The sequence below is a fragment of the Miscanthus floridulus genome, chromosome 17, assembly GCF_019320115.1.
Source record: "Miscanthus floridulus cultivar M001 chromosome 17, ASM1932011v1, whole genome shotgun sequence".
In the NCBI taxonomy this organism is placed as follows: domain Eukaryota; kingdom Viridiplantae; phylum Streptophyta; class Magnoliopsida; order Poales; family Poaceae; genus Miscanthus; species Miscanthus floridulus.
Window position 1 is genome coordinate 72,303,031 of NC_089596.1, and position 72,089 is coordinate 72,375,119.

At 45.9% G+C, this 72,089-nt stretch overlaps 2 protein-coding genes and 1 pseudogene across 2 annotated transcripts; all 3 read right to left on the reverse strand.

Moving 5' to 3' along the window:
• Positions 1-3,109: 3,109 nt before the first annotated feature.
• LOC136517082 (beta-galactosidase 7) lies at positions 3,110-11,735 on the reverse strand. Its single transcript, XM_066510598.1, has 19 exons — positions 11,502-11,735; positions 7,654-7,749; positions 7,429-7,541; positions 7,201-7,267; positions 6,920-7,012; positions 6,709-6,852; positions 6,527-6,621; positions 6,324-6,432; positions 6,124-6,208; positions 5,910-6,028; positions 5,666-5,827; positions 5,373-5,557; positions 5,157-5,258; positions 4,846-4,954; positions 4,402-4,509; positions 4,210-4,317; positions 3,971-4,116; positions 3,559-3,871; positions 3,110-3,461 (listed from the first exon to the last, which is right to left on the reverse strand). Exons 1-19 carry the CDS (start codon positions 11,733-11,735, stop codon positions 3,351-3,353), a joined length of 2,499 nt encoding a protein of 832 aa, XP_066366695.1. The 3' UTR covers positions 3,110-3,350.
• A 3,876-nt stretch (positions 11,736-15,611) lies between these two features.
• Positions 15,612-18,698, reverse strand: LOC136516997 (uncharacterized). The gene is made up of 3 exons (XM_066510511.1): positions 18,128-18,698; positions 16,882-17,000; positions 15,612-16,121 (listed from the first exon to the last, which is right to left on the reverse strand). The coding sequence occupies exons 1-3, from the start codon at positions 18,569-18,571 to the stop codon at positions 15,974-15,976; spliced, it is 711 nt and encodes a 236-aa protein (XP_066366608.1). The 5' UTR covers positions 18,572-18,698; the 3' UTR covers positions 15,612-15,973.
• Positions 18,699-20,936: 2,238 nt separating this feature from the next.
• Positions 20,937-51,797, reverse strand: LOC136516996 (potassium channel AKT2-like; annotated as a pseudogene).
• Between the last annotated feature and the right edge of the window lie 20,292 nt (positions 51,798-72,089).

Consider the following 72,089-nt stretch of genomic DNA (forward strand, 5'->3'; position numbering starts at 1 on the left):
ATGCTTGGGGACTCCCGTCACCTGCTGCTCGAGGACTTCGTCGCTTCCCCTTGGTTGCTCCTCCACGCGTGTTCTACGTGAAGTTGTTTGCACGCTTGGGGGAGGAGGAACTGTATTATCGTCGTCATCAGACCACTCCATCACCACGGCCCTCCGCGGACGGTTGGTCTGGTCGCCGCCCAGTGATATACCACCCGGTTTGCGGGGAGCGGTCGTCGCCATTTTCCTCTTCTTCCAGGCCGGCTCGTCTACCGCTGCCCGTTTTCCCCGAGATTTCTCCGTTAACGGGGGGACGCGCTGTATGATCAACATCCGAATCTTTGGATTCTGATGAGATATCGATAGAACTATCTTTAGGGTTTTCTGTTGGTCGGACATCCACCGCTGGCGGCCATTCAGCTCTTGGCACGTCAGAAAAGTATACTGCTCTGTCCTACGAATGGATCGTTGCATAAGTAAGTCAGTTCCCTGCTCGGCGAATCAACAATTAAACAATGCCGGGCGAGATTATTACCTGAGGAGGCGGGTTGGTACAGTTGAAGGCCTTCGTTTCTTTTGGCCAGCTAAATGAGGCGCTGGAGGTGAATAGTTCTGTGGCGCGGCATATTACTTCTTTCCTTGATAGCCGTTCAGGTCTCTCCCGGGTTCCGTCGTCGTCGCCCTTGTAGTCAAAAGCAGGGTAGGCCCTTTCCTTGCAAGGCTGGACACGGCGTACTATGAAGCTTGCCGCCACAAGTTCACCTCTCAACTCCACCCTTTGAATCAAGTCAAGGAGCTCCTTCACTTGCTCCATATCAACACTCCTTGGTCTCTCCGACCAGCTTCTTTGGTTCTCCGGGATATGGTGGACGTCGCAGCGAACGACCGGGTGTTTCTGTTTCATGTAAAACCACTTGGCATTCCATCCTTTCAAGGAAGTGTTCAGTGGTACGCTGATATAATCGCTGGCCATTCTGTCCCGGAGCTGCAGATATACGTCGCCGACCACCTTAGAGCCATCGCCGCCTTTCTTCTTTAACCAAAATAAATGTCTAAAGAGGTTGAAGTGAGGAAGAATCCCAAGAAACGCCTCATAGAAGTGAATAAAGATCGAGATGTGTAGTATAGTGTTGGGGTGGAGATTTCACAGACTGATCGACCAAAATACCAATAGATCTCGCAAGAAAGGATGAACAGGGAACCCCAATCCACGCCAAAAATAATCTTCAAAGACTACAACTTCATCGGTGTTAGGCATTGGAAAGGGCTCACCAATGGTTGGACGCCATCCGCCGGTGATGCGGTCAAGAAGCACGCCCGCCGTCACCATTCTTTCGAGCTCCGCTTCTCTAGTGCGCGACGGCATCCACTCTTCATCGCGGCTGGCTCCGCTTCCTACCTTCCTTGGGCTTGTTTTCTTCAGGTTCGCGGCTCTCCTTTTCGGCGCCATCGCTCAGATCTGGATACGGTCTGGCGACGGCAGCATTTGTGGCTGTGAATCTGGAGGTGTGGTGGTTGAGATGGAAGATGAAATGGCGAAGTGGCAAAGGTGGGAGAATGGGGGGCGGCGGTACTGTTGCAAAGCACTTTCCCCACTTTTATGACTCAAGGGTTTTTGGGAAACCGTTCCCGCGAACTACGCCGCTGCGATTTCTCCGATGCGCCAAATGGGCCATTACATGGGCTTCCGCGCAAATCGTAGCCCACGGCGCTAATTTATCGCTGTCTTTAGTTGCTCCTCGCCTAAATATCGCCGACTTCTCCGCCATTTATTGAGGCTCAGTAACTGACACTGTCCAGCTGTTACTCCGGTTTTTCCTCCACGGTTGGATTACTCCAATAACTCTGCCTGTAGCTCGGGGACTGGTGGTCTTTTCCGTTGGTTTTAGGTTGTTTCTCTGTTTTTGACCCTAGCACCACGTGACTGCGTCACCTACTGTCAGACTCGGGGACTAAGTGGGCACACTTCACCTTACGGTGAATGTGCTGTGTGTCTTTTTGGGTCACGCCCAGGGACTGGCTGCCTGCTCGGCTGGTTTTTTACTTTTCTTCTAGTTTCTGACCCTGGCACCACATGACTACATCATCTGCTGTCAGGCTCGGGACTAAGTGGGCACACTTCACCTTGTGGTGAGTGTGCGGGATTTTTTCTCGAAGACTGCGTGCCTATAGAGGAAGATTGACTCCTACAATTTTGTTCAGACTCTAAGTGGGCACACTTGGTTCACTGCGGAGAATTTTTCGATTATGTACTTGAGCTCCTTACACCCTTATGGCAAGCCGTACTTGGGTCGCGCTGCTCGGCGACAGGTTGTGCTGCTCTGCAATGGTTCACACTGCTCGGCGACAGTTCACTCTACTCGACGACAGGTCGTGTTGCTCTGCAACGGTTCGCACTGCTCGGCGTCGGTTCATGCTGCTCGGCAGTTAAGCATGGTGGTTGGACCATAAGCTTAACTACTCGGCATCATTCGCAGCTGCTCGGACAAGCTCAAGGCGGCGTTGCACAACGGGTATAAGGTGTTCGGGGACTAGCTGTGGGGTGTACGACCCCGGATACCTACGGCAGACCACATGGGCTGCGTCCCTTGGGGTGGCCTAACCCACAAGAAGAAGCCTTGTGGGGCACGACTCTGCTCGGCGCCTCCCGCAAGATATCGGGAAGATATCCTGAAGATACTACGAGTTCTGTTAGGATATGTATGATCCCAAGTTTCCTGTAATCAGTTATTACTTTCCGATTATCTCTCAGATCTAACCGACTTGTAACCCTGCCTCCCGGACTATATAAGGCGGGCAGGGATCCCCTCTAAAATCACGGCATATCATACGATAGCTAATACAAACCAACAGACCATAGGAGTAAGGTATTACGTCATACTGACGGCCTGAACATGTCTAACTCGTGTGTGTCTGTTGCCTTCTTGTTCTTGATCTCACGCTCCTCTACCGATCAATCTACCTTCATGGGATACCCTTCGAAAGACTACCGACGATAATCTGTACGAGGGGATGCGATCAGATGTGAGGCGCTAGAAATGAATTACATAGCGTATTATGGGAGGCGCTACAAATGAATGATATGGCGTATGTCTAAAGCATCATATAAACCATAAAACAATGAGCCGTCATTCAGGCGAAATCGATGTACAGATAACACGCCAGGTCAAAACAACTGGCACATAGGGATAGGGTCTACCAACTAATACGCCTCAATTCATCATCTGCCTGCCTAATAACAATTGCTGCTTGTTTTGATTTATTTATGCTTCCCTTCGTCTCTGCTGCTCACTGATTTTGCAACTTATCTTTTATTTTTTATACTCATCTAATTTCTTTGCTGTGATGTATACTTGTATGACTGTCTTGTGTCATCTGCAATTCGCCACAACTAGAAGGGATTTTTGGATTCCAGGGCATGGATCGCCTCCGAATTTGATAGGTGTTATGGGAATAGAGCACCCACTTTTACCCAAGCAAGCCTGAAAAAGCTAAAAGAAGTTATACAAACTAGCTAATATGACAGAACGTTATTGCATAGCTCTGGATAGCCTAGAGATGATTTGGCTGTGTTCTGACCTGTTTTACAACAGATTCCGATGATCCTGCATGGCAGCTTCCGAAACCAAATCTTTTGCAGTCACCTACAGGATTTCCGTAGCTTGCAAACTCAATTGCCGAGATCTGTTTGCCTTCCTGACACCAGAGATCGACTGCTGGTGGTTCCTTATCCTTGTATTGAAGCGATGGAGCAGAGAGCTCATTCACATTGCCACACACTCTTGTGACCGACACTGTGTTCACTGTTATCTGTTGTGGGTTGCCTCCCATTTCCTCAAAAAGGACCAGGATATTGTCTTGAGGGTTTAGAAATTGCCGGGGTATGTGATACCTTAGGAATGTTGGGTCAGTGAAACATTTGCTTGTGAGATTGTAGGGAAGAGAAGGATATAGTGGCGAGAGAGCGGGAGTTGGAACTAACTCTACTTACAGAGATTGCGAAGGATTGCCGCTAGGAGCCTTGAAAGAGACCCAGTATCGTCCGATGCTCTCTCCGTTGACCCATACTTCGCCCTTACCCATACCAGTAAGGTTCAGTGTCACTGCATCATTTCCCGCGGGTGTGGAAAATGTAGTCTGGGTCACAGAACAAATGATGCCAGTTATGGTTCACTTTCTGTAAATAATGGACAGACGGGAATTTTTGAACCATTGTTCTGTACTCTATACCTTGTACCAAGTAAGTGGGCTATATGCCATATTGTCGATAGTTGTCCATTCAACATTTTTTGATCCTTCTTGTGTGTAGATGCTATTCCTTTCCCCAAATAAGCCAACCTGCATTTAGTAAGAAAACTCAAAATCATGCATCTAATATTGGCCTCTATTTTCATTTATAATAATAACTTGATTTTGACTTACTTGGTACCCCCATAGCTCATTGTTGAGCAGATGTCCTGGTTGTTGTCCCTGTTGTATGCTCACTTTCCGAATTCCAAATACTCTCCTTTCCATATGAGCACCGGAATCCTTTAAGTTAGTAGATGAAAGCTCAGTATATTGAATGCATGTTATTCAACGGCATCTACTTTTGAAAGTTTCGGTACTTGTGCTTGGCAATATATGCTATGTAAAACTGATCTCATAACAACGTTTTATCACAAGTTTGATACACCATTTACTTTGACAACATATGTTATGTAAAGCTGATTGGATAACAAAGTTTTATCACAAGTTTGATACACTATTTACTTTGTATGTGGAGGACCTATTGGCCATTGTAGAACATCTTGATCCCCACTTTTAGTTTTCCCTAATTGCTAATTCTTTATAGTTCACTACATAGTAGGGTTATATGATTTATACCGGTGATCCAACCATAGCACTTAGCAATGATATGGTGTTTGGCCCTTCCTTTAGAGAAATATTCATGTTGAGAATGATATTGGCAGGTCCACCATGGCTCCCATATATTCTACCTAAAATGTCATGGAAAAGGCTTATATCAAACACAAATTAGATAAGAGGGAACACTTCTAGAGCATACATATAATTTAACGCATTAATTGTAACAAAGAGAATAATGTAATCTGGAACATTGTATGGTTTCATAAAGAGATAAATATACTTGAAGAACTTTGGGAAAACCACAGTAATTTAATAAGATAGTAAGATACTTGCCCACATATGCATTGTTGACAAAGGCATGCAATATATGTGCCCTTGACTCAACATTAATCAGTACAAGCTGGTCATCATCACTCGGTGTATATTCATAGCTGCATTTGAGAGAGTTTTCCCTTATCATGTGTTTAAGATAGTGATGAAACAAGTTACTGTCGTAAAGAAGATCAAATGATGGAGCAAAAGATCTTTGGGAAAGTTTATCTTACCCAACAATGTACCATAGATAATCGGTATCATCTTTAGTGGTTGATAGATGTTCAAAGAGCCGGTTTCCACTGTACGTAGCTTTACTCACATCTTGTGGAATTGGTTCCTTGAATGCCATCCAAGTATTAATGTCACTGAAAGACTGCACTTCTTCAGCCGTTCTTGATCCATGCTGAGCAGTTACCTGTGACACACACGCAAAAATCGGACAATGAAGACATCTTCCTCTATCCTGTGGTTATAGAGGGAAAAAATAAAGGATATGCCATAAACGGTATGTAGGTTTACTCACCTTAGCTGTTTCAAAAACTACTCTCTTACAATCTGAGAGAATGCTGATTGATTTGGGGGCCAGTTCCAATGAAATATTACGAAATACTACTTCTGATATATGATGCCGGTCAAAGTTGACTAGGAAAGCCACACATTGTGATTCTGTTTCAAAAATATGTGCCTGGAGTACATCATACATTATGTCCTTATCTTGGCGGAGTCTATTGAAATAAAGTATCAACTTTTCCTTTCTGTAATTTTACCTCTTGTTCTTGACCTAAAGAAAGATTGGAGTATGTCCCAAATAGTAGCGGTTCTGATGACTGTTTTACTGAAGCATGCAGTTCTCTGAGATGACCCCATGTTGGTTGCCATATCAAACCTGGATATGATTCAATTAAATTTTTTGATGTGATAATTTATTATCAAAATTGTGTAAATATGTTTAGCACGCTTCTATTTTGTGCAAATATTTACCATATTCATCAAGAGGAGCTCCATCATAGTAGCTCGTTGTTACATATGAAGAAGCAAACCTCCCAAAGTTTGTTCCTCCATGATACTTTATCGTAATCAGTAGACAACAACAACAACAAAGTTATTTTGTGATAATCAACAACAAAAAAAAACTGAGGTATTTCTAGGAAATATTCAATTCTGTTTCAGGAAGTTAATACCATGTAGTAGCTCACATAGCTTCCATTCTTCCTTGCTATAAAGTATGCAACTGCAAAGGCGATATCTTCTGGAGACCTCAATTTTGTATCATTACCGTAAATAAGATAGCTGGATGCATGAACATTCTACCATTAAGCATGTTGTATTCCATAACGATTAGAAAATGTTAAATTAACAAGTGAAAATATTGTAGCACATATACCGTGAGGTCCAATTTTCTGTCCATAATGCAGGCTTGTTAGCTGAGTTTGGTCCAACAAATGTTTCTCCACAAATGAGCCCGTTGCATGTATTGATCTAATCATGAAGTTGTTATTAGACTCGTTGGAACTTTCTGCTAGCATTGTGGAAGTCAAGTGGAATAGTATGAGAATGAATACTGACAACTGGATCTGGAGCATCATTTTGCTTGCACATCGTCCAGGGAACACCTGTTTGAAGGTCTACAGCCATTGCAGCTGCCCAACTGACATAACGCTGCCCACTTGAGCCAAATGCAGGCTCAACCATTTGGTATTCGTTCTCAATCTGCATATAATTTATGTAGTTAGATGATGTACACGCCAAAAATCGATAACTTTGTTATTTTACAGACCTGAGAAGTTATAATGGGGCCTCCTTGTGGGTAGTAAAGCCCTTCATGTTTCATCATGTTTACTATATCTGTAACAAATCTTTGCATATGTTGCTGCATAGATCAGATGTAAGTAATTTAGTATGATGCCTTTAAACAGGTTTTATCATGATAAATTATTGATGAAAGTACTAAAGTAGTGCTTCATTTGGATCTTGGTAAATGGAACCCTACTATTTGTCTGGTCTTTCATTAAAAAAGAAAAACTGAGTTTAAAAATCCCACATCACAAGTTTGCTTACCTTAAAGGGTTCGTTGTCACTTCGGAAGATAATGTTTGGGACATCATGTAGCCAAAACGGAAATCCTCTGCATGGACCAAACAAAAGATATTCAGCATTTGTTGAGATAATATCTAGTTTTATTTTACTTAGATGTTATATAGTTCCTTAAATCTTTTTTGAGATGCTTCTCTAAAATATTTTAGTTCAGCGAGAATATATGCTTTGTTGTATTTATTTCATTCATACCCATATTTCCATTCAGACTCTATGAAGGGACCAATCCTGAGGCTTACGTAGAGGCCTTGAGCTTGAATTTCCTTGATGAACCTGACAAGATCATATCTTCCCTCGAAGTTGTACTGGTGAAATGATACCATTTACAAATTACACATCTCTTAGTACTTGGCCTCTCACAGGATATTTTTCAGGTGCTTTGACCGGTGTTCATATGAAATTGAGAAGAGCGTCTACCTGGCCCTGGACAGGCTCATGAACATTCCAGAATATATAGGTCTGTATCACATCAAGGCCACCTTCCTTTGCTTTACCAATGAGTTTTGGCCACATCTGCAATTATTCGAGAACTTTTTAAGAAGAAAAGGTATAACTGAAACATGCAGCGCATAAGCCAGAAAACGTTACTAAGTTCATTTATTATATTTGAAGTTTGTCCTATATACTTTTGTTTGCATTACATATTCTTGCCTATAACTCTCAACCAAAGGATTTTGTGTGTGCATGCCCTTATTTTCTGAAATGCCTGGCACCCTGGCCTCTAAGCCAATTCTGCTGTGATTATCATAATCCTGAAACTCAGGATTGCTGGTCACTCTGAATGACACACCAAAAAAATACTGAGGTGTTCCCAAATGAGTGTGTACACCACAGAAAAAACATGCCATTTGTAATTTTGTATGACACACGGTTTCTAATTTATATTTTTTTATAAAATATGTGTGCTTGTAGAAATGGCAATATTATATGTAAGGTCAGTGAGGGCAATTAGAGGAGACAAGTAATTTTTTTCTCTGCTTGAGCGCTCCTGTGAAATGGGCTTAAATAGCTTGGTGGCATACAGAAACTAATGTAAAACCACTCTTTTGCAATGAACAAGAAGTATTTCCGTAGCTCTTCCAGATCTGCTCTGAGCTTGATATAATAACGGTGGCCAGACCACTAGCTGGGGTGGGTACACTATGCAGTGGCTCTGGGTGATTGGGAGCAGCTCATGTCCATCAGCTCCCTGATATGATCGATCATACTAGTTGTGCTTTGAACCGCATCGAATTATAATCAACTTGATATCTATGATCACTTATGCAAAGATAATTTGCCGATGATAGAGACTACAGATTTTCTTTGGCATTTTTCCCACCAGGCAATGGCGTGCACTAACCTCAGGTGTGCTTCTGGTGTAGTGCATCTCACCGGCGAACAGCAGCCTCCTGGTGCCATCAACTACCAAGGCCCTAGCATCCAGCGACACCTGTCTTGCCACCCCATCTTCCTCCGGCCACCGGATCTCTGCCACCACCGCGGCCGGTGGCATGCGCAACAAGGCTGCCAACACAGCGAGCAACGCTGTGGCGGCAATGTTTATTGGCATTTCTATGATCACTAGGATATGTAGTTCAGGGCCGGCTTCCAGTCTCTATGCTCAAGTCAGTTGAAAGGGAGACGCTTTGTATATGCACATATATATACACGCTGAGACGTTGGGGGAAGTCATGCATGTCTACGCTAAGCGTCTCTAATCTACCTTTTGCCAAATCTCGTCGACGGCGCTGCAAATTTTGGTCAAGGTATGAACTGCAAACAATTGGCAAACGAGTGATCCCATGCAGTATAGATCTCTGGGTCTCATATCGCATCGTATCCGCCAACAAGAGTAGAGTGCTAAACACGTTATTACAACTAGCAAATAGGCTTACAGATATTTGCATCTTGTCCCCTCCTAGTGGAGCCTCGAGAACGGCAGTTTCAACACTTCGCATTGACTGTGGAGTGTGGAAGTAAGAGTATAACGCAGTCAAGATGGTTTCTACATTCTACACCTCCTGTCGGTTTTCGTGCTGTGTGTATTCAGATGAACCGTGATAGAGCTAGCAATTTACAGTGATCGGGGCATCCCAAAACTCTCTGCATGTTCCGTGGACACTGGACAAGTGATACCACGCACCCTAGAATAGATCGAGAAGTGTTATTTGACCAGAGATCGAGATGTGTTCATCCTTATTTTATTTTGTGTAGCCGTAGACCTATATGCGTACACATGTGCCGCATCACCGGACACGCCTAGTAGTAAAATCCCGGCAAACAAACTAATGCAGAAACACGCGACCCAAACAATGAGCAAATCGTTTGCAGCCTAAAAAATTATCAGAGCACTCACAGAACCAAAATAAGTTCATATAACAGTCCTTCTCAGAAGTGCACATGGTCACAGCACTTAACAGCAAGGTGACAAGATCAAAAGTTCAATTGTTCACTTGCTCACACAGCATAACTTCAGAACCCAAATGACTGACCAAATTAGTTAAGCATGCAAGCTGAAAATTCAGAAGTGAACAGATATTGCTCAGAGGCTATTGTCAGGTACCAAATAGGCAAATACACACAAGAGCTATTGCCATTTTATTTCAAGCCATGGCAGTACATGCCATGAAATTCACAACCAGCTTAATAGGAAACTCATCTTTTTCAGAACTAAGTTCAAAAGTCAGCTCAGTTTCTTAAACTCATTGCTGACATCTCTGCTCTGTTTGCGTGCAAAATTTGTGAAGACAGAATCCATGAAGGTGTATAGTTTCAGATATTCCATTCTGAACGTGCATGTGAAATACTGAAACTCACGCTAGATAAGTTGACCAATAGCCAATTATGTCACATGCAAGGAATTTGAAGATTGCCAGGCTGCAGAGCCTGAAGCTTGATGCTGCAACATCGAAGGAGACACCGAGGCACCGAGCTACGGCAGGCAGCCGCATCCCACGATGCCGGACCTGCAGGAGGGAGGATGGCCGGCGTCGGCGGAGCCATGGTTGTCGTAGAGGCACATGCGTCCACTTGTGTGGCCTCGATCCAAGAATGCAATACAAGCCGTTCCAGTATGTAGCCAGGCTCACGAGCAAGCCCGATTTTAATTGTGTCAGAACTCAGAAAGAATATATTCTCGTTTCTGTATAGATCTGTCAGCCTTGTGCTTGGAAGCCCAGAACCAACGAAACGTGCAGTACTAGCGAGTATGCTACCACCGGACTACTGGCTAGCTAGCTCACTCGAACTTGAACGTGTGGAGGCAGAGATGCATCCATGCCATGCTCAAGTCAAGTGAATAACAGAGCAACCGGCAATAACTAGCATGCGAGAGAACAGAGAAGAGATCGAGAGCAGCAGGGGCAGGTCACGGCTTCCAACTTTCAGTTGGCAATCACGTTGACGTACCTAGGTTATTTGCGCTTTTGCGCTTTCCAGTACGCGGTGATCATATCACTGATGGTGTGTTTCAATCAATGTTGTTTTATCAACCGGAAGCAGTTGTGCCTGCGCCCTGCAACCTGCATGCGGCGTTTCTTTTATTTTTCGCTTCCGGGCCTATCGTTAAAGCCGGCCGGGAGGGTGGATCGTGGAGGCGTTGATCGTCCACTCCAACTTCCACTAGGACTAGCTAGCGAAATGGTTGCAGTACTAGCCACAGGCGATTCAGTACCAAGGGCGCCGTGGGCACTGGGCAGTGCGTCCGGCGCGCGAGCGTTTGCCATGAGCACCGGGGGGCGGTGGAACACGCACGCCGCGCCGACGCCGTGGATGCCAGTGTGCCACCGCCACGCGCGGTCCGCCAGGCCGAGCGCCAAAAACCGATGACGATGAGCGAGAGGCGCGGGCGGGTGGGCCGAGGCAAACACGCCTGCAGTCCGATCCTCCATCTGTCACTTGTTAGAGGCTTAGAGCCGGCGGAGCATTTGCTGCTTTGGTCCGTAGTGGTAGAGCCAGCCCACTCGACTATTCGTACGTAACGACCGTGCATACTTCCACGTCGATCGCTGCTCCGATCCTCCAAAAAAATACCCTGAATCTCAAACCGTGAGGCTAAAGCAGAATAATGTACAAATCTATAAGCGTTTCATATCGTCCCTCATGGATCCATTTTGTTCTAACACAAAGACGTACACGTACGCGCAATCAAACGACTGAGACTCAGGTAAAACTCCCGCGCCCGCCCTAAATATAAAATAGCAATACAGCTGACATCGATCTTATTGAGCACCAGGGAGCAAAATTATGCAAGAAAAAGTGCAGGCACGCAGCAGCAGCATTACCTCCGGCGTGCTCCGTGGATAGTGCATCTCCCCGGCGAACAGCAACCTCCTGGTGCCGTTCAGCACCAGGGCCCTGTGGTCGTATGTCACCTCTCCCCGCACACCACCACAGTCCTCCTCCCTCCATCGCGCACTCCCTGTCCCTGCCGTCGCTGCCGCCGTCGATGATGTCGTGCACGACGTCAGCCCGAGAAGCAGAGTCACGACGGCGACTACCTCCTTGGCGACGGCCATCTCTCTCTCCCACGGTATCCTTGGTGAATGGTGATGATCGATCAGCTGGCCTCGTGCCTGGACCTCCCGGCTCCCGGACCAGTTCGATCGTTCCTTGCAGTTGCTTCTTTGTGTTCCTCTCTGCTACTTATACCTGAGGAAGTGAGGAGGCAGCAGAAACGGGCACGTTTGCAGAGCATTGGCTGGCACTGCCGGGATGCCCGCATATCTCCTGCTGGCTTGCTATATGTGTGTCTATATGATAAAGTTGGCCAGTTATCAATTAATTTGTTCCGTTTCTTGTGTGAATGAGTATCTGGCTTTGGGGTCTGATGGAAACAGAAGAAGATATCTAATTAACACCATATATGCATGACTTCGGCGTTCTCACGCGCTTTTGTGTTTTCTTAATTTTGTAGTCACATTTTTTTTGGGAAGTCACAAATGCTGTTTGTACTAATGAACCTTTTCTGATAGGGTACTCATCAGCAGCTTAATGACAGGTTGATGATGGATAAGCTCCGCGAACCTAAGGTGGCCTTAAGGTGGACCACTCCATTCTAGCTAGATGAGTCGGATCCCTCAAACAAACACGCTTTTAGTGTCCAACAAGGGTTGGTCGCTGCATCCCACTCTCAGTTCGGACGGCGACCATGATTGACCAGTGATGACAACCGCGACCTTGTGACGATGATGGACAGTTGTGCCACGGCTCGCGTCCTTCCCGGCCGTTGAAGTCGAAAACCGGGGATGCTCCAACTAGAAGGCAGTTGCGCAGTGCCGGTACACAAATAAACGGGCCACCATATATGCATTTCGTCTGAAATGTGCACGCCCGCCCCGGTGAAGCATCCGGCATCCGCGTCGCGTGCGCTGCCGAATGGCAGGCGTGCGTAGCCGAGGTAGGAGTAGGAGTAGGACGGCGACCCGATTGATCACTGATCAGTGAGCCATATTTGGTGGTCCTGGAGACGTGCGGGGATGGACCTCTCGCGTTTTTGCCAAGTGCCCGCTGGCCTATCTCCAGTTCTCCACTTTGCTCCGCGTGATCGATCAGGGCGCGCCATCGGGATTTCGGATTCTAGCCAATTTTTGGCTATGGGCATGGCCATTTTTAGACGCGATGGCCGTCAGCTGGCAACGAGGTGCACCAACTGCAGAGACGCGTCATTGCGTCATTCACTCTGTTCGTTTGTTGGTTTCAATCAGGGTTTATCAGTCAGCCAACAGTGTTTTTCTCTCACAATAAACCAGCATCAGCCGGACTTATCAGCTCAGAAACCAACCAGCGAATAGGCTAATTGTAGCCTGTACTCTGTAGGTACTCCCTCCGTCCATAAAGAAAAATATAATTCACATTTCAAGAAATCAAACGGTCTAAATTTTGACTAAAATTATATAAAAAAGTATACTAACACTCATGAGACAAAATAAATACTATTAAATTAGTTATAGAATATATTTTTATAATAAATTTATTTAAAGACATAAATGCTAGTACTATTTACTCTATACTTGATCAGCTTAAGCTATTTGCGTGCTGCTTCTGGTCTGCGATAGAGAAGCAACGTCAATGTCGAGTTCGTTGGGCCGAACTGGCACGGCGGCACACGCCGGACCGAACGACGCCGCAGAGCCACAAGGCGCCGCAGCCCGCAGGGGGACCCATGTCTATGGGCCGCTGTCTCCAGCCCATCCCATGCTCCCGCTGTGGTCCAAGAGGAGCCCGCGAACCAAACACTCGCGGCCTCCCGTTGTGTTCGGCACACCGAGCCTGGCTCTGGCCTCTGGCCTCTGGGGACTGGGGCTCCAAAATCCAAATGCTGAGCTCAGCTCAAGCTCCATTATTAGACCATTTTTTTAGCTTATAATCAAAAAAAATTTTTGGAGAATGTACCCGTTGACACGTGTTTCGTTAAGAGGGTTATAAATCGTTTACAGCATGGTCATGAACATCGACGCGAACAGCGTTTCGGATGGTGAGCACGCACTCGGTGCTTAGACAAGCTGAAATGTAGATCCCGGGATATGTTGCTCATAATCAATTCGTTTATAATCATCATATCTGCTGGCTCTTTCGGTTCTTAAATCTTGATTGTACCAGTTCAAAATTCTGAAGTGATTTCTTAAAATAAATTCTAAAGTGGCGATCTTAATCAAAGCGTCCGGTAGGATTCTTGTTTTCTTTTCAATAAAAATCTGATTATAAGAAGAAAAAAAATCACGACCTTAAAGAAATTCAACATCGCCTAGTATGTAATAGCTCTCTTTTCTGCTACTATCAACCAGTTTTCAGTTTAGGCCCTCTTTTTTTTTTTGAACTAGTTTAGGCTCTCTTTAGAACACGAGAATTTTTCCTATTTTCTACATTTTTTTCTATGAAAATAGACTGTTTCCTGTGAATGAAATTTATATAAAATTCCTGCCTTCAAAAAGGTCCAAGAATTTTCTTTTCATGGTCAGTTTGCGCATCTTCTATACCCTTACTACCTTTTCTTCACCTTACAGCACGAGATCAAACAGTATAGAACTGAAAAGATAAACGTTCACCGTACACCATCGCGAGGCCGGGAAGGAAGCGTAACTGCCGCGTCGTCTTCTTCATCTTCCAGCACGAGATCGAACAGTAGAACTGAAAAGCAAAAGGTTCGCTACTTCGCTGTACGCCATCACGACGGCACCGGGGAGCGTACAAAACTGCCGCAATCAGGGCAGACGACCGCAGCGGAGCGGCTGAGACCCAACACAGCCTTCAACTCCCGGGAATGATGGTTCATGATGAGCCCCGCCTGCACCCAGCACCCGTGGTGGTAAAAGCCTGCGCCCAGCTACGTAGCATCACCACCCTCGCCGCACCAGTCGCCCCGGTACGCACCATCATGACGCCGCGATGCCGCCGAGCGGAGCGGGAACGGGCGCGGGCCACGGGGCGGGGGCGCGGGGACGATCGACCATCCGGCTCCCTTCAGCCTGTTGGTTCCTTGGTTTGAGCCACATAATAGTGTTTTTTTCTCGCAACACACCAGCACCCGTCGAGCTTATCGGTGCAGAAACCAACCAGAGAAGAGACTGTTTGCCACCTCCCATCCGCAGGCCATCAGCTTGTTCGGTTGGCTGGTTCGTATCGTTACTGGTTCGTAAAAAAATACTGCTGGCTGGTTTGTGTGAGAAAAAAATATTGTTCCGAATGAAAATTTATGATCATTTACGACGAGCCACAGCCAAACGAACAGGCTACTTAATTGTGCTGGCGCCACACACACATGACACACCACCGGCTCGCCCCCTGTGCGGCAGTGAAGAAGATTCAAGGCGAGCAAGCCAGCAATGGTCCCTGACTGCCTGCCGGATTTGTCGCCGTGTCCATCGCTCCATCCGTCGGCGTCCCCGCGCGAGCCGAGGCCGAGGCCGATGCCGACCGGTTTGTTCTCGGATCCTGGGCTCGGGTCTGGGGACTGGGGACGGGGACACCGTGCGTTGTTGGTGAGTGGTGACTACCATGCCGACCGTGTTTAGGAGCCTGCCTGATCTGAACCAGTCACTGCTGCGCGTTATTGATCTGGGCCAGGTGGGGGGCGAGGGGTTAACCGGGGTTGTCGTCCTATTGTAGTTGTAGGCAGTCACTACTCACTACGATTAGCAAGTTTAGCTTTGACATGGAATCAAGTTTGTTTGACACAATTGGCTTCCAGCGTTTTGGAGAGCATATTAGGGTAGGACAACATTGAGAGAGCAAGAGGGGACAGTTGGTCAACACACATCCAACTTGTTCGGCTGGCTGGGCTGGATCGTGGATTATTTACTGCTGGCTGGTTTGGTGTAAGAGAAAAATACTGTTCCAGCTTATAATCCACAATCGTTTACGATCGTTTACGGCCTGCCGAACATGTAAGTTCATTATGGAACTCCGTACTTGCATTTCAGCGAGCAAACAAACACATCGCACAATACACAAATTCTAGTTTCCTGCACCCTGCTCTACAAACAGACAGATTTCCCGCAGAACAGACAGGTCAGCTTCTGGCTTTACTACACAACAGCTACAGCAGCACAGCTAAACCAAGACGATAGAATACAGCAGCGCATCAGAGAGAGAGAGGATCAGGCACACACGCACACTGGCACACCCTAGGACACTGGAGGTTATAGTAGATCAATAGTAGATGCAGTAGTGGTTACTTATTGGCCTTGTGAAAAGCTTAGCCCGGGCAGTAAAATCTTCTGCCACCGGGAGGGGAGGCGGAGGCCTTGTGGATCGATCAAGCGAGGAGCCAGAAGTTCTTCTGCCACCGGGTGCTGACGAGGTAGCCGCCGACGCCCTTGCTCTGCCGCCGCACCGCCAGCGTCAGGCACTCCGCCCGGTTGATGCACTCCTCCACCAGCTCCTCGCTGCTGCTCCGCAGGAAGCTGCAATGTTTGTTCACAACGGCCACCCACGCATCAGCAATCTACTACTCTAGTAGCAGGTAGATACATAAACATGGAAGCTTAATTTGATTATACAAGTGGTGAAAAGGTGACTTTCCCATAGTAACTTTTTTCTGACGCTGTATGTAAGCTTTTTCGTGTGGTTTTAAACTTTTCTTTCCGGATGTTTATACTTTCACAGGCGTACAAGAGCAACGACTGCCAGGGCACACAGTGACAGTAGTACCCCTACGGTTCTTGCTGGTTGCTTTGCTCCATTCGGGAGATGGAATCGAATTTAAACTGCAAGGACAAGGGAAAGGCATCTCCGGTTTATGGATGGCACATGGCTGTTGCTGTCTGCTAGTGCTTGACCATCCCATCCCTGTCCCTACACTGGTCTCATGTTCATCTTAAAGTTGACAGCTTGTCAAACAGTTCTTTCTTGCTACCAAGAAAGAAAACTTCAGCTGCTAAAAATATACAGTACATGCTCTCTGGGAGTTTCAGGCATTTGTTTCTGAATTCTGAAGAATAATGGGCACGAACAGCAGTGTGATAGGCTGTGCCAGCTCCGCGAGATTCTATTCCCTCCCCTCCCTCTTTCACCTTTGCACGGCACAGCCCAACTGAAATACTGAATGATCCGATCCGTGACGAGGGACACATCGCAGGCGGATTGGATGAGAAGGCGGTGCGTGCACATGACATGCATGTTGTGTGTGTGTGTGTGTGTGTGCAGTGCAGTGGCAGTGCTTACCAGCAGAAAGGCGAGGGCTTGCGTTGGCTGAGCACCAGCACGGACGCCTCCAGCTTCTTCACCTGGCTGAGGATGGTCGACAGCTTGGGCCCCTGGATCACAAGCGCCTCCACCTCCACCTGTAACGTCCATCACCAAACAATTTTGTATCATATCGCACCAGAGATCAGATACCGTGATGCATGAGCACACCCGTTTCACGGGCTAAAAGACGAGCAGCTGCGCATGCTTCCACTGCAACACACAGTGACTCAAGTACACTGAAATATGCCACAGTAGTTTTTCTTTTGTACAAACAAACGATAAGGCATAAGGGGAAAAAATTTACAGTTTGACTGTACCTGTTATTAGTTCCTATTAAACAAGGTCAGAAAATTTTGTGCAGAGACTGTACTTGTTATTAGTTCCTAATACAGGCATTTCTTTCTCAATTGTTTGGGAGACCAGGATATAATTCTGAGCATCTTGCTTTTTAGGAAGATGAGACCCTTTTTAGCTTTAGGCCTGCCATGATCCATCAATAAAAGGGTGGCTATGATGGCATCTCTTTTCATGAACGTTCGGATCAGATCTAGCCACCTACTCGCGTAACTCTTGCGTCCAGGCAGTCAGTCAGTAGTGGCCCAAGAACCCAAACAACTTGATCCAAGAAAAAGCCACAGGGCCAACCGTATGACTCTGTAAAGTACAAATTTCACCACATGCATTGCATAAAGAAGCAAAGCTTTTGAGTTTGGACTAACTAACTCGGTAAAGGTAGCATTTTTTATTTCCATCAGGATTCAGCTCCCTGCAATTGTGAGCTTGAAAGTTCAGTCTCTTGGGTCTCTGGGAATCTTAGGAATTTTATAGAAATTGTACAGAGATTTTATAAGAATCAACTTGTTTTTACGGAAAAAAAACCGCAGGAAACGGGAAAAAAATCCCGCAATCCAAACCGTGCCTTATTATTGTTAGCGCAGATTAAGGTCATAATGCACATTGTTGAACACCTCACGGGCATGCTCAGAAGTCTTAAAATGAACTCGAAAGCAATGTCCATATTTGCCGAATCAAATGCTAAATGAGAACGTCAAACACCTATCTCTTCATTTCAGTGTAACTGAAGTTCTGAAACAAAATGCGACGAGCATGCCTTATATCTGTTTACTGTGGATACAAGTATACAACATGTAGAAACAAGTTGTAAAAAAAAACATGTAGAAACAAGCTGCGCATGAGTGAAGAAGTAGACGGCTAGACGCACCTCAGGCTTGCAGGCCTTGCAAAGCGCGCCGAGGGAGTTGGCGAGCGCGGAGGCGTCCTCCGCAACGCCGCGGCTGCCACCGCTACCGCCGCTCCCGCTCTGCGGCGGCAGGACGTGGAGGAGGGTGAGGAAGTCGCCCTTGTTGGCGACGTGGGTGAGAGCCCACATCATGGCGTGCTTGGCGCCGGAGCTCTGGTCCACCACCACCATCACCCGCTTCCGCCCCGCCGCCGCCGCAGCCTCCTCCGTCCTGCAGAACCGGCGGTGTCCCCGCGCCCTGCTGGCCTTCTTCCTGGACCAGCGCCGCGACCCGCGCCTGCTGCCGGTGCCGGTGCCGCCGCCGCACTCCCACTCCCGCTGCTGCAGCTGGTGCGGCGCGCCGCCGCCGTCGCTCGAACTCAGCTGCCGCAGGAAGTGCTCGCTGCTGCCCCCGCTGCTCCCCATCGATCTACTCCCGCTGCCGCCGTGAGGTGCGTGTCGTGTGCACGCGGCTCGGTGCGTGTGCGCGCTGTGGTGTGGTGGTGTCGAGTGCTGCGCTTGGCTTTGGTGCGCGTGTGTGCGTGATGTAACGTTCTTTCATGTTTTAAAGTGGAAGGCGGGCAACCCGCACAGGTCAGAGTTAATATACGCCCCCCTCTAATAAATCAGGTGTTTCGTTAAAGTAAATACGGTCAACAGTTTAATATACTTCGATCGGCACAGAAAATAGTAGTCCAAACTTTATATGACTACATTTGTAAGAAATTATACTATCCAATAATTATAAATTTATAAGCATAAATAATATAATATAAAGCAAATGAATGATAAAAGTGTAATCTAGAAGACCGTGTCGTTCTAACTTGTGTTAGATAAAATAGAACGGAGGGAGTAACTCTATCGACAAAATACAAATAGAGGTGTTGTGTGAAGGTGAGCTGCGAATATGTCATGCATATGTTGGGTGGGGGAGATGCAAGTTTGGTTTTCCTCAAGGATAAACATGCATGAGCGATGAGATAAAAATAAGCTAGCTAACTCATTGTCTTTTTTAATCCCTCGGTCTAATAGTTAGGGTGTGTATACTCTAGCCAGACCCTTGCTCATGCGAAAAGCCAGTCTCATTGTGACTCCCAAGATATAAGGCATATTTGGGAGTTTCTTCGGGCTAGTATCATCGGACACGAGCAATTATCTAGATAGTGACATTGTTAGAGCATCACCAACAGTTTCAGATTAATTACCTGCCAAATCTATGATTATTCTACCCTCTCCCTATTCAAGCATTCAAATTTGTTCCAAATTATAAGAGATTCTAGATGTACAAACCCTTCAAGAGACAACATTCAAATGCATACCTACCATTAATATATATTGATCCAAATATGGTAATTCGATAGGGTTACATACACATTTGTTTCACCACATAATATGTCCTTAAATTGCTTGGATACGTCAGTATTTGAGGACTGAAGGAGCGCTTAAAAGAGAGTAGGGAGAAAATTTGAGGGTATCTCCGAGACTCCGACCATTTCCAATAATTTACTCCCAGAAAATCAAAGCATAGGGGCACCGCTCATATTCGGCCTCATCCACGAGGATGACTCGTAGTCCTCTTCCTGTTGTGACTCCTTGCCACTACAGCATCATACACCTCTAATGGCCTCCTCACAGGGAATCCATCGAACTCCCTGATATATATCATCTATCATACCGAGTATTTGTGTGTGTGTGTGGTGGTGTGGGGGTGGGTGGGTGCAGGGTTCAAAATTTCGACGAAATTTCACGAAATTCGGTAATTTCGGTGGTGGCCGAAAGAAAAATCCAAAATTTTGTAATTCACTAATACATGTGTTATATAACTTTAGACTCAATTTTTTATTGTTTATATTGCATATTTTTGTATTCAATAGATGTGTAGTCATAAATCATACTAATATTTGTTTAGATTTAAATGTTTTTTTAGAAAAAGCATACTTCATGTGCTAGTCTCTAAAAAAAATTCGCCGAAATTTCGGCCGAATTTCACGAAATTCGGTAGTTTCGGTGGTGGCTGAAATTTTTGCAATACCGAAATTGAAAACCCTGGTGGGTGGGTGGGTGGGGGTGTGTGTGTGGGGTGGGGGGGGGGGGGTGTTAGCTGGACAAGCTGCTGGGATGGTTCCGCACTTCAGCCTTTCTTCATCAAACGTGCCTCTTCCAGCGGTTACCACCGCTGCTGCCCACTCCTCTGCCCCTGCTAGAACTTGCCCCACTCCGGGGTGACTGCTTGCATCGGTTCTTATCAAAATTAGCCAATGCAATTAAAGAATCCATTAAAACAACTAATATAATTTGGTAGAACTTGAATTATAAGACGATGGAACAATAAAACAATAACAATATATGGATGTCTTGTATATTTTTATATTATTAAAAATAGTAATTACACTTAGTTAAGATGACGTGTATAACTTACATTAAAAGGTTAAAAGTTAGTAGCTAGGGATGACATGACATGACATTTTGTAGGAGATCGATGATGTTGATGACTTACACGTTGAAATAGAATGCTAGTAGAGTTTATGATTATAAGATACGATAAGCATACCTCGCGCGTTGCTGTGGGTACCGTGAATAAACTTTTAGTGGATTGTATGGTATTACTGATGTGGATAAATAAATACATTTTAATGGATGACGTGGGTTATTGATGTGGATAACTTGCATAAGTAGATATGTGTCATAATTGCACGCACAGAGATGACTCGGTTGTTAAACATACAATACTCTTGGTTGGATGCACATCTACCCGTGTGACTTGCTATGGAAAAACCTGGATCTACAAACGCTATGATGAAGACAGCGAGTCCATTGATGCCAACCTCCTCAGATCTTCTTCGGTGACCACGAACAGCTTGTCTTTGTCCCGGATCACGTCAATGGAGTCGATCTCCGCTCCTTCGTCGTTCACGATCAGCGCCTTCTCCGCATCAACTTTCAATTTCTTACCTGAAGAAAAAGAAAAGCGCGATAGAATACTTCAGCACTTCAATTAATTTGCCACTGCAACTGCAGTTAGCTGAATGAACTCTGCTTTCTGCGCCTACCGACGATGGCTTTGAATTCTTCCATGGTGCCTGGCAGATTGATCAGCTTGCCAGCTTCAGAGCTGCGGTTTCTAAGGAAAGGGTGGCCCTTGTATATGCTCACCCGAGGCCAGCGCTGGTTGTCCGAGGCTCCGAGCTTCTGCTCTGTAATCTGCCTGGACGGCAGTGCCCCGACGAGCCGCCGTCCGGGACTACCGCTGGGGAGTCAACGATGGTTATCGAGTGGCCAAGCTCCCGCTTCCGCAGCAGCTCGCGAAGTTCGGTCGGCGACATTGTTAGCCGCGCGGCGCCGGCGCCGGAGCCGTCGTCGTCGAGGCTCGCCTTGTCCACGCTGGCCCCGTTCATGATCAGGAACCTGGCCGCGTCGGCGTGTCCCTCGGCCATCGCCACGCGCAGCGCGGTGGCGCCGTCGTGGTCCTCCGAGTCCACGTCCAGGCCGAGCTTGAGGAGCTCCCGGAGCGCGTCGAGGTCGCCGCGGCGCGCGGCGAGGCACAGGACGTCTCCGCCGGCGTGCGGGTTCGACGCGCGCGCGAAGTGGTACAGGATGTTGAAGATCTTGTGGTGCCCCGCCGCGATGGCGTTCCACATCGCCGTGTTGCCCTGCGCGTCCTTGATGTTCACGTTGCACGCGTGCTTGAGCAGCACCAGCACGCAGTCCTCGTACCCCTTGGACGCCGCGATGTGCTGCGAGTGGCGTCGCCAACAACAGTGTCCGCATCAAATGGCTGTGCAGTGCATGGATGCGCGGAATGCCCCGGATTCGTGTCGTGTGTATGTTCGCTTACCAATGCTGTTCTGCCCTTGGCGTCGCCGACGTCAGCGTCCTTCCCTGCCCTGAGGAGGTCCTCGAGTAAGCCGCTGTTTCCCATCGCGGCGACCATCAGCACATTCTCGTCGTCGTCATGCTCGCCAGTGTTGTCTCCCAGCAAGTCCTCGACCTTCATGTTCAAGCCATGCATCTCGACCTGATGCTGCAACCGTTTCAGTGACCACCACCAGCACAGAGCGCGGTGCAGTTTGTTCAGAATTTTGCAGAGAGCTGCGAGACGACTGGTAAGTGGTAACCTTGAGGAAGTTTTTGATGATGACGACGCTGTCCTCGGGCCTGCTCTGCATTGCCTCCTTGAGCGTGGCCTGCTTCAGCCGCAGCAGCTGGCTCAGCGTCCTCGTCCGGAACGTGAAGGGCTGCGCCCGGTCGCTCAGCGCGCTCACCTCGCCGAAGATGTCCCGTGTCCCCAGCGTCGCCTCCACGTGCTCGTCGATGCCGTCGAGCAGTATGACATCCACCTCGCCGGAGACGACGACGTACACGTCGTCCGGAGCCTCGTTCTGCACGATCACGTCCTCCTTGGGCGGGATGTACTCCGGCTTCATCTTGGTGACCAGGGACAGGAGCATTTCTCTTGAGACCCCATTGAAGAGGTAGACATCCTTGACGACCGGTACGAAGAGGTGATCGCAGATGCTCTTGCAGATGGACTTGGGTAGCTGGTCCATGAGCTGATGGTTCAGGCTCTCCGCCCTGAACTTGAGGCACATGTAGGCCAGGATCTGTTGCTTCAGCCGCGGCGGCAGGTGGTTCCGGCCCACGAAGCTCGACGCAGCCCTTATGCTGTTCCTCTGCATCCAATTGCAAGTCGATCGTGTCATTCGTTTTGCATACATAGCATGAGATTGCTAGTTTGCTGCAGGCCAAGCTAAGTCCAATAGCGAGCAGTGCTTACAAACTCCATGGTGCGGTGGGTGCCCTCGACGACGAGGTTGGTCATGTTGCCGATGAGGTAGGCAGTGAGCCCGAGGTTGAAGAGCATGTAGAAGACGTTGAAGATCATCTCGACGGTGTTCCTGGCGTGCAGGTCGCCGTAGCCGACGGTGGTCATGGTGGTGATGGACCAGTAGACGGAGGTGGTGTAGCGGAGCCGCAGGCTGGCCTGCCGGAAGTTGGGGATCACATCGTCTTCTCCGGGTGCGGGTACCGGTCGGCGATCAGATAGTACAGGCACCCGGCGCAGTGGACCACAAACAGGGTCACCTGAACGTGCACGCGCGGCGCGGCGCCAAATGGTTCAGAATTCAGTCGTCGGAATTCGGAATTGCGCGGTGACAAATGCTACCAACCGCGACGAGGCGCGTGCTGCGGATCCAGAAGTAGCTGAAGCGGATGTCCTTCTCGAGCCTGGTGAAGAACTGATAAACCCTGCGGAGACGCCACAGGCGTAGGAGGCCCAGTACACTGTACGCGGCGTTCTCCCTGACCTCGCCGGTGATGAAGTAGGCAAGGGCCTGGAACGGGATCGTCGATGCCACGTCCATGACGAAGAACATCCACAGGTACCTACGGGCGCAGCGCACAACAGCAAAGCTCGCAGCGTCAAATTGCTTGATGAAGCAATTGTTCTACTTCCCTTTTTCTTTCTTTTTCATATAGACTGGAAGATCAATCAAATAAACATTCAACGAGTCTTTTACCTGTGTGCCATCGTAAAAGATTGTAGTTGCCTACAAGCCACTAGAATGTTCGAGCAGTCATAGATGCCACTGTCTAGAACTTTTTTATCGTCCACGTCATTCCGTCCCTTCCGTCTCGTTTTCACCGTTTGATGGCACTGACATGTGGACCCGCCCAGTAAAAATGTCCAAGATTCCCGCCTCCTTCCTGCTCCCACAGCGCCATCCGTCGCACTCGGTCCTCACGCTCATTGACGCGGTCCCTCCATCTCCCGCGTCCTTGTCGGCAACCAAGAATGGGAGAAAGCGCTATGCTGCTCTAGCTCTCTCTCTCTAGCGCCCTCACTCCCCATCTCCTTCCTCGTCTAGAACCAAGAGCAAGCCATGCCTCCGCCACGGTGAAAGGTCCTAATGGCTAGAGGGGGTGAATAGCCTATTAAAAAATTTCTACAACACCACTTAACAAACCGGTTAGACAATTATGAGGCGAAGCGAGTGTTGCACTAGCCTACTAAAAATACAAGCCACCTATCACAATTCTAGTTTATGTAGTTTCTATCCACACAATAACTATGTCACTACACTAAGTTAGCGTGCTCTCAAAAGGCTAACTAAAGAGTCACACCAACCAAACTAACAAGCTCTCACAACTAGCTACACTAAAGAGCTTGACAACTAGTTTACGGTAATGTAAAGAGAGAGAGCAAGATAGTTATACCGTCATGTCGAGGAGTGAACCACTCAATCACAAGGATGAATACCAATGAAAATCAATCACCTCGGAATCAAATGATGAACACAATGATTTTTTACCGAGGTTCACTTGCTTGCCGACAAGCTACTCCTCGTTGTGGTGATTCACTCACTTGGAGGTTCACGCGCTAATTGGCATCACACGCAAAACCCTCAATAGGGTGCCGCACAACCAACACAAGATGATGATCACACAAGCCACGATCAATCCACTAGAGTACCTTTTGGCTCTCCGCCAGGAAAATGTCAAGAACCCCTCACAATCACCACGATCGGAGCCAGAGACAATCACCAACCTCCGCTCAACGATTCTCGCTGCTCCAAGCTGTCTAGGTGGCGGCAACCACCAAGAGTAACAAGCGAATCCCGCAGCGAAATACGAACACCAAGTGCCTCTAGATGTAAACACTCAAGCAATGCACTTGGATTCTCTCCTAATCTCACAAAGATGATGAATCAATGATGGAGATGAGTGGGAGGGCTTTGGCTAAGCTCACAAGGTTGCTATGTCAATGTAAATGGCCAAGCGGGTGAGCTTGAGCCAACCATGGGGCTTAAATAGAAGCCCCCATGAAATAGAGCCATTGTACCCCTTCACTGGGCACAACACGGGGGTGACCGGACGCTCCGGTCATATTGATCGGACGCTAGACCTCAGCGTCCGGTCACGCGATACGTGCCACGTGTCCCCTCTCTTCAAATGTTGATCGCCCGATCTCAACAGTCAAGTGACGATCGGACGCTGAACCCCAGCGTCCGGTCGTTTCCAGTAAGCATCCAGAGACAACTTTTCATGACCGGACGCGTGCGGTCATGCTTGACCGGACATAGCCAGCGTCCGGTCAGTCACCCTCAACACTGTGTGTTGTCACGTCAGCAGGACCGGACGCAGCCTTCCAGCGTCCGGTCAGTTTATGACCCAGCGTCCGGTCAGAGACCGACGCTACGCGCCCTCTGCTGCCACTGACTAGACGCGCCAGTCCAACCGAGACCAGCGTCCGGTCACTTACAGTGACCTCCGTCTTTTCTGTCTAGGGTGCCGGTGGCACCGTCGGACTGTCCGCACTTACGGGCGGACACTCCGCCGGTGAAGTTTCTAACCCTTGCTCAAATGTGACAACCACCAAGTGTATCACCTTGTGCACATGTGTTACCATATTTTCACAAACTTTTTCAAGGGTGTTAGCACTCCACTAGATCCTAAATGCATATGCAATGAGTTAGAGCATCTAGTGGCACTTTGATAACCGTATTTTGATACGAGTTTCACCCCTCTTAATAGTACGGCTATCGAACCTAAATGTGATCACACTCTCTAAGTGTCTTGATCACCAAAACAAAATAGCTCCTACCATTTATACCTTTGCCTTGAGCCTTTTGTTTTTCTCTTTCTTCTTTTCAAGTTCAAGCACTTGATCATCATCATGGCATCACCATCATCATGTCATGATCTTCGTTTGCTTCACCACTTGGAATGTGCTACCTATCTCATGATCACTTGATAAACTAGGTTAGCACTTAGAGTTTCATCAATTCACTAAAACCAAACTAGAGCTTTCACATGGCCGGCAGAGCCAGCACTCGCCGCTGCGTTCCACCACCCCGGCCACCCTGTGCCCTCTGCTAGCTCCACCAGCCCCGCTTAGATCTCCACCGTTCGCTCCTCCCCTGAACCCAAGCCAAACCCGATCAGAGACCCGTCGTGTGCCACTGTTGTCCGTGCATTGAGCGTCGCCGGTCGCGAACAAGAGTTGGTGGGGTCTCCTTCGAGCCATCTCCACCCCAACCGGCTACGCCATCGTCCTTCCCATGTTGTGCCGCTCCGGAAGCACCCTTTCTTCGGTCCCCGCCACGACAGCATGCACACGAGGCCAACATGCCGCCGCCGGTCCCACGTCGAGGCAAGCCCTGCCACGGGTGCGGCCGAGCGCCGCCACGCTCCTGCACCACCTCCCCACCGCTGGCAAGCTTCTCCCCGGCCGGATTCCGGTGTTCCCCAGCATGCTTTGCTCCCGATTTGGCGCAGGGGACCCGTGGGCAAGAATAAGAGGACATGAGGGCAACGGTGATGACTACTGCTAGGCATAGAGGAGGTGCATGGGCGACAGAGGTGAAGGAAGGGGCGGCGACAAGCTCGGCCCGACCGGCAATGGTGGCGGCGCCCGTGCCCTGCGCGTCTGAGCGGGAGCGGGTGAGGAAGGGAGAGCCACACGTCATGGTGGCGAACGTGGCCGAGACCCTCAGGCGGAACGACTCGCCCATGGCAGTGCTCCCCTAGCGGCGGCGGGGGCTCCGACCACACCTGCCCCATCTCACCGGCCATCTCCATCACGATGCACCTCTACTCGCCGTCGCCGCACTGCAGTCCCCGTACATCTCACCTTGGGTTCTCGATCTGCCGCCTCCTCGAGCCTCCGACCAGATCTCCATGGCCGGGGGGAGCTCACCCACAGGTGGTCGCGCTAGCGGGGCCGGAGCTGGCCCGCGCGCCGTCGCCGCTGCACATTGCCGTTGCCTCCCCGCTCCAATGCCAGACGCTGCAGCCCCCTGCTCTTCAGCCCTCGCTATCGCAGATCATCCTCACCGGCCCAGACAAGACAGAGGCGGAGCGGCACCTGTTCTTCGTCTCTTTCAGCGAGTTGAGGGCATTTGGGACATTTTCCAATGCAGTTTGACACCGTTAAATGGAAAAGTGGATGGAATAGCGTGGACGACAAAAAAAAGTTCCGTCCAGTGACACATGTGACCGTTTGAACCTTTTAGTGGCTTATAGACAACTAAATCTTTTATAACGGCACCAAGGTAAAAGACTCATATTCAATCAAGGTCCGGTTTGAGGGGCCGGTAGCATGATTGGTAGTTTTTTTAGGGGAGCATGACTGGTAGCTGCCTGTGTCTTATTTGGTTGCAGGCTTGCAGCCCTGGTGAGCTGCTGTCCCAAGCATCAGCCCCCAGGCTTAGGCGCACGAAAACGATCGCCTGGGTGCAGCTGCTGGCTTGCCTAGAGTAATCATCGGTACTGCTATTATTTGTATTATTTGTTTACTGCTATTCTTTGTATTAGCTAGTACTGTGTACACGAAATTCCACGGGGAAAAAACGTGTACCAATAAACTTGCACTAATCACAAGTCCAGATTACGTTCTTCTTTTCAGTTCTCTATCAAGTGTTTTTGCTTGTAAAGAAATAATGGAAAAAGGATTCTTATGAGGGGTTTGATACTATCCATCTTTTCATCCTATTATTTTTATGTAATTCCTATCATGTGTTATTTGCCCAAGTTGACTTAAGCTACAACCAATTTAAACTAGTGCTTGTGTTTACGGAATAAATTTTAACATATATACCACTTAATCTAATCTCAAGTCCAGGTCTTCAACCAAACAAACTTTATCAGGTTTGCCTGGCCGGCAAAAAAAAATCCAAACAATCTTCAGGTAACACTTTTTGCCAAGCAAATCAACCAGACTTCTAACCAAAATAGGCTCTAGTGCATCCAGAATATCGAATATGTCCGGAGGAAGATACAAACGATACCTACCATACCACTATGTGATGACGATGTGGTTCATCATTTGGGGAGCTGTCCGGGAGCTACGCACCCAGTAATGTGCTTGTGTCCGATCTCGACCACAACTTCATTGGCCCAGTTCGGCTGGCAGAATTTTGGTTGAAACTGGTTGAAAACACTGTTCTGGTTGAATTGTTGTGAGAGAAAACACTATTCTGGCTAAAAAAAGAAGCCGAACAAGTCAAATATGGGGTAAGCCGAGCGGGGCCATTAATTGCAAATGCTGAAATGCGTATAGTGTAGGGCCACATATATGGTTGTTTGTTCAACATCGTTGCAGATATGTTTGTGCTCTTGATTAAAAGAGCAATGGATGATGGACAATTAAGGGGGTCATCCCACACCTTGTAGATGATGGATTGCCAATTATTGTAGACGATACCATTATTTTTTTTACCATGACCTGGAACAAGCAAAAAACATGAAACTTTTGTTGTGTGTTTTTAAACAATTGTCCGGTCTCAAATCAACTTTCATAAAATTGAAATATTTTGTTATGGAGAAGCAAAAGATTTTGAGGACCAATACATCAAGCTCGTCGGATGTGATGGAGGTGAATACTCCTTCAAATATTTAGGTATACCTGAAAGCATCTAGGCCTCTAGTTGAGTTTCGGTGATTAATGACTACACAAAATTACCGTGACTAACGTGTGTTTTGCAGATGCATTATAAGTTAGGTCATGGTAATGGTAATTGATTGGGCACTTATGGTATTCATCCCCTAACGATGGAATTCGTTTTGGTTTTCAAAAGATGGACGACATGGTTAAGGACGAACTAGTTCTAAGTGTCATTTGACGTTGAGAGACACTTGGATTAGTTTTAGGACTTTGTTTTTCTTTTAGCCATACTATAAGGGGGGCATGGATGGGTAGCTTGACCTAGGCGAGTCTAGGGAGAAGAATGTGGTGCACATTTATTAAATCTAGCGCTAGGTAGCTCAGAGGAAGCCCAAGATCATCGGAAGTTGGAAAGCGATTCGAAACGACGATCGAATCGGAGGCTTGTAGCTCTGGTGGCAGCGGACAGGGAGGTGTGCACCACCTTGGTCACCGCCATGGGGCTGGTGGTGCCACCGCCCCTTTTATCTAGAGGTTGGGTGCTCGGGATGGCACCAGACAGGGCACCGCCATGGGGGTGGCGGTGCCACCGTCATATATTTCTAGAGACTCGGTTCTCGGTGTTTTGCCTGGAGGGGCACCGGACAGAACACCGCCATACGGGTGGTGGTGCCACCGCCATTTTATTCCAGAGAGGAGGGAATCTGGGGTCTAGTCACCGCCCCGGGGGCAGCCCAGTAATGACTATTTGAAATATAGCCGTTGGGATGGCACTGGACAGGGGGTGGCGGTGTGCCACCTTGCTGTTCGGTGACCCCAAAAAAGTTGAGTGGAGGGCCAACGGCTAGTTCCATCCCTTGGGGCTATTTATACCTGTCGGTGCGGGACCCACAGGATACCCCACAAGGAAGAGAGAAGACCTAGTCTAATTAGGATTCTTCTCCTGTAATCTTAGTAGCAGTATTTCTCTGTAATCCTACTAGGAACTCTCATCGTAAACCGACTAGGACTCTGGCCTCCTGACTATATAAAGGAGGGCAGGGCTCCTTAGATCGAGGGTTCAGACAACAATTGTACAACACAACACTTTATAATCAATCCAACGCAAAGGCGAACGCCGACTGGATGTAGGGTTATTACTCGATCTACGATCGAGGGCCTGAACCAGGATAAATCGACTGTCTCTTGCGCTAACCGTCGAGTTCTGCATACACTGAAGCCCGAACATACTGCCCCGGGTACCCCCGTGGCAGGCTATCGGTGGTCAAACATCGACAGCTAGCGCGCCAGGTAGGGGGTTTCGGTGACTTTGCATCCGAGAGCTCGATGGACCTCGACAACATGATCTTCTCGAAGGGATCGACCTTCATCTTTGGTTCATGGATCTGCGAGGCAGGCAACGATGGCAAGCTCCAAGGCCGTCTCCTCAAAGATTCAGATCATCATCAGGACTTTTCCATTTCGGCGACAACGACAGATCAACTAACCGGAAGATTCACACAGCTCATAATGTCCAACCCAACTCAGATTCCACGACTTCACGCATCCGATTCAAACTCAAGTTCCGCTTCCGAGATGAAGTCTTGTCCGAGTTCTTTCAGAAAACCGAGTTCTTTTCTGACAAAGCTTTGGAACATGACGTCAACCTATCAAGAATACTACTCGGAGTACACTCAGAATACTTCAAAGAAGTCGGGTCCTCTTCCGTTTGGACTACACAACATGGCAACATCCTATCAGACATGGTGCGAAGGATCCACCTATCCAGTGCTTAGAATGCCACTAAAAGGAGCCCAGGAAGGTCTCGTTTTAACCATAACATCTCAAGACTGCATCGTTCACTGGCCAGGCACCGTTCCTGAGGATGACGGCACCCAACTAGTCGACGATACGACAACAGCAACTCTACCATACTAAGAAGGAGATTCGATCTATGACCTCGAAAACTCTACTGAAGTTATCAACAGCTCTGGCAGTACAGAAATCAACGACGATGACAGAACAACTCACACTAGAGAAGTATTCATGATTCGCTGTCCTCGATCACCATTGATCCCCCCGGAAGTACCCGACATGAGGTCTTCTGATGAGTCCGAATCCAACATATCACCATTTATCCAGGGGCACGATGGTGAGACTGAGAGTTAGAGGCAAGCGAGAGAAAGAAAGAACAAATTGAAACAAGGACGTCAACGCCGTACTAAACAGCGAAAGGACACTTGGATCAAATATGAATCAGACCTAGCCGAGTGCAATAGAAGGAAATCAGAACAAGAGGTCGAAGAAGGACGAGTAGCGAATACACCCTACGATAAGATCCAAGAAGCACTAGAAGAACTCAGGGCGACCTCATATCCCAATGAAAAACAAGAACAACTTCGAGATTTTCTCCGATCAACAGTCTTTAGAACAAACGACGGAAGGGCAACATCTCATGAACAGGAAGATCAAAATCAAAGGAAGTCCGCTTTCGAAAGACTTGGCCCAAGTGGAAGTCACAACGGAGAAAGCCGAAGAAATCATAGTCAAAATAACCGAGTCGAGCAACCAAGAAAGGCCAGAAGCAGATCACCTACTCGGACAGCCACACAGAACTACTCTCACCAAGACGACAGTTGGCAAGAAGGGGGCACAGAATCAGAATATACAGAAGCCAGAACGCACGATAGATTCCCCTATTTTGCAAACAAACTTGCTTCAATACGACTACCTCACAAGTTCAAACCATCCAACCACTCCAAGTACGATGGCAAGACCGAACCAAAGCAATAGCTCAGGATTTACTCACAATCGATTGAATTAGCCAGGGGAGACGATGACATCAAAACCTTGTTCTTTCCCATGACCCTAGAAACCATGCCGCTTCAATGGTTTGACAAGTTGAATCTAGGATCAATCAGAAATTGGGAAGACTTGCAAAGAGCTTTCTATGAAAATTTCGCAGGAATTATTACACATCCAATCACCCACGCAGAATTAAAAGGACCCAAGCAGAAAGGAGGTGAAAGTCTCAGAAATTACTATCGACGATTTGGCGAACTACGAGCTCCAGTACATGACATCACACAACGAGAAGTAATCGAAGCTTTCTCTCACGGAATCATGGCTAGGTGGCAATTTCAAGATTTCTACAAAGAAAACCCAAGAAACAATGAAGAATTTAGACAGACAGTGGAAAAGATGATTACCGCAGAGGAAAAAACAAGAGAAAGATTCCCGGATAGAAACAACAGAGACAACCCGGACAGGCAAATTCCTTGAAACAACATACATTAGGAGAGAAAGCGTGGTCCAGACAACATAGTAGCAATGGCTGATAAATCAAAGAAATTTACCAAGCCCAAAAGATATGACGACATTGAGAACATATGTTGCCCCTTGCACCCCAACGGAAAGCACACCATCGGAAATTGCTACACCTTCAACGAAAGATACACTAGAAAAGATAGCAAGGGAAACAATAAAGAAGACAATCAGAAAAAAGAAGGAGACAACCATGAAGACAATGGATTCCAAAAATCTAGAGGGACAGTGGCAGTAATCTTTGCCGGGGTTCCAGACTCCAGAAGCAAACATCAAGAAAAACTAGCATTACGAACCATCATGGCAGCAGAACCTGCTACACCAAGATATCTCAACTGGTCAGAGTATCCAATCCAATTTTCAAGAGAAGACCAATGGACCAGCGTAGGAAACACATGTCATTACCCATTGGTTCTAGATCCAACCATTACCGGTATGACTGTTACGAAAGTACTAATCGACGGAGGAGCCGGACTCAACATCATTTTTTCACAAACTCTAAGGAAGATGGGACTACAACTCGCCGGGATGATCACACCAACAAGCACACCTTTTTATGGCATAGTACCCGGCAAGGCAGCAATGCCACTTGGACAAATCATTCTACCGGTTACTTTTGGGACTCCCTTGAACTACCGCACAGAGTTCATCAAGTTTGAAGTCGTAGATTTCGATTCATCATATCACGCAATCCTCGGGCGCCCAGCACTAGCAAAATTCATGGCAATACCGCATTATCCGTACCTGTTGCTTAAGATGCCAGGGCCTAACGGTGTTCTTTCTCTTCGGAGTGATTTAAAGCGCGCATTTGACTGTGATGTACAGGCAATCCAAATTGCAGCAAAGGCACAGGCAAACGATGGAAGAAAAGAAATAGCCACTATCGCCGTAGAAATAAGCCAAGAAGAACTAGAGATACCGACTAAAAGACCAAGCATCCTAGCACCACCAAAAGAAGCCGACATCAAGCAAATCGACCTAGGCACCGATGATCCCTCAAAAACGGCAACCATCAGTGCCCACCTATCAGCAAAATAGGAACTCGCGCTCACCAACTTTCTTCGAGACAACAAGGATATCTTCGCTTGGAAGCCGGCCGACATGCCAGGGGTCCCAAGAGAGTTGGCTGAGCACAGAATTGATGTCAATGAAGGCTCCAAGCATGTGAAGCAATGACTACGACGATTCTCTCCCGACAAGAAGGCAGCAATTAAAAAGGAAATTACAAAACTAATGGCAGCTGGATTCATCAGGGAAATTCTCCATCCAGATTGGCTAGCAAATCCAGTTCTGGTACAGAAAAAGAACACAGACGAGTGGCGCATATGTGTTGACTACATAGATCTCAACAAACACTGCCCAAAGGATCCATTTGGGCTACCACACATTGATCAGATAGTTGATTCAACAGTAGGATCTGCCCTATTATCCTTTCTTGATTGCTATTTCGGATATCACCAGATCGCATTAAAAGAACAGGACCAAAGCAAGACATCTTTCATCACTCCGTTCGGCGCCTACTGCTACAGGACCATGTCGTTTGGACTTAAGAATGCTGGAGCCACTTACCAAAGAGCCATCCAACATGCCTTGGTGATCAGATCGGCGAAAACTTAGAAGCATACGTGGATGACGTGGTTGTAAAAACAAAGAACCTAGATACACTGATTGAAGACTTAAAACAGGCCTTTGAGAATCTAAAAAGGTGGAGGTGGAAATTGAACCCAAACAAGTGTGTATTCGGAGTTCCTTCAGGACAACTACTCGGATTCTTGGTCAGTCATTGCGGAATCGAAGCAAGCGCCAAGCAAATTCGAGCCATAACAGAGATGGGCCCTCCTCAAAACGTCAAAGATGTACAAAAACTAACAGGCTGCATGGCGGCACTCAACCGTTTCATATCAAGACTCAGCGAAAAAGGGTTGCCTTTCTTTAAACTACTAAAGAAGACAGACAAGTTCGAGTGGATGGAAGAAGCAAATGAAGCTTTCAAGAAACTTATGGCATACCTCACCTCCTCACCAGTCCTCACACCTCCAAAGAAAGATGAAGATATGATGCTATAAATTGTAGCAACTTCTACTGTAGTCAGCACGGCGATAGTAGTGGAAAGGGAAGAAGAAGGGCACGTGTATAAAGTACAACGCCCAGTATACTACATCAGCGAAGTACTGTCAGAATCAAAAATCCGGTACCCGCATGTGCAAAAACTACTGTACGCCCTACTGATCACTTCACGCAAGCTTCGTCACTATTTTGAAAGCCACAAGATTACCGTGGTGACAGATTTCCCACTAGGAGACATCTTACACAACAAAGACGCAACATGATGCATATCCAAGTGGGCGGTTGAACTCGGTGCTCTCAACATCGATTTCAACCCGCGGAAAGCAATTAAATCTCAAGCCCTTGCTGATTTTGTTGCCGAATGGATAGAAATTCAACAACCCGTGTCAAGCGCCATCCTTGATCATTGGAAGATGTACTTTGATGGATCACTCAAGCTAGGCAGAGCCGGTGCAGGCGTCCTCCTAATTTCTCCGGACGGAAAACAACTAAAGTATGTCCTTTAGATATTATGGCAAGCTACCAACAATGAAGCAGAATATGAAGCTCTCATACATGGGCTAAGAGTGGCTATTACCCTCGGAATCAAGCGATTACTCGTATATGGTGATTCAGCAGTAGTCATCAACCAAGTCAACAAAGATTGGGATTGTACCAAAGAAAACATGGGTGCTTACTGTGCTGAAATCCAAAAACTCGAAAAACATTTCCAAGGATTAGAAATTCTACATGTCCTGCGGGATTCCAACATTGCAGTAGATGTCCTTGCCAAGCTTGGATCAGACAGGGCAGAGGTCCCACCCGGTGTTTTCATAGAGGAGTTATCAGCCCCCTCTATCAAACAACCCAGAGAAATAACCCCTCAAATCTCAGCAAAAGGCACCTAGATCTTGATAATCACCACTTCATGGACCTAGGTTTTTATTGATTACATCAAAGAGAATAAGTTGCCAGCGGAAAAACAGGAAGCCACACGAGTTGTTCGCAGAAGCAAGAATTACGTCCTAGTAGAAGACAAGCTGTACAGAAGAGCCACATCATTAGGAGTACTCCTAAAATGCGTCTCATTTGAAGAAGGCAAAAAAATCCTAGACGAAATACACTCAGATTGCTGTGGAAATCACGCTGCTTCAAGAACACTAGTAGGCAAGGCATTTCGCACCAGATTCTACTGGCCAACCGCTTTGAAAGACGCAGAAGAACTTGTCAGAAAATGCAAAGGTTGTTAAATGTTCGCAAGACAAGCTTATGTGCCAGCTCACAATCTTATCTGCATCCCACCCGCTTGGCCTTTCTCCTACTGGGGGCTAGATCAAGTAGGACCTCTCAAGAAAGCAAAGGGTGGTTTCGAGTACATCTTCGTAGCAATTGATAAGTTCACCAAGTGGATCGAATACAAACCACTCGCAAAATACAGCGTAGCCAAAGCAGTCGAGTTCATCCAAGAAATTATGCACCGCTTCGGCATGCCCAATCGAATCATCATAGACTTGGGTTCTCCCTTCACAGCTACGGAATTCAAAAGTTGGGCACAGGATTGTGGCTTTAGCATAGATTACGCATCAGTCGCACATCCAGAAGCCAACGGACAGGTAGAAAGGGCTAATGGACTCATACTAGCTGGATTGAAACCAAGACTGTATGAAGAACTAGTAGACTATGGATCAAAATGGATTGAAGAATTACCCAAGGTTGTATGGGGGCTACGGACTCAAATAAGCAGAGCCACCAGATACTCACCTTTCTTCCTGGTGTACGGATCAGAAGCCGTACTACCGCAGACTTGATCTGGATGTCACCAAGGATAGAGCAATACGACGAAGGAGAAGCAGAACACACACGAAGATTAGAACTAGATAGTATAGAAGAAGTTAGAGTAAACGCTACCCTACAATCAGCAAGATACCTCCAAGGACTAAGGCGCCACTACAACAAGAATACCCAGTCTCGATCATTACAAGTCGGAGACCTAGTACTAAGAAGAGTACAAAAAACCGACGGACGCCACAAACTACTCAATCCATGGGAAGGTCCTTTTATAGTCACAAAAGTCATCGGACCTAGCACATACAAGCTCATAACTGAAGACGGAAAAGAAGTCAACAATACTTGGCACATCAGTCAGCTATGAAGATTCTACGCATAAAAACAACTCAAGAGAAAATATGTATACAAGACACAAGAGATCAACGTTCATGATCAACAAAGATAGCGCTATGTATCATTGTAACACATCAATATTCATGATCAATAAAGATGGTTATCTCTTGACAAACATATGTCTCATGGCTCTCTCCGAGTTGTTTCTTAAATGCAAAATGGCTGAAAAGACGCCTGAGCATCCTGGCCGAGAGCAAAATAGCTGAAAAGATGCTTGAGCCCGCCGATGAGGGTAGCTAAAAAGCTAACACCCGAAATAAAATGCAAAATGGCTAAAAATACGCCTGAGCATCCCGGCCGAGAGCAAAATAGCTGAAAAGACGCTTGAGCCCACCGATGAGGGTAGCTAACAAGCTAACACCCGAAATAAAATGCAAAATGGCTGAAAAGACGCCTTAGCATCCCGGTCGAGAGCAAAATAGTTAAAAAGACGCTTGAGCCCACCGATGAGGGTAGCTAACAAGCTAACACCCGAAATAAAATGCAAAATGGCTGAAAATACGCCTGAGCATCCCGACCGAGAGCAAAATAGCTAAAAAGACGCTTGAGCCCGCCGATGAGGGTAGCTAACAAGCTAACACCCGAAATAAAATGCAAAATGGCTGAAAATACGCCTGAGCATCCCGGCCGAGAGCAAAATAGCTGAAAAGACGCTTGAGCCCGCCGATGAGGGTAGCTAACAAGCTAACACCCGAAATAAAATGCAAAATGGCTAAAAATACGCCTGAGCATCCCGGCCGAGAGCAAAATAGCTGAAAAGACGCTTGAGCCCGCCGATGAGGGTAGCTAACAAGCTAAAACCCGAAATAAAAGCAAAACGACTGAAACTAAGCATGAGCATAGACCAGAGCAATTTCAAGACAAGACCCTCCAGCTACTTGTTCCAAATAGCAAGGGGCTCGGGGGCTACACTGGAGATACCCAAGAACACAAAGACCTACATATAACGAGTTGTTTACATGGCACAGAAGAAGGCCAGACAAGCACTCAGGAAAGGTTGTCAACAAAAAGACCTACATATAACGAGTCGTTTACATGGCACGAAGAAGGCCAGACAAGCACTCGATAGATCAAGAAAGGTTGTCAGCACAAAGATCTATATATATAACGAGTTGTTCACATGGGACAGAAAAGTACTCGACAAATCAAGAAAGTTTGTCAAAATAGCGCGCAGAGTTGTTTACAAGGCAAAGACGAAAGCAAGACAAAGTACTCGGCAAGTCAAGTAACTCTGACCAATTGGACAAATCATCCAAGGAATAAACAAGGCATCCAGGCACAGAAGACATCAACAAAAAATCTTCGTTCAAAAGAAGCATAATGTCATATTACAAGGCACGGGCATAAAGGTCAAATACATTAAGCCTCATCATCAGGAGGAGAGATAACAATATTAAGATTATCTACTATTCAACTAGCTAAGTCTTCAACCTCAGGCTCCATCCTCTCAACGTCATCAATGTATTCTTGACTATCAGCCTCCTCTGCTATCTTGGACAAAGGAGCCGCTGGAGCAAGAACTCGGACCTGGGCCAGGACATTCTTGGTACACAGTTGGGCACACCTCTTCACGAACTCTTGGAAACGAGTCAGAATTCGAGGAATCAACTGAGCCCAAGATTGCCCATCATCCACTGGAGTTCGGAGAACGTCGGCTACTGAATGAAAGGATTTCCACAAAGCTTTCCAGTTTTCAGTAGCCGTCGCCAACTTGCTAGACAAGTCTTTAATAGTTTTTTGGGCCTACATAAGATCTCTATCAGCTCCACGCCTAATCAACTTAGCAAGCGCAAGTTCCTCCTCAGCATGAGTAATTACCTCCTCAGCCTTGTTGTGACTCATACGAACAAGAGTCTTCATTTCATCAACGCCCTCCGAGAGGTTTTGCTTTTCAACCCGGAGAGCTAGACAAGGCAACAAACAACAAGTCAGCAGAAAGGAGAGTTTGAATGCAGAAGGAAACAAAAAGAACCCGCAATACCGTTACACTCTTTCTTCACGGCCTCCAAGTTCTTCACGGCCTCTGAATTCTTTTGAGCCTCCTGGAAAGCAGCATCCCTCTGCTTCTTGGTCTCAACAACCCGGGCACAAAGAGAGTTTTCCTCCTCCTGATGCGTTTGATGCTCAGCCTCCATCTCGGCCAAGAGGAGGTCAAGATCAGCTTTCAGGGCGCTCACTTCGGAAGACAACTTTTTCTCGTTTTCAGATGAGAAAAAGAAGCCGGTATGATCATGAGAGAAGGACTGAGCAAAAAGAGACAAAGAAAAACAAGGAATGAGGACAGAAGAAAAGCGAACATCCAAAGAAGGAACGGCGAAAAAACTTACCTGGAGCTTTTCTCCAAAAGAAGTCGCAAGGGACGATAAGCTTCCCCAAGCAGCAGTTAACTCCGATAGCCGATGAGTGGCATCAAACTGCTGCACCACATCATCAGCAAAAGGTGGACCACCGGAGGCAAGAGAAGAAGAAGGAGAAGCCGGCCGAGGTGAAGAAGGCACGACCAGAGCAATCTCCTAGGAAGCCAAGGCCAATCCCTCAGAAGGACCCACCGCAATGGCCACGGTCACCTCTGGGGCAACCAAGTCAGCAGTGGCATCGTCGCTAGAAAGCCTTGTCGCCCCCCACAACCACTTCACTAACAGTGTGCTGCGAGTCCTGAGGCTCAGTACTTGGTGGCACAACAGAGGGCTGAGAAGAAGTCGATGGGGGGACGAGAGAAGACGAAGGCCTGAAAGTTGATAAAAGAACTCGCCAATGAGAACAAGAGAAAAGGAAAACAGAAGCAAAGAGACGAAACCAGAATCCACTCACCCAGCTATCTTCTTCTTTGCAAAACAAAAAGAAGACCTCACAGGGGAACCACGGCGGCAAAAACATCCCCGCCACTTGGCGGCAGCAGCGGTATAGCCGGTACCGGAGCCCCGGAAGAACTCGGTACCAGAGCTACAGAAGAACTCGGTACTAGAGCTACCGAAGAACTCAACACCGGAGCTACAGAAGAAACCGGCGCAGGAGCCTCAGAAGAACCCATACCCGACGTCCGATTACTACAAAAAGATCAAGACTAAAGTCAAAACAAAGAGGAGGAATTCAACGGCAGGAAAATATGAAAACAACTCATCGCCGCATGATAAGGGGTGCATCATCATCCTCTTCTCCCTCGGTCTCGACCAAAGCCACCAAGGCACCAGCTGAAAAAAGAACAAAAGTACTCGGTTCAAGATAAAAACAAGAAAACAAAGGGACAGAGAGTATTAATATGCTCACCTAAGAGCATGCTAGCTACAACTGAAGTACCTGGATGAGTACTTGGCTTGCGAGACTTCTTGGAAGCGGGCAGACCAGATGAAGAACCATCCATCTGCCCCCTCTTCGAGACACTACGAGGACCTCGAGGGACTGGACGAGGAACATATTCTTCATATACATCAACAAATCCGGAAGAAACTCCAGGAAACACTATGGCGATTGGGAACTTACTGGTTACGAAAGCCCTAGCAAGGTTCTCCCCAGTATTCACCACGGCAGGGAGGACATCAAGAGGGATCGGGTCAACAAAGTTGCACCCCAATTCCTATGAAAAGAACAAAACAACAAGACAAGGAAAGTTAAGCAAAAATGGATACAGCAAAAGAAATACAGAAAGTACCCGCACAACTTTTTTGCATAAAGAGAAAACAACTTACGGCTGGGGGCGGGTTGTTGGCAGAGAACTCAGAGACAGTAAGCGGGACAATGCTTGCTCCTTTCAGCATCTTTTGGAGACGCTCGAGTACCTCCTCGTCGGTCAACTCAAGGGCTGGGACCATGCGTGAAGGATCCTCAGCCCCAGAATACTCAAAACCAAGGTGCTCTCGCTCCTTCAGAGGCTGAACTCGGCGACGAAGAAAGCTCGAGACAATACTGAAACCGGTCAAGCCCTGTTGTTTCAGAATACTGATCCTATCAAGGTATGGCTGGATTGCCTGAACCTCAGCAGTCGTCACATGGTTCTTATCCCATCGGTCATTAACCAAGGGACCAGATCTAGAGTGAACAACAAGAGAAGGAATCAGATTGGCGGCATAAAACCAGTCGGCACGCCAATCCCTCACAGAATCAATCAGGTCATAGTCAAAGAACTTGCTCTTAAGACCCTGGTGAAATTGAATCCCGCAGCCACCAAGAACACTGGTGTCTTCGCGGCGGGGTTGGGGTTTCAGACGAAAGAAGTAGCAAAAGAGAGAAAGAGAAGGGGGAATTCCAAGGAAAGCTTCACAAAGATGAACAAAGACAGAAAGGTGAAGGACTGCATTAGGAGCAAGATGATTCAGGCAAATCCCAAAATAGTTGAGAAATTGATGAAGAAAGGCAGAGGCAGGAAGGCAAAGTCCAGCACGAATGAAGGAGACGAAAAGAACGATCTCACCAGGACCTGGAGCAGGGATCCGATGTTCGCCTGGAACTCTCCATTCAGCAAAGACCTTGCTCTAGATCAAACCATCGCTGACAAGTTCCCAAAGCTGATCTTCAGTCGTCATCGGAGCTGGCCAAGCCTTCTGGGCAGCCCTCATAGCCACGAACTCTTGGTTCTCAATCACAGAAAGTGATGATTCCTCGTCCATGAAGTTTGACTAGGACTTGCTCGCGGTCTTTTTCTTACCCATGTACTAACGGAGGCCAAAAGGCAACTAGGGGAAGAGAAAGCTTGGACGGCGGCGCTAAGATGGCGGCGGCAATGGCGACGGCGGATTTCCGAGAGCTAGGGTTTCAAGGCAAAAGATGGGCAGTAAAGAAAAAGAAGATGAAAGGTCTTTAAATAGATTTTACAGCGATAAAAATGGCCCACCGGGCCCGTTAAAGCACCGTGTGAGAACGCAACGGTCCATTTAACGACACAGCTAAAATGACGGAGGGCACAAATCCACACAACGGTACAATTCAATGGGAAGATTTTAGACTTATCCATCCAGCACTACGGCGGAGTTATCAGATTACTGCAAAAAACAACCCGTCAACCATGAAGAAAAGAAGGGCTACCTCATAAGGAATATAAGAACTCGGTTCTTATGGAAAGAACTTGGGAAACTGATGAACAACCAGGACCACAGCAGAAAAATAAATAACAACTCAGAAGACGAGATTCTTTCCATTACAAGCGACTTCAAAAATAGAAGATTACAAATCTTACAAGACCCAACGAACTCGGTACCATGAAAAGCAAAGTAGCAAAGAGGAACACGGACATGGCTAGGCTCTAGAACGACTACGTGTCCCACGAACCGCATTTGGCTACACTGTTTTCTTCAAAGGACGAACGCAGTGCACCCAAGGCGAAAATCAGTAGAACGGCGAGACAACATGGAGTAGAGAAGGCCGGCAGGCATCTGTCTACCCAAGTCCGATGTGATGCTGGATATGGTGTTGATCTGCACCGGACAGTCTCAAGACAAGCGGTGAGGATCAACCCAGAACTACCAGATGAAGGAACGAAGCCCACATCACAAGACTTCCTCCAACTACTGCCACGTACATCCTGGTACATTGCTGCTGTGGGATTAGCCTACCTCTAATCCCTATCACAAGACTTCCTCCAGCTACAATAAGACACACAGGAACTGCAAAACACGCCCGGGGGCTGCTCTACCTCACAAACTACCATATTCATGACTATAGAGACTTCAGAACAAGCAACAAAATGCTCAACGAATCAAGATAGCACTCCAGGAGGGTATTTATAGACCAAAGGAGTGGTGCACATAGACCAGGAGCACCAACGAAACAAGCCTAACAAAGGACATAGTGAAAAGATAGAATTCAATAAAAGAGGACTTAGGCGTGAAGGAACAGTACTCAACAACAAGCATATTCGGGAGAATATACCAACACAGTACAACCCGTGAATAAAAGGCATTTATACTCAACCACCACCATACGACTACATCTGACAACAGCAGACTATCAAAGAATACGCCAAGACCTGACATCCGAGTTCTTCCTGAACAAAACAACCCGGATATACGCTCGGGGGCTGCAAAAGGAAAGGTATATAGTTCTTTCAAAATACTCAGATTCAAGACCCTCCAACTTTTTGTTCCAAATAGCAAGAGGCTCGGGGGCTACACTCAGTGAGTGCACTTTTTTCAAAAAAAAAACGCACGTCACTCAGAAGACTTCTTCAAGACAGACGACTCCAAGGCCACAAGATAAAAAGAACCTGGACATAACTAAATCCGAGCTCTTTTCAACAAAGAAAACGGGTATATGCTCGGGAACCTTTCAAAGAAGACTCAGGAAGATTTCAAGAAAAGACCCTCAAAGCTCCTTGTGCCAACCAGCAAGAGGCTCAGGGGCTACATCCAAATGGGAGTACTTTTTTCTTCAAAAAGGTACACACCACGCAAAGATCTCACGAAGCGCTACACAGTTTTGCTCAAGAAATCACTCGGACGACGCTTGTTCCTACTCGGCAAGACTTGAAGGAACAAGACGAGGCTTCCAGAACTCAACCATGAAGTGCTCGGGGGCTTGTCGGTGCAGGACCCATAGGATACCCCGCAAGGAAGGGAGAAGACCTAGTCTAATTAGGATTCTTCTCCTGTAATCTTAGTAGCAGTATTTCTCTGTAATCCTACTAGGAACTCTCATCGTAAACCGACTAGGACTCTGGCCTCCTGACTATATAAAGGAGGGCAGGGCTCCTTAGATCAGGGGTTCAGACAACAATTGTACAACACAACACTTTACAATCAATCCAACGCAAAGGCGAACGCCGACTGGACGTAGGGTTATTACTCGATCTACGATCGAGGGCCCGAACGAGGATAAATCGACTGTCTCTTGCGTTAACTGTTGAGTTTTGCATACGCTGAAGCCCGAACATACTACCCCGGGTACCCCCGTGGCAGGCTATCGGTGGTCAAACATCGACAATACCCCTCCATCTCGTGCATTGAGGCTCTCTTGCCCATTGTTCAGCTGAGGAAACCATTTGGTGTGCAAGGGAGAGCAAGAGCCTAGTGGGGTTGTTGAGATTTTCTAATCCAAGATTAAGGACCTTATTAGTGCATAGAGAGTAGCAAGTGTGCATCCACTCTTCTCATTAGGCTTGGTTGGGTCAAGTGAGAGTTCGTGCTTGTTACTCTTGGTGATCGCCATCACCTAGATGGCTCAGTGGTGATTGGAAGCTTGGTGATCATCCGGTGGAGCTCGTGGATGACCCAAGTCATCTTTGTGAGCGGTTGTAGGTGATTTACCGTGATGGAGTGTCGAAGAATCAGCCCGTAGAGAGTATTTGATCCTTGCGCGGATCAAGGGGGAGCTATACCCTTGCGCGGGTGCTCCAACGAGGACTAGTGGGGAGTGGCGACTCTCTGATATCTTTGAAAAAACATCGCCTCATTCATCTCCCTCTCTTTACTTTGAGCATTTACATTTGAGCAATTGAATTCATGTCTTTACATTCTTATAATTGCCATGCTAAAGTAGGATTGGAACCTAGGGTGTAAAACTTTTGTGCGGTACAACAATAGAAACACTTTTAGGCACTAGGGGGTGAAATGGGCAAAGTGTAGGGCTTAATTATTGCAAGAAATTTAGAATTAGCCTAATTCATACCCCCTCTTGGGCATCTTGATCCTTTTAATTGGTATCGGAGCCTCGTGCTCCTAAATTAGGCTTAACCGCCTAGAGCAAGATGTCCCACGGGGATGGACCCCCTTCTGTCTTTTAGGGAGATGATTTTCCTTATTGGAAAATTCGCATGGAGGCATACCTAGAGGCTATAGATGTTGGAGTGTATAGAGCCGCCGCTCAAGGCTTCCCAAAACCTAAGGACCCTACCAACCTTGTTGATGATGAGGCAAACTATGAGAAGTGGAATGCAAAGGCTAGAAACATCCTCTTTAGAGGCCTTTGCAAGGACGTCTTTAACCATGTGCGGAACCACAAAGACACCCATGCACTATGGTCGAACATTTGTGCGCTCCATGATGTAACTAAGAGTGAGCGTGAGGAATGCTATCACCTTGTGATGAAGAAGCTTAATTCATTTGAAATGCTTCCTAGTGAAAGTGCTAATAAAATGTATTCTCGCTTGAATGTTCTTATAGAGGAGGTCAATGGGCTTGGACTCACACAAATGCAACCATCTGATGTTGTAAGAAGGATCTTGAGTGTCCTCCCCATTGACAAGTATGGACATATTGTGACGATGCGTCATCAAGGTGATCTTTCCACCGCTACACCAACTCAAATATTAGGGAAGATCAATGCACATGAGATGTACATGCACATCACTCCATAAGAGGGCTCTTCATCCTCAAAGAAGAAAGATTTGGCATTCAAGGCTAGCCAAGAGAAGAGAAGCAAAGAGAAAGTTGCTCATGATAGTTCAAGTGATGATGAAGTTGATGATGCAAGTCTTGCTCTCATGGTGAGAAGAACCACCAAGATGCTCAAAAAGCTAAACAAGAATGGTGTCAAGTTTGATGGCAAAAAGAAAAAAAATTCTTCACTAGTAGTAGAAGCAAGCCCATCTTCGAAATGGATTGCTACAATTGTGGAGATCTTGTTCATCTAGCTCATTAATGCCCCAAACCCAAGAAAGACAAGTTCAAGAAGAACTACAAGGGCAAGAAAGATGACTCAAGCGATGATGATAAAGACAAGAAGAAGAATAAGCCATACAAGAAGAAGGATGGCAAGGAGAAGGAGTATCACAAGAAGAAGAAGAATGGCAAGGCTTATATTGTTGGTGATTGCCTCATGGATATTGAATCATCAAGTGGCTCATCCGATGATGAAAGTGAAAATAAGAAGGAGAAGGTGGCCACTCTTGTGATTGATTCTTCACTATCTCCACCAACACCGCCGTCATCATCCTCTACACACATATGCCTCATGGTCAAGGGTAAAGAAAGTGATGATGATAGTAGTGATGATGACAATGCTAGTGGTGATGAGAATAGTAGTGATAGTGATGAAGAATTTGAATCACCTTCTTATGATGATCTTGTCAAATTGCTAAATCAATACACTAAAATCATTAGAAAGACAAGAGCTAAAAATGAGAAGCTAAAACTTAAGAATGATTCACTCTTAGCAAAGTATGATATAGCCAAAAAAGCTAGTGATGAGCTTAGAGAAGAAAATAAAATTGTGTCATCCAAGCTCAAGGAGCTCAAAACCTCTAAAAAGGAGCTTGGAGAAAAACATGATAAACTTGAGGGGATACACAATGAGCTCATCACTAGTTACAACTTGTTAAAAGAAGAACACATCAATCTCAAGATTAATCATGACAATCTTGTTCTTTCCCATGAATTTTTATCCAATGAACCACATGATGCTACTAACAATGTTGTTAAGATTGATATAGCCACATCATGTGATGACTTAATTGTTGAGAGCATTGAGCAAGGTTCTAGTAGCAAATGCAAGAAAGTGGTTGAGTCCGACAACTTTGATGACTATGTCAAGCTCAAGAATGAGAATGAAAAGCTCAAGAAGGATCTTGAAAAGCTATCAACCACCAACACAATTGTGGGCACCAGCTCCACAGGCTAACCAGGCGACCGATGACCAGTAGGCGACCACCAACTTCTGTACGACGCCCCTAGGAGATCAGGAGGCAATGACGAAGGCCATGACAGAGACCACATCACGTAGGACAGCTGGCAAACCTCCACTGTGCCTATAGTGCCACCACGATCGGCATAGTAGCACCATGCCACACCTTACCGCAACGTGGGCACAAGACCATGATGACAACCACGCCCAGATGTGCATCACAAGACGGCGTAGCTTGCAAGCCAAGTTAGCTAGGCCCCTCCCTCAGGCTCATGACCCCTCGGTTAGGAGAACCTCTTTCTTTGTACATGCCCTGGCCCCGAACTCTATATAAGGGCAGCCAGGGCATCCTTCCCACCAGCTGGAGATTCAATTCTCTCATTCTTCACCACCTCCGGACACCTAAAGCTTCCCTTCAGGTAGTTCATCTCCTAGCTCTAGCTCTCCTACCTCTTCCACCATTCTTGCCCCCTATTGTAAGAACTTTAGAGCATTCAAGCGAGGAACATGCACTCGATCATCTCTAAGACTGGATGTAGGGCTCTGGCCTAAACCAGTATAAATCCTCATGCATTTTGGATGCTACCATCATCTTCCTAGAGCAGCGCGACAATCGTATAAATTTACTAGTCCGGTTTATAAAACACCGACAGTTGGCGCACCAGGTAGGGGACAGTCGTGCACTCTCGATTGTTGAGAAGGAAGCGATGGCTTCTCGCACCGTCGGTGGACTCGCTCACGGAATGGCCCACGATGGCCACATCCGTCATGAAAACTACGAGTTCGTTGGCATTGGAGGGCCAACGCCCGCATCCGCTTTCGGCCATGGCTTAGACCTCCACCCTGAAGATCTGGATCCCGTGGTCTATGATGGACGCACTCTTGGAACTGCCTCTAGCGGTAGTATCCTAGAGTACACCTATATAGGGGGGCTAGTACCCTCTCTTGTCACCGGCCATGGGCAAGTCTTTCATCCAGAAAGCCAGAGATCCATGGCTGATGATGAACTCACCTAGGGAATGGCCTCAACTGGCCACATCCTTTTGGGAAACCACGAGGCTATCCACACAAATGGGTCAATGCCCATCACCAGCTTCTACCCTATCTAGGCCAATCGCGTGGGAAGCCGAGGCCCGACGGTAGAACCACGCCTCGAGTAGCGTCTCCATCACTAGCGGAACGCAGCGTGTCAGGGCACGCACGAGCGACGAAATCACCCACCACCACTCAGCGCCATGCCTCACAAGACCAAGCCCGAAACCAGGGTCCGATTCCGCATGGTAGACAAACCATCTGTCAAGCCTTAGCGAACTGCCAACTTTCACTTGGAGGCACGTGCATCCGAGGAAGCGGGCCCCCTAGATGCACCACGCGCAGCACCGAGCGAACCAAAACGCGTTGCCCTCAGAACCTGTTTCCGCAGCGACAGGTCACACCAGCTCTTCATCAAGAGCAGCCACCACACCCAGAAGCGGAGGCACGGTGACCGCGATGTCGTCGCGCCACGAGGGCTCAAGCACCAAAACGCATGAGCCTTGTCGGCCAGAAACTACAATAGGTCGGACATGAAGAAATCATTCTCAAGGGCTCGCGAGTCCACTGAGGACGTCGAGCTAGCAAAGGTTGACCCAAAGCTACCCGAGAGGTCGGCCCCGCATCAGCTACAACCACTTCAAGCGACAAAGAAGCGCTCTCACCAGCTCGCGGCCCAGGGACCGCAACAACACTGCCACGAGCAGACGCTCAGGGGCTCACCGGTTAATCTGGCCTTAACGGAGGCGGTTAGTCCGTCCGTCTCGGTTAACCAATTAACGGAGGTGGGCGCCTTAGAACGTCCGTCTCAATTAATAGATTAAAAAAATAAAACCATGAGCCCGCCGGTGAGCCTGTTCCTAGCCTACGAGCCGGATCCGCCGGGAGGAGCCACCATCGTGTTGCTCACCGTGGAGCCCACCTCACTGGATCTCGCTGCTAGTGAGGGAGACCGACGCGCTGCCGCCGGATCCAGCCATCGGAGGGTCATGCCCGCCGCGCCGCCACCGGATCCTGCTGTCGGAGGGCCGCGCCGCCGCCGGATCTGGCCGCCAGTGAGGGTGCCCGCCACGCCATCGCTAGATCCTACCGGCGGAGGTCCGTGCCCGCCACGCCATTGCCGGATCCAGCCACCGGAGGTCCGTTCCTGCCGCGCCGCCGCCAGATCCGTGAGCCCCTGCAACCTGGCACGCGCCGTGCGCCCCCGCGCCACGTGCCATCGAGCGAGGAAGGGAGAGGAGACCAAGTGAGGGAGGGAGAGAGGAGACCGAGTGAGGGAGGGAAAGGAGACCAGGTGAGGGAGGGGAGAGGTGACCGAGCGTTGTATCGCTCGTGGTTGCACGGTGAGTGAGGAAGGGAGAGGAGACCGAGTGCTTTAGGGTTTGTGTTTGCTTTTATATACCGGAGGTGGTAGGGCTAGTGTTGGTTGGGCCTGATTTACGGAGACGGGCCTTTACGGAGGCGGTTGTTTTGAGGCGATCGCCTCGGTTAATGTATTAACCGAGACGGTTGCGTTAGAGCAACTGCCTCGGTTAATCGACATTAATCGAGACTTGCGCGTTAGGTTGCTCGCCTCGGTTAAGGATTAACCGAGGTCATTGTTGGGCCGGCTGCCCGGCCACCCAATAATGGAGGCGGGCAACCGGCCCACCCGCCCCGCCCGCCTCCGAGGCTAAAAGGCAAACATCTTGGTTAAGTTTTTATGTAGTAGTGGCATAGAGCGGCCACCGCTCACATTTGAGTCACACGGTGCACGCAGGAGCCATCAACTTATTAAGTTGTTTATTTGATGAGTAATACGTTCAAGACAGTGCAAGGTCACCCATAGAGTGTTCGCTTCGGCTCTAGAATATGGTTGTTGCAGCAACACGTTGCATGCTTTCTACCTTAATACAGTGATATGTAAATCTTCTGTGCATTGGAGAAAAAACTATCGCATACAACGTATCCACATGGTCAGAGTGGGAATTTGGCAGCCGTACCGATAATCTTCACTCTCCAGCAGCACCTTGAGTCTAGAACTACCCTTGCCATTTTCTGACGGACAGATGCGGCTCATGACATCACAGATGGTTCGTAAACTTTTTACCACTGTCATGCATGCAACCAGGCCAAAACGCTACTGCACCTATTACCTACTATGACGTTGCAATTGCAACGCAGAGAGATGGAGCAAGGCAAAAAGGCACGGTGCGTGCAGGGCAGTCCACGTACCTGAAGGTTATCTTCTTCCTGTCGCGGACGAGGTGTTGGGTCCTGGGGTCGATGTAGGCGACGAAGAAGGTGAGCACGATGTCGACGGCGAAGAAGAGGTCCACGACGAAGTCCACCACCTCCAGCCCGCCCTTGGGGGACGCGTTCATGAAGGCCACCTCGAACGGGTACACCCACGCCGAGTACGCAACCATGACCACCATCAACGTATCCCACCACCTGATGCACACGATCGAGCATCCATGACATGTATGGTACTATATAGAGAGATGACAATGAGCTTTTTTTTTTGTCAGAGATAACAATGAGCTTATTAAGCAGGCATAGTATGATCAGGAGTGAAATGCACCACAGGTCTCTAAAGTTGTCTGCATTTGTCATCTAGGTTCCAAAGTCCCAAAATTTATTTTTGGGTCCCTAAAATTAGCTCGGATTTCATACAGGTCCAAACGGGCTTTACCCAACCCATTAGCTGATGTGGCATGCTGAGTCAGCGCTTACATGGACCTGATAGCTGGGGCCCACATGTCAGCGGCAAGTGTCAATTTTAAAAAATCATATCTTTTCCATACGACCTCGGATGAAGATGATTTTTATATGAAAATTGTAGCCCTTGATGAGATCTTCAGCTTTATAGTTTTAAGATTTTTCATTTGAGACCATTAAGATGGTCAAACAATTAAAATAAAGTTTCAGCAGCATATTTATCGCATACCAAGCTTGTCGTCATATAAAAATCATATATTCTTTGCATGGTCTCGGATAAGGATACTTTTTACATCAAAATTATAGTCCTCGATGAGATCTACAACTTTTAGTTTTAAGATTTTTCATTTGAGATCATTAAGACGGCAAAAAAAAATTAATATAAACTTTTAGAAACATATTAATCGCCTACCAAGCTTGTTGTCTTTGAAAAATCATATCTTCTTTGTATGGTGTCGGATAATGATACTTTGTATATGAAAATTGTAGCTCTCAATGATATCTAAAAATTCATAGTTTTAATTTTTATCATTTGAGGTCGTTAAAATGGTAAAAAAAATAATATAAAATTTTAGTAGCATATTAATCTGGTACTAGGGATTGTCGTCTTAGAAAAATCATAACTATGAATTTGACCATTTTAACGACCACGAATGATAAAATCAAAATTATGAATTTGTAGATCTTATTGAGCGCTATAATTTTCATATACAAAGTATATTTATCACTCACCATACACAAGAGATATGATTTTTCTAAGACAACATGCTCTAATACAAGATTAATATGCTGCAAAAATTTTATATTATTTTTGACCATTTTAACGACCTAAAAAAAGGATAAAAATTAAAACTATAAATTTATAAATCTCATCGAGAGTTACATTTTTCTTGTACAAAGTATCTTTATGCGACACCATGCAAAGAAGATATAGTTTTTCTAAGACGACAAGCTTGATATGCGATTAATATGCTGCTGAAACTTTATATTAATTTTTTGACCATCTTGACGATCTCAAATGAAAAATCTTAAAACTAGAAAATTATAGATCTCATCGAGGGCTACAATTTTCATATAAAATACATCTTCATCCGAGGTAATATGGAAAAGATACAATTTTTTTTTAAAAAATGAGCCTTGTCACTTACATGTGGGCCTTAGCTGTCAGGTCTACGTAAACGCTGACATCGTCTCTACATACAGTCATTGCATCACCTGTATCTGGAGTCGAGCGGCGAGATGACCCACTTTTTTTTTTTGAGGGAACAGGAGGGAAGCCCCTACTGAAAAATAATTAAAGTAACCAAGGAGGTTAACAAAAAAACAAAAGTTTTATAAGAGGTTACATGGAAGACAGGAGGCAGAGAGAAAATCAGGAAACAAAAAAAAGAAACAAAGAAGATTAAGACAATTATAGATATTGCTCTAGCCATAATTTAATTGAAGGAAAGTATTTCTTTTTAGTCCTCTACAGGAGCAATGCAAAAGTCCTCTTGAAAACAGTTGAAGCCCTTTGAATGGTAACCGGGAGTCCTCTGAAAATGGCATCATTCCTAATATTCCAGATACTCCAACTCATAATGATGATAACTTCCATATAGAAACTGACATTTAGCTGTATTTTGAAGCTCTCAAAGATCCGCAAAGGGTCTAGATCTAAATTAACTGTGATGCCAACAAGATTCCAGCAGGCTTGAGCCATTTCACATTCCCAAAAAAGATGCTGAACAATTTCCTCAGAATTTGAAGAACAAAGCATACAATTGTAAGAATGAAGATGCATGTGCTTCCTCCTCAAAATGTTACGGGTGCTCAACCTGTCATTAGTGAGTAACCAGAAGAAGACCTTATGCTTATGCTGGCAAGAGGATTTCCAAATCCATTTATAAATTTGGTGTGACCAACTTCTTTCACGTAGCTGACAGTAAGCTTTCTTAGAGGTGAAAATGGAACTGCCCCAAATATACATCCAAGTATCAACACCATCAGACAACTGAAGGTTTTGTAGGATGATTTTGAGCTGCTGAAATTGTGCAAATGCTTCTGTTGAAAGAGGAAGGATGAACAAACTGGAGGTGCTAGTAACTGAGGTTGCACATTGAAGTGAAAGGAGATGCTTCTTGGCAACAGAGAATAATTCGGTAAAGGTTAATCTCAGTGGTTGAATCATATATATACATACATACATATATATATATATATATGTATATATATATATATCTATATATGTATATATATATATATATATATATATATATATATATAGAAGAGTGAAAGGAGATGACCCACTTGTCCGACCCGGCATGGGACTGGCTTTGGCCGGGCGGCCCGGGGCGGGAGGATGATCTTGGACAGGTACCGGAGGTTGAAGGAGCCAGAGCCGGATCTCTCGCCCGTGCCGGCGCCGCCGCCGGCGGCGGCGCTGCCCGTGATCTGAAAGCTCGAGTTGTTCTTCATGACGTACGCAATGCTGTTGGCCTGCTGCTTCCTGCTCCAGCCTAGCAACGAGTAGTCTAGTACTCCTATATATAGGATGCGCAGCTTGTGGTGCGCTGCAGCCTGCTGGACGCCTGGACGGGGGTTACGAAGAAAAGATAGATGGACCGGACGAGAAAGGCAAAAAGGTCACCTTTTACAACGTGAGGCATCGAAATAACGAAGCAGCCAAAGCATCAACGCATCAATAATGGAGGTGTGAGGAGGGTGACGATCTGGTGAGCATCTGGCTGACGGAAGGGGTGCTGTCCGGGACGACAGTGGCCACCAGGCGCAGCTGCACACATCTCGCGAGACACGCCCTGCAGGTGTGTGGATTTGTAGAGAGAAGGGCCGGTGGTTGTGGCTGGGAATTCACCGCGACTTTTTGGCATTGTGTACGTCAGTACGTATGAAATGTTCATGGATACCGCCATGATGGTGTGCTACTCGTTCAGGTCCTTTTTGTATTGGAGTTTTGCGCTTTCGAATTCATCGCTGAATGGCGACAGTCGGACAGTGCGGTCGGCAGCGGCTGTGTGCTAGGTTGGTTCCGCTGAAAAGCCGGGGAAAAAAAGGTACTGTTCACTAATTTGGTACGAGAGGTGTACCATAGTGAAAGTCTCTAGGCAAATGCAGCTCTGCTCGTCCCTGCATCGTGCATGTTTATCACGATTTCTGCGATTCTGTCACAGCACAATTAGCCGATCAAAACTGAATATTTTCGTCCTTAATTAGGTAAGCCGTCATCATCGTCAAGCACAACCCTCTATCGGCTTTATGCTAATTTATACTGTGAAAAAAAATTCTGCTCAATTCACAGAGTGATAGATTTCGCTGTCAGATATACAGTATAGTAGACTATTAACTGCAGTATCAGAATGGATGGACATGAGGTTTGACAGTTGGTATTGACATTTGACAATGAAATAGCAGGATGAGATGCATGCCTTGCTAATCAGTGGCTGGTTGGTTTTTAGATTGATAAGTTTGATTAATGTTGATTTATTATAAGAGAAAAATAGTATTAGCTGAGTACTAAGGCGTGGCAAGCCAACAGGTTGAATGAGCCAACGTTCACTAAAAGAGCGAACACTCTAACAACAGTCTACTTTTACTACTATTTTCGGATGCATTGTTTTCACCTTTACTTTTACTACTATTTTCGGATGCATTGTTTTCACCTTTTCTTTTAGCCGGTGCGGCGGTGCAGGTTTGTAGGGTCCGCTAATTGCCGAGTGCGCTTTGGACACACCGTTTTCTTTTCCTTTTTCTGTCACTTCAGCCGTGCATGCGTATGTCGGCAGCACCGCTGCAACTACGACATCAAGCTCGGGCGTGAACGCGCACGACGTCGCTCAAGCCAACCAACGCGACGTCGTTCGACCATGGAAGCTGTACAAGGGCCTCGGCGAGGAGCACGGGAGCGTAGGCCCAGTACAAAGGTTGATGGAACCTTCACCAGCTGGAGAACGGTGGCGTGAGAGTAAGAAGAGAGAAGAGAATGAGAGTTGATCAATTATGAACTATCAGATTGTAACAACTCTGTTCTAAGCACTTCTCTGTTCTTAACGATTCCCCAACTATCCTATGGTATATCTGCCTTCTTATTCAACTCCCTTTGCTTGTGCTTACATATGGTATCAAAGATGAGTCGTTTCTCTTCCGCAAATCTCTCTGTTCTTCGATTCGTTGACTGTGTTAGATAATTAGGTATTTTCATAATCAATTTAATCTAGAAATAAAACATCAGAAAGTTTATGAGGACATATATGTGCATGTGTATATCACTAACAACCGCTACATCATGCAAGTATACGGTAAACACAGAGTTGAGATTGTATCCAGCGGAGGGTCCCATGCCAAGGGCATCGGAGGCTCCATTCGCACTAGTCGACATAGTGCATTGCTAAAAGTCGATGCAGGATGATGTTCGCAGTGCAGTCCCACGAACGGTCACCAGACGGGTTCCGCAAGCGATCCACAGAAAGAAGACGGGGACGGGTTCCACAGGTTCCAGCGATCACCAGGACGACGGGGACGGGTTCAGTGAGCAGTCGCGGAATCGCTCCCAAAAAACTTAATCGCCGCACACCCCATGCAGAGTTCGCAATAGGACGAGGGTTCCGGAGGCACCTGCTCTTCCGCTACTCCATGCGCGCAGAGATACGGGACGGAGAAAGCCAAAGGGCTGTTGAGATGTGGTCTCTCTCGGAAGCGAAGCGGAAGAAGTGGACTGCCGATTTATGACTGCGACGGAAAGGGAGAAAGGCAACGGAGGATCCTAGAAGACGGAGAGTGGAAGAGACGGTAACTGGCGCAATCAGTTCGCCTCCACCATAAAGGAGAGAAACTCCCGTGATTATGTGGATTATGTGTCAAAACCTAGCCACGCCCGCCCGCTCGCTCGCCGCCCGCCTGCCACGCCACGGCCACAGCCACGGCCACGGCCACGGCCCACGCTCGTGCCCACGGCCCGGCCCAGCCCGGCCGTCGACGGCGCGCACGCGTGTGGCACTCCTTTATCCTTTTCTCAGCTTCTCAATTAAGATGGATAATTTTCCAACTAAATAAGCTGAGTAAATGTTCAATCAAAATCCCATACGGTATTAAACCATACAATGCTTAATGTTACGTACTATAGAGTTTTATTTGATTTATTAAATATTATACGGGCCAAGCCCATAATATATCAAATAATTCCCACCAAACTCTAGGGTTTGTAACAAAGTAGTCTCAGAACCACATTTTTTTATATACCAGTGTTTTGATGGAGACTGTTAAGTTGAACATCCATCTAGAGCAATAGTTTCACTCAGTCACAACTGAACAATGGACTAAGCCTTGAATTGATAGTTTTATGTGAGGTGAATGTCACTAAAGTCCTTAGCTGATACTAGGCTGCAAAAGGCATCCCCTGTATTTGAAGCATATAAGTCATACTCCAGTGCCTTTCATGAGTATTTAGAGATCATCCAAATCTCATAGACTGTGACTAACGGTCTGACTCATATAGGTGTGTTCCTCAAAAGATGTTCTGTAGGACAACATCTTTGCTTTAGCATGCCACTTGAAACACATTAAGGTAAAAATCAACCTGCCTTTCAGAAAGGAAAGATATGCATCAGAAATGAGTCTTACTAAGGATCTTTCCTCACCATTTACTACTAGCTTGTTTTACCATCCTACTTCATGGGATCTCCGATCACATAGAACAGGTTACCACTATAGTAAATTTCATGTGGATCTTAAACTCATCTCTCTTGATGCACTTTCTATCACATTACGTGACAGACCCTTTGTGAATTGATCTGCCAGATTATTAGACGTGTGAACATAGTCCAATGCTATTACTCTGGAGTTTCTTAATTTTCTAACAGATTTTAGTCGTCTCTTAACATGTCTTGTAGACTTCATGTTATCCTTAGAACTGTTAACCTTCGTAATCACAGTCTAGTTATCGCAGTTCATAGAAATAGCCGGTATGGGGTTTTCAACAACCGGTAAATCCATAAGGAGATCACGAAGCCACTCGGCCTTAGAGCCAACAGTGTCTAATGCTGTGAGTTCTGCTTTTATTGTAGACTTCGTTAAAATAGTCTGCTTGCAAGACTTCCAGAAAACAGCACCACCTCCAAGCGAAAACACATATCCACTTGTGGCATAAAGTTCATCATCATGATAAATCCAGTTGGCATCACAATAGCCTTCCAGCACCTTTGGATGTCTGGTATAACAAATATCATAGCTCATAGTACCTTTTAGATAGAGCATCACTCTCTCAAGAGCATGCCAGTGATCATCTCCCGGGTTTGACACAAACCGACTCAGCTTGCTCACAGCAAATGAGATGTCAAGCCTTGTTGCACTAGCAAGATATATGAGCGAACCAATGATCTGGGAATATCTCAATTGATTTCTTGCTATTCTTCAATTTTTCCTCAATAGCACACTAGGGTCATAAGGTATAGGAGCATGTTCACAGTCACTAAACCCAAAGCGACTCAGCACCTTTTCCACATAGTGGGATTGTAACAGAGTTACCCCACCATTACCTTCTCTCAGAAGCTTGATATTAAGAATAACATTAGCCTCTCCCAAATCTTTCATTTCAAAATTATTAGATAAAAAATCCTTCACCTCCTCAATCACTTTGAGGCTGAATCCAAAGATCAGTATGTCATCAACATATAAGCACAAAATGACTCCTTCTCCCCCACCATATCGATAGTACACATATTTATCAGCTTCATTCACAACAAAGCCAGCAGATGTTAAAGTTCTGTCGAACTTCTCATGCCACTGCTTAGGAGCTTGTTTTAGGCCATATACTGACTTTAATAATTTACACACCTTGCCTTCTTGAGCATTTGCTACAAATCCATCCGGCTGATCCATATAGTTCCCCTCCTCTAACTCTCTGTTTAGGAAAGCTGTCTTAACGTCCATTTGATGAACGATAAGACCATAAAAGGCTGCCAGGGAAAGCAAAACTCAAATTATAGTCAATCGGACAACCGATGAATAAGTATCAAAGAAATCCTCACCTTCCTTTTGAGTATAACCCTTGGCCACAAGCCTTGTCTTATACCTCTCGATAGTACCATTAGGCCTAAGCTTTTTCTTGAACACCCATTTGCATCCTATAGGCTTGCACCCATAGGGACGATCAACTATTTCCCAAGTTCCATTAGACATAATTGAATCCATCTCACTCCGTACTGCTTTCTTCCATAAGTCAGCATCAGGAGAGGAATATGCCTCTTTAATGGTCGTTGGTGTGTCATCCATAAGGTACACAATATAGTCATCACCAAAAGACTTTACAGTCCTCTGTCTCTTACTTTTTCTAGTGACTATAGTGTCATCCTCCTCAGGACTTTGCATATAGGGTTCCTCAATTAGTTCTATCGAAGTAAAATTTTTATGCTCATGGGGAATTATAAATTGATGACTAGTCATACTAGGTGCATTTTTTATGAGAAATTTATTCTAAAAAATGTAGCGTCTCTAGATTCTATGATTGTATCAATAGCCATTTTAGGAACACTAGAATTTATAATTAAAAATCTATAACCTACGCTGTGAATAGCATAACAAAAAAAACACAATCAACGGTCTTTGGTCCAAGCTTTCGCTTTTTGTTTATTGGCACATTCACCTTTGCCAAACAACCCCAAGTTCGCAGGTAAGAAAGATTTAATCTCTTCTTCTCCCATTCCTTGAACAGTCTAATTTCTTTGTTCTTTGTGGGCACCATATTCAAGACATGACACGCTGTCAATATAGCCTCACCCCACCATTCCTTAGATAGCCCCGCAGTCTCTAACATGACATTAACCAAATCAGTCAGAGTGCGGTTCTTTCTCTATGCAATTCCATTGGACTGTGGTGAGTATAGTGGCGTCCTCTCATGAATAATTCCATGCACCGCGTAAAACTCAAAAAATTTATTTGAGAAATATTCTCCCCCGTAATCGGACTGTAAACGCTTGATTTTCTTCTCAAGTTGATTTTCTACCTCAGCTTTATAGATTTCAAAATAATACAACGCTTCATCTTTAGTTTTCAATAAATACACATAGCAAAATCTAGTACAATCATCTATAAATGTCATGAAGTATCGTTTACCGCCTTTAGTCAATTCGTCACTCATTTCATATAAATCAGAATGAACGAGTTCTAATGGTGCCAAGTTCTTTGCCTCAGCAGCCTTATGAGGCTTGCACAGTTGTTTCGATTGCACACACACCTTGCACTTAGAATCTTTGACTAAGTTAAATTTCAGGATTAAATTCTGTTTTGCAAGTCACGTGAGACAACCAAAATTAATGTGACAAAGTCATGAATGCCATATATTCGACTCATCCGAAACATTAACATTGTTCACTACTTTATTACACATCATCAAGCAAAGATAAGCAGAACAAGCTTCCACAATCATAACCTTTTCCAACAAATTGTTTAGGCTTCCCCTGTGTGGCGTGATAGCAATTCATAGCAGTCAACCACAATACCATCTTGGCACGCCAGATCATGAAATTCTTGCCATCAAAATTATTTGGCTTCAAAGCAGCAACAAAACCACTGATAGAAAATTGCCTAATATTATGTTTTTGGATTGTTAGATAATTAGGCATTTTCATAATCAATTTAATCTAGAAATAAAACATCAGAAGGTTTGTGACGACATATATGTGCATGTGTATATCACTAACAAGCACTACAACATGCAAGTATGACATACAGATCGATACAGTAAGAACACAAAATGCGGTAAACATAGAGTTGAGATTATACCCAGCGGAGGGTCCCATGCCGAGGGCATCAGAGGCTCCATTCGCACTAGTCGACATAGTGCGTTGCTCGAAGTCATTGACCCCAGTCGATGTAAGATGGTGTTCGCAGTGCAGTCCCACGAACGGTCACTAGACGGGTTCCACAAGTGATCCACAGGAAGAAGATGGGGACGGGTTCCACGGGTTCCAGCGATCACCAGGAAGACAGGGACGGGTTCAACGAGTAGTTGTGGAATCGCTCCCCAAAAACCTAATCGTCGCACACCCGTGTAACACCCTAAAAATTTGCATATTTTTGAAATAGGGGAAATTTGGTTAATTAAGCATTTTGTGGGAACTTGAACCTAGGAAAAAATAAATTTTATTAAATTAAAAACAAATATAGGTCAACGACTATGAGTATGCATTCATGCTATTGCATAATATTTTGTATTGCTTGGTTGATGTCGGGTTTCAAATTGAGTCAAATTTTCATTTTGAACTTGCTTTGGAAAAATTAGAAAAAGAAAAAATAAATAAATTTCTTTCTCCTTCCTCTGTTTTCAGCTCAGCAGGTCGACCTGCCCGTGACCCATTTTTTTCCTTTCCCAGGCTGCTTCTCTCCCTTTCCTTTCGCTCAGGCCAAAGCCCAAGTCGGCTCTTCTCCCGCGCCGCGCCGCATCGGCCGGGCAATGCTTTGGCCTAGCTCCTCTCGCCCGCAGACCCGCGCGCCTTCCCTCCGCCCGCTGACCACCTGGGCCCAGGCGTCAGGCCTTCTCCTTCCTCTCTCACTGTGGCTGGCTCAGACTCTAACACTCATAGCTGTGTCCGCCTCCGCCAGGATCTCCGTGATGCCGTGACGCCCAAGAACCCTACCCCCATAAATAGCCACCTCCTCTGCCTCCTTATCCATCCTTGCTGCAAGCTATTCGCCCAACCAAGCTACAGCCGGGCCTCGCCCTAGCGCCGCCGCGACAGCCACCGTCCACCGAGCGCCACGCCGCCTCTACTGCTTCCCGGTCATTTGTTTCGACTCCGGTGAGATCCCCATCTCCTCCGCTTTCCCCCGGGCTTCTCCGTTTGAAAAACCGAGCACTATGGGGCCTCAACCGAGAGCTCCGGCGAGCCACCCATGGCGCCACCACGGTCAAGCCATCACCGGTCCTATTCCGGTCAGCAAGGCTTCTCTTCACCCGCCAGATTGAATCTCAGCCGTCCAGTTCTAATCCGACGGCCCTTAATCCCGGATACCCCTTCGCCATTGGTTTTACAAAAAGCCCCTTATAATTATTTTAGATTCAACCCATAGTCCAAAGCACGATTTCAGATTCTGTTTTCTATTCTTGAAAACGTATTTTGGTTCGTTTAGATTGAAAATACGTTTTTAGGTATTTACAGTTTTGCCACTCAACTTGTTTTAGCCATAAAATCTTGGTTTTAACTCTGATTTGATCCGTTCAAGTTGCGTTAGGTTCATAATTAAGTAATCTATATGTTTATACAACTGTTAAGTGGGTTTTCAACTTTTTGAAATTCGAGAGTAAATTTAATCTATTATTTTACTATAGAAAATCTTGTTTAGTTCATAACTTTTCCGTTTTAGCTCCGATTTTCGTGATCTTCGCGTCTGTTTGTTCGTAGCAAGACATAGATTTGTTTTCCCAAACTTTTCATCTTGATTTTATGCAGTTGGTGTACTGTTCTAATCTATAGCCTTGTTTGTTTTGCATGATTGCTCCTGGATGTTTGTATGTTGCTGTGTTATCGAGTATAGATGGTGAGCAATTCGTGGGAGATCAAGGCTACGACTTTGATGAGCAGGACCAGCAGGAGTACTTTGCTGAAGGCAAGTATAGCATGGGATCATCCTTGTTTCCTATTCACTTTAATACATTAAATTCATGTTGCATGTGTCCCCTTGATAGGAATTCCCTAGAATTGAACTTTTACCTTGTCACCTATGGGCTATGCATTTGGGTAGCTTTGCTAGAGCTCAATTAAACCATGATCTTGTAACTTGACTAATGGTATATGCAATAAACATTAAAATATGACTTTTGAGCAACTTAGAAACAGGGGGCTGGAGTATTTAGCTACTTTCTAAATGCTTTAGATTCCTCTTCCTAAGGACTTATCTGTAAGTGATCATCCAAGACTTACAGTACAGCTATGAGGGTTACATGGCTCTGGCTTTAGCTCAGTATGAGGACCTTTTCTAGCTTGTTAGAGGTTACCTTTATGGTGCAAGAGGGGTGTGTTCTGAGTTGGATATAGTGTGACCTCTGTCCGTCAGTGTATAGGCTGCATGTCATTGTGCCTGTCGGAAGGGGAGCCCTACATTCGCAGGCCATAGAAACCTAGCGGCCCTAACTTGTTATATAGTGACCCCTGCCTGCTCACCTTGGAAGTGTTTTGGGAGTTGCAAACCCAGGCATATGGGTATCACGACTTACTGTGAAAGTGTACAACCTCTGCAGATTGTAAAACTGGTATATCAGCTATGCTCACGGTTACGAGCAGCCTTGGAACCCTTATGGAATAGATGAACACTAAGAATTATCTGTTTATGCTATTCAATATTCATGTTTACATTTGATCATGTGTTTTACATTGGAAATTGAAACAACTTGTTGCTACTCTTAAGTTAAAATTGTGACAACTAAAAGCTGAATGATGTTTAACCTGTGTCAAGCCTTTTGAGCCTCATGAACCCTGTGTTACACTTGTTGAGTATGACATGTACTTATGTTTGTTTATTTTCATTATTTGGCTAAAAATGCCAGATGGGTAATAGATGGCTTTGGGTATGATGATTTTCCTGAGGACTACTAGACTTGTGGTAAACTAGTCGACGTCCCTGTGAAATGGAGCTTCCACGAGAGATCTTTTATTATTTCTGCTATATTTATGTGATAACTTTGTCTTATTCGTGATGTAATAAACACTTTTGAAAATACTATTTATAATTTATTGGCTTATGTGTGTGACTGATTTCTGGGCGCACATAAGATTTTGCACTCCATTTTATCCTTAAAATTGGGTGTGACAGATTGGTATCAGAGTTGTGTTGACTGTTGGACGCAAGTCTAGTTAGCAATGGTCGTTTTAGCTTCTTTTGCTTCACTCATTTCATGCTTTCTATCTCATCCTTGTTATTTGCTAAAGTTTTATGCTTCTTTTGCCTTATTCTATTATGAAAATTATTGCTTCTAATCTAATCTAACTAAATCTAGTTTTGTAGATGCCTTGTGCCAGCAAGACTGCCCATATCAGCATTGGAGGGTACTACCCACCTCGTGGGTTGTCCATGGAGCCTGAGGAGGAAGAACCCCAGGAACATGAATTTGATTCGCCAACACCGCCAACACCTGTACCTATGCCTGAGCCAGTCCAGGAGGAACCCCAAGAAGTCGAGGTCGTCCACTTGTCCAATGATGACGAGGAAGACGGCGTTGAAGGGGATGAGCCGATCCCGCCCCTAGGGTGGATGACAAAGGTGTGGTATAAGCCGGGATGTGAATCGTTCATTTCACATCACCGACTCATGAGCATGCTTCAGACCTACTACAGCGACTGGGATGCAGCTGTGGAATACGTCTGTGAAGAACTTACACACCCTCTTGAAGATACCTATTGGAAGACCAGGGTGTGCATCACCATCAAGGATGAACAGAAAGACACATATCAGCTGGATTCAAACTATGCGCACCATGGTCACCATGCTACCATGGAGGACGGCATAGAAGATGCAGCCGCTGAAGCTTGCATATGCCTCCGTGGTCGCCGATTCGAGGACATGAAGAATGACCAATATTGATTCCTCCCTCACCAACACCTAGAATTAGGATGGGCGATGATGGACCCACAGGGCATGGATCCAACAATCTAGGTGATGGTACACTTTGGCTATGAGTCCGTGGCAAAGATTCACCGACTGGAGGATCAATTGAAGGCACAGCAGAAAACCATTAAGAGACACCGACAGGTGATAGATGAACAAAGAGTGTGCCTCAACTTGCCCAAGATGTACGAGGAGCTACCCCATAAGTCTCACCCATAGATGTTGGAGTCCCTTTTATGTAATAAAACGATAGTAGAACGAGTCAAGTTAGGTCTAGTCGAGTCTATTAGTGTGGTGTGAACATTGGTGTGCTTAGTTGATTTGTTATTATGTTTATGTGTGAGTTGGATCTTTGTAATGAGTGCTAGAACTTTGTGGCATGTCCGCAAGTTCCATAGTTTAGAATATTAAAGATTGGGTCAATAAATAAATAGTTGGGTTTGTTACATCTTGTTCTCTCGAAATCTGTTTTTCGGAGCAATCTGTCCTTATCTCTATGCCAACTAAAATCTTCACGACCAAAAAATTATTAATTTTTATGGGAATAACTAGACTTAAGTATCTTTCCAATGCCTCTGGAATCACCACCATATCTGATATGGTTCGTGAGATATCTCTGTTTCAAGTTAAAGTTTCTGCACAGTTTGAAATCTAGAAATAGTTTCGGTTGTATCCTGTTTTTGAGTAATCTAACGACAGAATCTGGGAATGTGGTATGAATGAAAGTTGTATATAATTTCTTAATCTTTCCAACCATATAAATTACACCTCATTTGGATTTCTAAAACTCGATATATGACTGTTTTACAGAGCTACTGATGTTGAGACTCGTCCAGAAAATTTTCAGAATGTAATCTAACTTGGAAATTTCTAAATTTTGAATATTTGATAGCAGATGTCTGGAAGAGGAAGAGGCCGAGGTCGTGGAGGTGTTCCCCCACATCTGCCACCACCACCACCACCGACTATTGAACAACTCTTGGTAGTACAGACATAGATCATGCAAACATTGGCGCAGAATCAGCAGAACCAACAGGTTGGTGGAGCACCGCGTGATAAGCGTGGTGAATTCTTAAAGGGCTGTCCCCCGGTGTTCTCTCATGCCACCGATCCACTAGGAGCAGATGATTGGCTTCATGCAGTGGAGAAGCAGCTCAACATAGCACAATGTGATGATCAACAGAAGGTGTTGTACGCTTCAGGGTAGCTCTAGGGAGAAGCTCAAGACTGGTGGGAGTCATTCGAGTATGGACGTCCTGCCAATGCCCCTCCTGTCACTTGGCAGGAGTTCAGAGAGAATTTCAGATCCTACAACATACCAGAGGGATTGATAGAGCTCAAGCAGGAGGAGTTTAGAGCTCTAAAGCAGGGATCCATGTCCGTCGCTGAGTACCATGACAAGTTTGCTCAGTTGTCACGTTATGCTCCTAATGAAGTGGCTGATGATGCCGACAAGCAACACCGCTTTCTCAAGGGTTTATATGATGGTCTGCAGCTCTAGCTTATGTCCAATACATACCCCAATTTTTAGACGCTGGTGAATCACGCTATTGTTATTGACAATAAGCGCAAGGAGATTGAGTCCAAGAAGAGGAGGCTTCAGGGACAGGCCTCTGGAAGGAATACTTGTCCACATACCAACCCTCAGCAAGGCTTCCAGCAGAGGTTCCAGGGACCACCTAGTCACTAAAATCATGGTCAGTACCCTCAGCGCAACCCAAACCAGTAGCCGATTGGTAATCAACGTCCTCAGCAGCAGAGTGGTCAGCAGACACCACGATAGGGAACACCCAACAACACTCCTATGAAGACTAGTGGCCCTAGCACCCCCAGCAAGTGCTTTTGTTGTGGCAAAGAAGGTCACCTATCTTATAATTTCCCTGAGAAGCCCAACCCGCAAACCCCCCAGAAGCAGAATAGCAACTAGAAGCCATCACATTATGGGAAGGTGAACCATGTGTCTGCCAAGACGGCGCTTGCAGAGCCAGAAGTCATGCTCGGTACGCTCGATGTTAACTCAACCCCTGCCACTGTTCTTTTTTATTCTAGAGCTTCACATTCATTCATATCACAAGCATTTGTTAGAAACCATAGCATACCATTATGTGCCATGCAAAATCCCATATTAGTAAACTCATCGGGGGAAGTATGCAAGCTTCATATCATTGTCTTTCGACTAGTCTATTCTTAAGGGGGGTAGAGTTCAAAGTTCACCCCATTGTGTTGAGAACATCTAGTATTGATGTGATTCTGGGTATGGACTGGATGAAGCAAGAACAAGCAGTGATTCAGTGTAAGGAGAAGGTAGTTGTTGTGACTGCACCGAATGGGGAAAGAATAAGTGTTGATGTTGTAATACAATCACAGCCGACAGCCACAGTGAACCAACTTGATGATAGCGGCAACAAGGAGGACCCAGTGGTGGATGAATTTCTAGATGTGTTCCCCGATGATTTGCCAGATATGCCACCTGACCGTGACATTGAGTTTATTATTGAATTATTACCTAGAACTGCACCTATAGCTAAGCATCCATATAGAATGGGGGTTAATGAATTAGAAGAACTTAAGAAACAAATAAAGGAGTTACAGGAGAAAGGTTTTATTCGTCCTAGCTCATCACCTTGGGGAGCACCAGTGATATTTGTTGACAAGAAGGATGGTACTCAGAGGATGTGTGTTGATTATCGGTCACTCAATGAGGTTACTATCAAGAACAAGTATCCGTTGCCTAGAATTGATGACTTGTTTGATCAGTTGAGAGGTGTTTGTGTTTTCTCTAAGATTGACCTTCATTCTGGCTATCATCAGTTGAAGATTCGTGCAACTGACATACCCAAGACAACTTTTACTATTAGGTATGGTTTGTATGAGTATACCGTTATGTCCTTTGGGTTGACCAACGCACCTGCCTACTTTATGTACTTGATGAATAAGGTGTTCATAGAGTTTCTGGATAAGTTTGTGGTGGTATTTATCGATGATATATTGGTATTCTCCAAAATAGAAGGAGAGAATGCTGAACATCTAAGGTTGGTCTTGTAGAAGCTCAAGGAACATAAGTTGTATGCTAAGTGAAGCAAGTGTGAATTCTAGTTGAAGGAAGTTTCTTTCCTAGGACATGTTAGTCTCTAATGGTGGAATCGTAGTAGATCCAAGCAAGGTGAAAGATGTATTGAATTGGAAACCACCAACAGATGTAGGAGAGATTTGAAGTTTCTTGGGATTAGCTGGATACTATAGAAGGTTCATAGAAGGTTTCTCTAAATTTGCTAAGCCTATGACAGCTTTGTTGGAGAAAAATGCCAAGTTTGTGTGGTCCGAGAAGTGCTAGGCTAACTTTGAAGAGTTGAAGAAGAGGTTCACTACAGCCCCAGTGTTGATTTTGCCTGATTTGAACAAGAGTTTTTCTATCTATTGTGATGCATCTCGTCAAGGTCTCGGATGTGTTCTTATGCAAGAAGGCAGAGTAGTGGCTTATGCATCCCTACAGTTGAGAAAGCATGAGTTAAATTATCCTACTCATGACTTGGAGTTAGCAGCAGTGGTTCATGCTTTGAAGATATGGAGGCACTATCTCATTGGACATAAGAGTGACATCTATACTGATCACAAGAGTTTGAAGTATATTTTCACTCAGACAGATCTGAATATGAGACAACGTCAATGGTTAGAGTTGATCAAAGATTATGATCTGGAGGTACATTATCATCCTGGGAAGGCGAACGTTGTTGCCGATGCTCTTAGCAGGAAGAGTTATGCTAATGAGGTGCAAGTGGCACATATGTCAAGTGAGTTATGTGCTGAGTTTGAGCGACTAAATTTGGGCTTTGTCACTAATGCAGTGGAGCTAGTGTTGGAGCCTAAATTGGAGCAAGAAATATGTAAAAGACAGTTACAGGATGCGAAGTTGAAAGAGATAGCGAAAAACATAGTGATTGGTATGGCACAAAGATTCTGTATGGATGACAATGGAACTCTGTGGTTTGGGAAAAGACTATGTGTGCCTGAGGATAAGGCTATATGAGAGGCAATTCTTCGTGAGGCACATGAGTCTGCTTACTCTATTCATCCTAGGAGTACTAAGATGTATTTAGATCTGAAAGAGAAGTATTGGTGGTACGGTCTGAAGAGAGATGTTGCTAAATATGTAGCTTTGTGTGATACATGTCAGAGAGTCAAAGCTGAACATCAAAGACCTGCATGATTGCTACAACCAATGAAGATACCTGAGTGGAAGTAGGAAGAAGTTGGTATGGATTTTATAGTTGGGTTACCACGCACTCAGAGAGGTTATGATTCAATCTGGGTAATAGTGAATCGGTTAACTAAAGTTGCTCGCTTTATACCGGTCAAGACTACTTATAATAGACCAAGGTTATCCCAGTTATATATGGAAAGAATAGTGTGTCTACATGGAGTTTCCAAGAAAATTGTGTCTGATCGGGGTACCCAATTTACATCTCATTTTGGGCAGCAAGTACATAGTTCATTGGGAACCAAGTTGAATTTTAGTACAACATATCATCCTCAGATAGATGGGCAAACTGAGAGAATTAATCAGATATTGGAGGATATGTTGAGAGCTTGTGCATTGCAGTATGGTACAAGTTGGGACAAGAGTTTGCCTTATGCAGAGTTCTCGTACAACAACAGTTATCAGAAAAGTCTCAATATGGCACCTTTCGAAGCTTTGTATGGACGAAAGTGTAGAACCTAGTTGTTTTGGAATCAAATGGGAGAAACTCAAGTGTTTGGACCAGATGTTTTAAGAGACGCAGAAGAGCAAGTAAGGATGATCAGAGATAACTTGAGAGTGGCTCAGTCTCGACAGAAGAGTTATGCCGACACTAGGAGAAGAGAATTGGTTTTCAAAGTAGATTATTATTTGTACTTGAAGGTGTCACCTATGAGAAGTGTGAGAATGTTTAACATGAAAGGGAAGTTAGCACCAAGGTATATTGGGCCTTTCAAGATTTTGAAGAGACGTGGAGAAGTAGCTTATCAGTTGGAATTGCCTGAGAGTTTGTCAGGTGTGCATGATGTGTTCCATGTGTCTCAACTAAAGAAGTGTTTGTGTGTACCTAAGGAGCATATACCGTTAGAGGAGCTTATAGTTAAGGAAGATCGCACTTATGAGGAGTTTTCGGTAAGGATTTTGGTGACAGGAGAAAGAGTTACAAGGAGCAGAGTTATAAAGATGTGTAAGGTTCAGTGGAATCGGTATACGGAAGATGAGGCTACAAGGGAAAGAGAAGAGGATTTGAGGAAAACATACCTGCAGTTATTTGAGTAAGTATCGTCCGAATCTCGGGGACAAGATTCATTTTATGGGGGGTAGAATTGTAACAACCTAAAAATTTGCATATTTCTAAAATAGGGGAAAATTGGTTAATTAAGCATTTTTTGGGAACTTGAACCTAGGAAAAATAATAAATTTTATTAAATTAAAAACAAATATAGGTCAACGACTATGAGTGTGCATTCATGCTGTTGCATAATATTTTGTATTGCTTGGTTGAAGTCGGGTTTCAAATTGAGTCAAAATTTCAATTTGAACTTTCTTTGGAAAAATTAGAAAAAAGAAAAAAAAATCCTTTCTCCTTCCTCTGTTTTTGGCCCAGCTGGTCGGCCTGCCCACGACCCATTTTTTTCCTTTCCTAGGTCGCTGCTCTCCCTTTCCTTTCGCTCGGGCCGAAGCCCAAGTCGGGTCTTCTCCCGCGCCGCGCCGCGCTGGCCCAGCAAGGCGTTGGCCCAGCTTGTCTCACCCACAGACCTGCGCGCCTTCCATCCGCCCGCTGACTGCCTGGGCCTAGGCGTTAGGCCTTCTCCTTCCTCTCGCCGTTGCTGGCTCGGACTCTTACTTGCGCTGACGTCATGTCCACCTCCGCCACGATCTCCGTGATGCCGTGACGCCCAAGAACCCCGCCCCCATAAATGGCCGCCTCCTCCGCCTCCTTATCCATCCTTGTCGCAAGCTCTTCGCCCAAGCAAGCTGCAGCCATGCCTCGCCCTAGCGTCACCACGACAGTCGCCGTCCACCAAGCGCCACGCCGCCTCTACTGCTTCCCAATCATCCGTTTCGGCTCCAGTGAGATCCCCATCTCCTCCGCTTTCCCCCGGGCTTCTCCGTTTGAAAAACCAAGCACTGTGGGGCCTCAACCGAGAGCTCCGGCAAGCCACCCATGGCGCCACCGTGGTCAAGCCGCCGCCGGTCCTATTCCGGTCGGCAAGGCTTCTCTTCACCCGCCAGATTGAATCTCAGCCGTCCAGTTCTAATCCAACGGCCCTTAATCCCAGATACCCCTTCACCGTTAGTTTTACAAAAAGCCCCTTACAATTATTTTAGATTCAGCCCATAGTCCAAAGCACGATTTCAGATTCTGTTTTCTATTCTTAAAAACGTATTTTAGTTCGTTTAGATTGAAAATACGTTTTCAGGTATTTACAGTTTTGCCACTCAACTTGTTTTAGCCATAAAATCTCTGTTTTAACTCCGATTTGATCCGTTCAAGTTGTGTTAGGTTCATAATTAAGTAATCTACATGTTTATACTACTATTAAGTGGGTTTTCAACTTTTAAAATTCAAGAGTGGATTTAATCTATTATTTTACTATAGGAAATCTTGTTTAGTTCATAATTTTTATGTTTTAGCTCCGATTTTCGTGATCTTCGCGTCTGTTTGTTCATAGCAGGTCGTAGATTTGTTTTCCCAAACTTTTCATCTTGATTTTATGTGGTTGGTGTACTATTCTAATCTATAGCCTTGTTTACTTTGCATGATTGCTCCTGGATGTTTGTATGTTGCTATGTTATCGAGTATAGACGGTGAGCAATTCATGGGAGATCAAGGCTATGACTTTGACGAGCAGGACCAGCAGGAGTACTTTGCTGAAGGCAAGTATAGCATGGGATCATCCTTATTTCCTATTCACTTTAATACATTAAATTCATGTTGCATGTGTCCCCTTGATAGGAATTCCCTAGAATTGAACTTTTACCTTGTCACCTATGGGCTATGCATTTGGGTAGCTTTGCTAGAGCTCAATTAAACCATGATCTTGTAACTTGACTAATGGTATATGCAATAAACATTAAAATATGACTTTTTAGCAACTTAGAAATAGGGGGTTGGAGTATTTAGCTACTTTCTAAATGCTTCAGATTCCTCTCCCTAAGAACTTATCTATAAGTGATCATCCGAGACTTACAGTACAGCTATGAGGGCTACATGGCTCTAGCTTTAGCTCAGTATGGGGATCTTTTTTAGCTTGTTAGAGGTTACCTTTGTGGCGCAAGAGGGGTGTGTTCTAGGTTGGATATAGTGTGGCCTCTGTCCGTCAGTGTATAGGCTGCGTGTCATTGTGCCTGTCGGAAGGGGAGCCCTACATTCGCAGGCCATAGAAACCTAGCGGCCCTTGTTAGATAGTGACCCCTGCTTGCTCACCTTGGAAGTGTTTTGGGAGTTGCAAACCTAGGCATATGGGTATCACGACTCACAGTGAAAGTGTACAACCTCTGCAGAGTGTAAAACTAGTATATCAGCGGTGCTCACGGTCACGAGCAGCCTTGGAACCCTTATGGAATAGATGAACACTAAGAATTATCTGTTTATGCTATCCATTATTCATGTTTACATTTGATCATGTGTTTTGCATTGGGAATTGAAACAACTTGTTGCTACTCTTAAGCTAAAATTGTGACAACTAAAAGCTGAATGCTGTTGAACCTTCGTCAAGCCTTTTGTGCCTCATGAACCCCGTGTTACACTTGTTGAGTATGACATGTACTTACACTTGTTTATTTTCATTATTTTGATAAAAATCCCAGATGGGTAACAGATGGCTTTGGGTATGATGATTTTCCTGAGGACTACTAGACTTGTGGTCAACTAGTCGACGTCCCTATGAAATGGGGCTTCCACGAGAGATCTTTTATTATTTCTGCTATATTTATGTGATAACTCAGTCTTATTCGTGATGTAATAAACACTTTTGAAGATATTATTTATAATTTGTCGGCTTATGTGTGTGACTGATATCTGGGCGCACATAAGATTTTGCACTCTATTTTATCCTTCAAATTAGGTGTGACAACCCCGTGCAGGGTTCGCAAGCGGACGAGGGTTCCGGAGGCACCTGCTCTCCCGCTACTCCATGCGCGTAGAGATACCGGACATGAAAAGCCAAAGGGCTGCTGAGATGTGGTCTCTCTCAGAAGCGAAGCAGAAGAAGTGGACTACCGATTTATGGCTGCGATGGGAAGGGAGAAAGGCAGCGGAGGATCATAGGAGACGGAGAGCGGAAGAGATGGTAACTGGCACAATCAGTTCACCTCCACCATAAAGGAGAGAAACTCCTATGATTATGTAGATTAGGTGGCAAAACCTAGCCACGCCCGCTCGCTCGCCGCCCGCCTGCCTGCCTCGCCTTGCCTCGCCAAGCCATGCCATGCCCACAGCCACGGCCATGGCCTCGGCCCCGGCTCGGCCCAGCCCGCACCTAACCCCACGCCCACGGCCAGGCCTGACCGGCGGTGGTGGTGGCGGCGCGCGTGCGCATGTGGCACTCCTTTGTCATTTTCTTAGCTTCTCAATTAAGATGGATAATTTTCCAACCAAATAAGCTGAGTAAATGTTCAGTCAAAATCCCATACGGTATTAAACCATACAATGCTTAATGTTACATACCATAGAGTTTTATTTTATTTGTTAAATATTATACGGGCCAAGCCCATAATATATCCAACAGATTGCTTGCCCCTGCCTTGGGTTGTAGAAATCGGATCGATCCGCTTCGGTCCTTGATTTTCGTAAATCCTAGGTTTGCGAGTGATCCGATTCGAAACCTAGCACTAGATCGCCTACCACCGCCATCGCCGCACACACATCCCCACTTCACCCGATTCGCTCATAGCCGTGGCGCTATGAATCCTGATTCCACACATCCCCACTTCACCCCCTCACCTACCCCGCATTCCCAAAGCATAGGTTTGTAGCAACGACCCACACACAGGGGTAACAAGACCCTGTGTGCGGGCAGGGTTTAGGAGGTTTTCTCGGACTAAGTGAGAAGTCCTCTACCTTAAGTGCAATGCTTGGGGGTGCATGCTATCCCCTACAGTGTGAGTTTTTTATATATGAGTTATGTCATGTGGCAGAACCGCCAATTTAAACTAATCAAATACTCACTCACCACTAAGCACTAAGTAATAAAGGATTAATTTAAATCTGGTCATCCATCGAGTCCACCATCCTGGAGAACTCGAAACCATCCACATTTGATACAGGATCCATAAATGAGTAGCGAAGTACATAAATAATATTACAAGCTTTAGTTCACATATAATACATGATCCAAATACATTACAATACCAGTTTTTGGAATTGCAGCGGAATTTAATACATATGGATTATAATACGAGAGGTTCCTTTTTACCTTATTGAAAGCTTAGACTGACACTGCAAATTTAACTATGGTAGAAATCAAAGCCAAAGTTCTTGCTGTGCCCACTTTGGAGGACTCAACCCAAGCGGAAGCAACACACGGGTACGCTGTTCCAAGGAAGGACCCACAAATGGACGAACACCTGGTTACACCTTAGGATTATCATCTGCAACAAAAAGGATGGAACAAACCCTGAGTACATGATGTACTCCGCAAGACTTACCCGACTAGGTGGGAATAGTTTCCTGACTCTCAAGGACATGTAGGGGCTATTTGGTTTGCTGGTTCATTTGCTTTTGTAGGAAAGCATTACTTGGAGTACATCCATATATTCCAAATTTTAGCAGTCACATTGAGTTAATCACCTATCCATTCTAGATAAGCACATGTACTACTTTCAAACATGTGGTAAGCAATTAGAATATCTCAACTCCCTAGTTTCATTTTTTTCATCACAACATCATGTTATAGATTGTTACTGTGATAGCAGTGATACGACAAGTGGTATTCATATCCGAGGAGGGCGGCGATTGCAATCGATGTACATCCAGCTGGGCAATCCCAAACACATGCCCATACTTCTTAAAGGAGCAAGTACAAGGTAACCATTTCGATCATATGACCCAAGTCTAAAAGCGACCTGACCATCTTGGGGAACCCACACTATGAGGCCCGCCCCACCAAGCGGCGATGGCTTTCCCCCTTAGA

Coding starts and splice junctions, on each gene's coding strand:
- LOC136516997 (XM_066510511.1), bottom strand. CDS start 18,571: ATGGGGAGCAGCGGGGGCAGCAGCGAGCACTTCCTGCGGCAGCTGAGT. Junction 17,001..18,127: donor GCAAGGCCTGCAAGCCTGAG/GTGCGTCTAGCC, acceptor TGGACGTTACAG/GTGGAGGTGGAGGCGCTTGT. Junction 16,122..16,881: donor AAGCCCTCGCCTTTCTGCTG/GTAAGCACTGCC, acceptor CAAACATTGCAG/CTTCCTGCGGAGCAGCAGCG.
- LOC136517082 (XM_066510598.1), bottom strand. CDS start 11,735: ATGGCCGTCGCCAAGGAGGTAGTCGCCGTCGTGACTCTGCTTCTCGGG. Junction 7,542..7,653: donor ATGAGCCTGTCCAGGGCCAG/GTAGACGCTCTT, acceptor TCATTTCACCAG/TACAACTTCGAGGGAAGATA. Junction 6,029..6,123: donor AGCTCCTCTTGATGAATATG/GTAAATATTTGC, acceptor AATCATATCCAG/GTTTGATATGGCAACCAACA.